The 53,171-nt window shown below is 32.7% G+C and overlaps 3 protein-coding genes across 3 annotated transcripts; 1 reads left to right on the plus strand and 2 right to left on the minus strand.

Moving 5' to 3' along the window:
• Positions 1–13,763: 13,763 nt before the first annotated feature.
• Positions 13,764–31,138, plus strand: LOC133330097 (receptor expression-enhancing protein 1). Its single transcript, XM_061538565.1, has 8 exons — positions 13,764–13,818; positions 26,260–26,332; positions 26,399–26,596; positions 26,680–26,793; positions 28,041–28,127; positions 28,188–28,339; positions 28,395–28,524; positions 31,025–31,138. Exons 1-8 carry the CDS (start codon positions 13,787–13,789, stop codon positions 31,136–31,138), a joined length of 900 nt encoding a protein of 299 aa, XP_061394549.1. The 5' UTR covers positions 13,764–13,786.
• Positions 31,139–35,090: 3,952 nt separating this feature from the next.
• LOC133330099 (mitochondrial potassium channel-like) lies at positions 35,091–38,045 on the minus strand. Its single transcript, XM_061538568.1, has 3 exons — positions 37,809–38,045; positions 37,606–37,752; positions 35,091–35,510 (listed from the first exon to the last, which is right to left on the minus strand). Exons 1-3 carry the CDS (start codon positions 38,043–38,045, stop codon positions 35,091–35,093), a joined length of 804 nt encoding a protein of 267 aa, XP_061394552.1.
• A 9,740-nt stretch (positions 38,046–47,785) lies between these two features.
• Positions 47,786–48,740, minus strand: LOC133330093 (CCHC-type zinc finger nucleic acid binding protein-like). The gene has a single exon (XM_061538562.1). It carries the CDS (start codon positions 48,579–48,581, stop codon positions 48,129–48,131), a length of 453 nt encoding a protein of 150 aa, XP_061394546.1. The 5' UTR covers positions 48,582–48,740; the 3' UTR covers positions 47,786–48,128.
• Positions 48,741–53,171: the final 4,431 nt, after the last annotated feature.

The raw sequence follows: 53,171 nt of genomic DNA on the forward strand, positions 1-53,171 counted from the left end.
CCCGGGGAACATACCAGATCAATTTTGCTTTTATTATTCATTTTATTTTTAACATTAAATGCAATACAAATAATTGTGTTCGTTTTTTGTTTGTTGTTTATTTTTCAAATGTTTTCTTGAATCAGCTGTGTTGTATGTCTATCGCAATAGAGAGTAAGAAAGGCTTACTCTCTGAACTAGAACTTACTGAATTAATGTTACTGGAAAAGTAACCAGACACACCTATTGTTGTTATAGAAATTAAATTGTCACCCTGACAATTAGTTTTTGACAAAAATAAACAAAAACAATTATTCATTTATTTTTGTTCATGTTTGTCAAGAACTATTCATTGGGGACTAAATAATGAATTTTTATATTCTTGGGTTATTGACGATTGTATGTCAGTGAACAAATAAAGTTAAAGACGTGGTCGCGAATAATTTTGAGTAGTTTCCCACGTGTAGCCCATGGATCTTTGTTGATGTTGTTTATATTGAAAATTACAATCTATTTTGGGAGTATATCAAACAACCTCCGCCGAAGATTTTGACAAACTCCAACGAGCAAATTCCAATATAAGCTAAGTAACATAATCTCCTTAATTTTATGGGTAGCTAGGATTTATGGACATATTTTAACACATAACAAAAAAATAAGTGGACCAAATCAGGGAACTGATTAACTTTATTTTTATTAAAAACACTAAATTTAAATAGATTTTTTAAAATTGAAACCATTTTTTTAAATCGAAGTGAATTACTGATAACATGTTTGACAATTTGCTTTACAAACAATATAGAAAAAAGTTTAAGGCGATATGATTGTCACTTACACCTTGTTTAATACACCTTGTGAAATACCAATCCAGAATATTGTCACAAAATGTAAAATAAAAAAAGAAATATTTTTGAAATCGAATTCCTTGTATAGACGAATGAAGCAAGTTCCACGCTTAATTGAACCACATGATGGGGCAAAAAATATTGCGTAGGAAAATACATATAACTTTCCTCGGATAATTAAACCCGGTTAATTGAGTTTCCCGCTTAATTGATTCAAAATTCATGTCATCAATAACATATTTCCTTTTACTTTTCACCGGTTAATTGCATTGATTTGACAACTATTTTGTATTTGACATTGGTTTGGAGGCATTGTGGTTACGAGAACTTTTAAATTAAATCATGCTGACGCCAAGTCTACCTACGATCATTTCAATCAATTTCCTAATGGGAAAATGTCAAGCAGCAAATCCATTTGCAATGAAAAATTGTTATTTTTAGCGTTTTTGTATGAGTTACCTCTACATATGGTAATTGTTCACGTAGCGAACATGGTTTTAAATAAAAAATATAGTGAATGTCTTGCTGTGGGTCTCTTGTGTAGAAGAGAGAACATTTAGTTAAACAGGGATCTATTTTTGTCTACAGTTCACTTGAGATAAGAGATTATTTTGGTTGAAAGAATTGTGTGTATCCACTCCATGTGTTATGGCAGATGCACTCTCTCTCTTTTACACATTAGTCTAAGATAGGTTAAGTCATATTGTACAACTTAGTTCTTAAGGATTACTTTTTATTCAAATAAATTAGTGTGTAAATGCACCACAAACAATACAGAAGTGCTATCACTCCGCGGAGAGTATCCGCGTAAGATCCCTAGTTTTTCATTGGTCCTTCGAGCCGGATCAGTGACCGATTGTGGAGGAAATTGATGCTGAAGAATTTGCCTTAAAGGTCAAGGAAATTCTCTCAGCTTGGAGGAAAACCAAATACACCAAAAATAATTGAAAACGAAATGCTGAGTCAAATGGAGACTGCGGCAAGGAACAAGGCGGTGAATGCGAGACATCATTCCCGTAGCATAGAAGAAGAAGGAGATGCAGTGGAAGTACGAGGCAGTACATTGCAGACCTTCAAAATGCTGAGTCCAAAGGAGGCTGCGGCAAGGAACAAGGCGGTGAATACAGCGGCCGAAGAGGAGAGAAGGCTTCCAAACTTTGTATGGTTTAAGATCCACACATTTGAAAGATGTCTCAAGGAAATGAGATTAGAAATTAATATGGATTTGTTGGAGTGTTTGGTGGACGACTGGGACAAGCAAAGTGAAATTCTAGAAGGCGCTTGGCTTCATGTTTGGATGTACTATCCGGAGAAAAGAGATATTCTGGAAAAAATTAAAGACCTGAATAAACGATATGAAATAGCCAGAGAGGAGCTAATTCAAAGCAAGCGGAAGAGATTGCTAGAAGATGTCAAGCCTGAGAAGTGTGAGCCGCCAGTTGATAATTATGTTGCGGAGATGAAGATGAAGCAGGCGGACAATGACGGTGAATTGACAAAACAAGATGATTCTGTTTGTATACAAAGGCCGTTAGTTGCAGATGTCCCTACCAGGAAGATTGAAGATATAAATCCTGGAGCTGTGGCCGAGAACAAATGTGACGTTTATCGTAAGAAGGAAGTGCTGGTTATGACGAAGCTTGTCGATGATACCGCCAATAAGATGAAGACAGCAGACGAAGATTCGTAGCCGCCAAAAAAAAGCGGTTACATTGCCAAGCTGAAAAAGAAGATGATGGTCGATTGTCCAGCCTTAAAGATGAAGAAGAAGTTGATGAAGACTATTGTCAACAGTTTAGACTGGAAGAAGAAGCTGGCTGACACAGATGAGGTTCAGCCGAAGATGGACGTATTTGGTGCCAATAATTATGGTAAAGCAGAAGGGGAAAATATTCCCACCAAAATGAAGTCTGCGGTCAGAAGCGGGAACAAGCTGAAAAACGAAGCCGCGGCTATGATGAGGTTTGCAAATGGTACAGCCTTGAGAATGGTGCTGCCGGCCAAAGATGCGGACAAGCCACATGGAAGTCGTGTGATCGCGAAGCTGACGAATACTATGGCCAATGGTTCTGGGTGGAAGATGAAGCCGGCAGACAAAGGTGGAGGTGCCCATATAAGAAGCTGGTTGGAGAGATGGCGGTGGTACCTAGATGCTATCACCTAGCTGTTTTTTTTTTTTTTTTTTTGATTGATTCATCATTACATTTCTTATATTTTACAATTTTAATATTTTGAAATATTTTATATTTTTATATTCATTTTCTGGCCCGCAAGATGTTCACGTAGCGAACATGGTTTTAAATAATATAGTGAATGTCTTGCTGTGGGTCTCTTGTGTAGAAGAGAGAACATTTAGTTAAACAGGGATCTATTTTTGTCTACAGTCCACTTGAGATAAGAGATTATTTTGGTTGAATATTTGTACACAATAATAAGATAGGAGTATTCTATTGCCACATGTGGTATGTTTGGGTGAGATTACGGGGATTAATCTTCACTACAGACTGATAAGCATATGTAGCGTGCTTGCCACATGTGAGATAAAGAATTGTGTGTGTCTTCTCCATGTGTTATGGCAGATGCACTCTCTCTCTTTTACACATTAGTCTAATACCAAAGACAGACGACAGCCTTAATTTGCATTAAATAGTTCTTAATTTGAATTAATATTTACCCCTGACAGACGATAGTTTCTGCATTTATGAATCACTTTTTTGTTTTAAACCTATTGTTGGCTGTGTGTAGGAAGAAAATATTGTTATTATTTGTAGGATTACATTTTTTATGAAAAGAATATATGACAGACAGGAAGAATAACAGCTATAATGATGATAAAACAGCGCCCAATTCGACGGAATGTTGTATTATGCCTTTATTTCTAATTTTTAAAAATATTTGACAACAATCAATTTATTTTTACAGCATTGCCATATTGCAATTGCTTAATTCAGTATAAATTCAGTTTGATTTTGTGCATTTACAACACTCTCTGTTAATGCAAATTAAGGCTGTCGTCTGTCTAGGCTATAAGATAGGTTAAGTCATATTGTACAACTTAGTTCTTAAGGATTACTTTTTATTCAAATAAATTAGTGTGTAAATGCACCACAAACAATACAGAAGTGCTATCACTCCGCGGAGAGTGTCCGCGTAAGATCCCTAGTTTTTCAGTAATGACTCAATTGGAGAAAAAATCTGCAAGCGATAAAATTATAAATTTGCAAGATTTTCATACATGTTTTTAAATTTTATTCTGAAAATTCCAAAAAATTAAATTTTGAAAATAAATCAAATTTATTTTATGTTTTGTTTACATTTGTTACATTTGCAGTTACCTTGTATAATTTTACCATGTCTGAAAGCGATATTTTCCCTTTTACTAGCATTACAATTAAAAACATATTACCATGAACCAATGTTTGACAGTGTAGCAACCCACAGAACGGCACGGAATGAAACATTTGTTCTTCTATTCAAGGTAGATGTATCCCGTTCGCATTTAAAGAGTCAATCACGCCTACGGGCTTAAAAAAGTACAAAATGGCGCTGTGTTAAGCTTTCACTTAAAACAGCACTTAAACGAAAAATATGAGAAAATCTCGTTTAACTCGCGCATATGGTTTATGGTCTTATACCTTCTATTCAATTAGAAAGTGGGCTAACTGGAGGAGTAACTGCCTCCAGTTTTAAAAGAGATAAAAAAGTTTTAAAGAGATAAAAAAGTAGATGTATTAAATAGTCGCATCGACCCAATTGATTGTAACAATAGCTTTGTCTGTTTACTCAATATTTGGTAACAAGAGAGTCAAAATCGTTTGACAGTTCAACAACAAACTTACTGGAATTTACAGAAAGAATTTTATGCAAACTCAGCCATTTTTGGTTTAGCTGTTTTATGACCAAACACAAAAATTATTCAAAACATTTTTTTTTTAATTTGCAAAGTTTAATTTGAAGTTAAGTTGTATAAAAATCATGGTATAATTATTACAAGGTAGGGCACAGCTACCAACTGATTACAATTTTTTCTCAAGGTGGCTTGTTCTATCAAATCAAAATACATATTTTGCGTATGTGTGTGTGTATTGTTTTTAAAACAATGTCAAATAAATTCAAAATAAATTGAAATATATTCATGTTTAATTGAAATGAAAATAAAGTTTTCAACACGTTCGTCTGGAAGTAATTACTTTGTTATGGATGAAACAAACATTTTGTGGTATTCCCTACTGGATTTTGGGAAGAAATCATAACCTTATTACAGAAACTAGAAGAAAATTCGTAAGTAATGCAAAGTTTTTTTTAAATTAGAAACTAATTCTTTATATTTTTAGGAAAGTTCCAGAAAGATGGCAATGTATTGATGCTGGAAGGTTTAATGTTCCCGGGGAACATACCAAATCAATTTTTCTTTAATTGTTCATTTTATTTTTAATATTAAAAGTAATACAAATAAATGTGTTCGTCCTTTGTTTGTTGTTTATTTTGGCGCAAATCAAATGTTTTCTTGAATCAGCTGTTTATTTGCTAAATCTTACTAAATTTTGCCTGGTTATTTTTCTAAGTATTATCGCAAAAGGGAGTAAAAACGGCTTACTCTCCGAAATAGAACTTACTGAGTAAATGTTACTGGAGAAGTAACCAAACACACCCATTGAACGTCAAAACAAATTGTTGTAATGTTTAATTCGCCTTAAAAAATAAATAAATGTTTGTAAATAGAATTGAAGTTTCGTATTTTTTATCAATTTCACTTCGAGAGAACCAAAATCAAGGTAGATATATAAGGTAGCCGCATCGGCGAATTGGGAACATGGTATGCCAAAATTGTTATCAAGGCGAATAAAAATGAATTCGCCTTATATTTTTCAACCAATCAGAACAAAGAATTTGGAAAGTTTTATAAAATATTTATTTACTTTTTTGAATTTGTGTGTTTTTTTGCAAATCGCAAATTTATGAAATAAATATAGCATAAAATATAAAAATGATTCGTTAATGTTAGGGAACTGATGACAACGAATACATTTTTGGAGAAACTAAGACGTGGTCCCATTTTGAATATGTTTTCTGCGGTAGTAACACCTCAGCATACCAAACTCAACATATGTGGTAATCTAAGGTTCAAAATTACAATCAAATTATTGAGATTGGGACGTATCATTGTATGGAAGCGAACATAGAACGTTTTGCAAGGAAATTTGCATTCAATAAGAAACCAAAATGTCAAATTGAAGAAACTGAATTCTAACAAAGTTCAACAATAAAACTCCAGAATGCAGTTCTGGTTTCCTTGATCAATATCCTTATCATATGTATTGTCTATTCTAAAGGTCTCATTCGAAGATTAAAGCTTCGCCCTTTGATTATTGATATCGTTTATTATACGGTATATAAGGATGGGATTTTTACGTGAAATACGCTACCAAATCGTTATAGAAAGTCTTAAGATAATATATTCTTGCAGTAAATGATCTTCCTAAAGAAGTTCATGTGAAGGTATCCCATACATGACCTACATATATTTTAATTTTATTTTTTCCGGCGAATTCAAGAAAAACAAATTGTTGTGACATATAATATTACCACCAGCTGGCTTGACCAAAATACCTAAAAATGGACAGGAATTTTATATGACGGTACATCAAAACTGGCAAGATTTTCTTTAAAGGTGTTTTTAACACTCCAAGAGCCCTCACTATTTATTTAAATGATCGAACCAATCAAAACAAAATGTTTTTATACCCTACACATCTATGTTAAAAGTATGTGCTGCTTAAAGATTTTGTAGCTGCAACTCTTCTTGTAGCTTGGGCATGTTACAGCCCAAACTACAAGAAATGAGGCTGAACGAAAGGGCTGTGACAAATGGAATATACACTTCACTTTATGGTGGAGGGAGTAAAACATTGTGAAAATACCCTACTCAACTACTATTGGACTTACATTTTTCATGTATGCATGTTTATTTGTTGCCAAGATACATTTCTCATATGGGCAATATTGCCAATTTTTTAATATTCCATTTTCAAAAAATCAGCTTTTTTGTTTTTGTGGCACATCAATGATTTTTGATACACATATAGAGAAAAATGTTCTGACTCCGAAACCGTTCGCGATCAAATTTTTGGTTGATGCGCGCAAAAGTTATCGAGGTTTCAATTTTGGGCATAAGAAAAAATCTTAAAATTACGCCGTTTATTATATTGACCAAAAACGTTGATATATATCTTCCTCCGTAAAATAAGAATATGAATATATTATAATAATCACGATAAAGTTGCACGTCTTCGCGGAATATGAGAAAAATAAAAAAATATAGATTACATCAATATTTTCATTACATTAATGACATACACACACCTAAAAATTAATTTAAAATATCTACATAATCTAAACACCATGATGAATCAAATGATATCAAAATCACACAAGTCCGTGTAGCGGTTTCTAAATCACTGCGACAACAAAACAAGATATTGAGGAAAAATATTTGTTTTTGGTTCGAAAAAATAATGTCATCATATTTATTTTTTTAATTGTATACAAGAAATTTCAGAAAAAAATGTTGGGGTTATTCTGCAATTTTACCCGAATTTCCCAGGAATAATTGACATATATAATAATAATCACTTTTTGTGTATAAGTATACGCCTTGCGGATTATATCAAGACCCTTCCGATAAATCTTAGGATTCTCTAAATAGGAAAAAATCTTAAAATAAAATAATATTATGAAATATACATTTTAAATTGCGTTTAAATCGCGTAATTCTCAAAATCATTTGATGCGCATGCGGTTTCCAGGAAGTACTAGTATTTTGCGAAATTTCATTTGACGGCTAAGATGTGCCACACGTTACATTGAAGTACCCAAAAAATCGTAAAACGAGAATAATTTCCGAAAACTCCATATGCCATTAACGCGCATCCGATTTCGGTGTGCACCCTAAAAAAATACATCGATCTATACCATTTCAATGTGGTCCATTAAGAACCATGGATGTGGCAGCACAATCTATTTTTGAGATAAATTGCGTACATTTCTCTTTCGGCTGTAGTTTTTAAAGTTCTCTTTTCGAAAAAGATCAAAATCCGTATGAGGTCATTTATTGAAGCGGAAATGATCCACAGAAAACGCAAATATATCCGCGATATTTTCAAAAACATTTTTTGCCAAATTTCGTGTTTTTGGAAGGCCAGTTCCCGCCGTTCTAGTAGATGGATTTTCACGAAGAAGATTTTATATCATCCGAAACGTAAAAAACCTTATTGATCGCGGGTACCCATATCATTCAGTTGACAGACCTAAAAATTTGGACCGAAAAATATGTTTTTTAGAAATTTGATCGCACAAAATTCGCACCTCCGGATGAGTATTACTCTGAAGCTGTGGATACTACATACACAAAATACATATCAAATTACGCAGATTCGCGACTACAATAATCTTATACTATATATATAAAAAACACTCAAAATCGAGCTTCAAAATGTCAGTATCATTTAAAGATAGATGCAGTTAAAATTTTGAAAAATGATACATAAGGGGTGTAGTCCCCATTTTGTTGGCTTCTAGTTTTATTTTTACACGAAGACCGTGCAATGAGTGGCTTAGTCACAAATCTATAGAGAATATAAAAGAACTGGTTCGCCTCAACCTGTTTTTACAAATTTTTTTACATTAAAGTAGACACAGCTTCCACCAAAATAAAGTTTGGAGGCCAATATCATGAGCAGTTTGCAACGACAGACCAATTAACCCAAAACTATTCACTTTTTTCATATACATACTTAAGTAATTCCCGAGTTATAAAGGGGTGAACCTCCGCTTCAGCTATGTTAAAAAATTGGCAATATTGCCCATATACAATTTGGTGGTATATGAACCAATAAAAAATACAGAGAAATTAAGGATTTTGATTCAGTTGGATATATTATTGAACTATCTTTCAGTAGTAAATATTTACGCCATACAATTCAAATGTAGCGATTTTAAATAAATAAAATCTATTTGACGCGGTAAATATTGAACGAATATCATGAAAACAGTCATATTTATTCGTAGGCCAGATCCCCGTCTCGATAATTTCGAGGGTTTGGGTCATAATTGTGACATCTAAATATAAACCGGTCACTACCAAAACCAATAGAAGTCGACATAGGCCAAAACCGAATATACATACAAAATTTTCAGAATTCATCAAGAGAAATTGTTGAAAGATGCCGACACATACTGAATCATTTATTCAAAATTGTGCTAATGCTGTGTTTTCAGAAGATAATTTTTTCAATCACCATTTGATTCGGGTCATGATAATCAGATTACAAGTTATAATGGACAGACGATAAACGATATACAAAAAGTTGAATCTAGGAGTCGTGCAGCTACAAACTCTTGAGGCAACACATACTAAAAACCAGTAAGGAAAGTAGTAAAGTCGGGCTGGGCCGACTATATGATACCCTTCACCACTTTGGGTAGATTCTACATATGTATCCCAACAGACGACGCGTTTTTTGTTATATATCTATATCTGAACCGATTTCAGGGAAAATTGCCAGAGACTAATTTATATTACTTCAGTACGTTGTGTCATTCGGCCTTGCAATGGATCTTTTCACGCAGCTTAGCAACATCATTTTAGACTTAATTCAGTACTTCAGTAGTGTTGGCGGTTTATTTAAGATACCATTTGTATTTTGTTTTTATAAAAAACAACTATCTATCAGTGGGGAATGTATGGCATTGATTGCCGAGGGGTAAGGCAGGGAAGACTATAGTTTCGGATCACGCCACTGATCCTCATAAGTTTGTTGGGATATTCTCCCCAGAAGCTATTTCTTCTATACAAAAAACCTTTCAAACCCAAATTTCCCTTGTAACAAAGCCAAGTACTTAGCTGACCACCGTACCCTATACCAAAATTCGTGCAAATCGAAAGATATATGGGGACTTTGGTGCACCAATTACATAAAATCGGACGAAAATATATATGGGAGCTATATATAAATCTAAACCGATTTTCACGAAACTTTGCCACGTCATTCTAGACTTAATTCAGTACCCTATGCCAAAATTCGTGCAAATGAAAAGATTTCCAGGGACATTGGTGCACCAATTACCTCAATCGGGCAAAAGTATATATGGAAGCTATATCTAAATCTGAACCGATTTTCATGAAACTTAGCACAAATTATTATAGACCCAAATGCCGGTACGCTATGCCCAATTTCGTGCAAATCGAAAGATATATAGGGTCTTTGGTACACCAATTACCTTAAATCGGATGAAAATATATATGGGAGCTATATCTAAATCTGAACCGATTGTCACGAAACTTTGCACACATCATTCTAGACTTAATTCAGTACGCTATACCAAAAGATTTCCAGGGACTTTAGTGGACTATTTACCTAAAATCGGGCGAAGCTATATATGGGAGCTATATCTAAATCTGAACCGATTTTCACGAAACTTGGCATACAACATTCTAGTCCTTATTCATTACGCTGTGCCAAATTTCGTGCAAATCGAAAGATATATAGTGACTTTGGTACACAATTTACCTTAAATCGGACTAAGATATATATGGGAGCTATATCTAAATCTGAACCGATTTTCACGAAACTTGGCATACATCATTCTAGACTTTATTCATTACGCTGTGCCAAATTTCGTGCAAAGCGAAAGATATATAGGGGCTTTGGTACACAATTTACCTTAAATCGGACGAAGATATATATGGGAGCTATATCTAAATCTGAACCGATTTTCACGAAACTTGGCATACATCATTCTAGACCTTATTCATTACGCTGTGCCAAATTTCGTGCAAATCGAAAGATATATAGGGACTTTGGTACACAATTTACCTTAAATCAGACGGAATTATATATAGGAGCTATATCTAAATCTGAACCGATTTTTATGAAATTTTACACACATCATTCTAGACGTAATTCATTACGCTGTGCCAATTTTCGTGCAAATCGAAAGATATGTAGGGACTTCAGTGCACCATTTACCTTAAATCGGGCGAAAATATATATGGGAGCAATATCTAAATCTGAACCGATTTTCCCCAATAGGGTTCTTCCTTGGGCCAAACAAATGAGATGTGCCAAATTTCATCCAATTCGGATCATAAATGCGACCTGTACTTTGTTTACAATTTAACATCTACAGACGGACAGACGGACGGACGGACATGTATAAATCGACTCAGAAAGTGATTCTATGCATATTCTCAAAGGAACCATGGGTCTATCTCGATTATTTTTGCCTGTTACAAACATATGCACAAAGACATAATACCCTGTACCACAGTGTGGTGAAGGGTATAAACATATAAAAACATTTTGTTTTGATTGGTTGAATCAAATTTGCCTAAGTTTTGAAATGTCAAGGCGAATTGAATTTTATTTGCAAGGGTTATTCCAAGGTTAAGGTTTATTCATAAAGAGGAGGCGAATAAAGTTGACAGCAAGAGAAGACTAAGGCATGAATTCGCCTGCCGCCTAACCTTATTAATAAATCTTGTTGCATTGTTTTGTGCTCTCCTAAATTTGACTCAATGTTTTACAAGTTTTGTGGGTTCAGGAACGGTATTCGAGTAAAAAGTTGCAAAACTTGTAAAATTAGTAGATTCTTTTAGGTTCTGGACAGAACTATAGTTAACAAAATAATATATGTGCCTTGGTTCTATTTCTTTGCCTTTATTCCATGGTACAATTATAAAAGGTAACAGCAAATCGCAGCTGATTTCATTCCAACGTAATACTAGTGTCAATATGAATTTGACAAATTATGTTTTTATAATCACCCAACAGGAAAATTGGGAATGCATACAATTTGAAATTGTTCTTTATTAAATGTGCTCCCGTATTCAATTTTCTCAATCTGCCTACTGGGAAAGTTTGAGGAAGCAAATCTGTCTTCAAGGAATAACTCGATATTCCCAGCATTTTCATATGTGTTACACATATATATGGCAATGACTCAATCATAGGAAAGATGTGGAAGCGATAGAAATATAAATTTGATAGAGTTTCATTCATGTTTTGAGGATTCGAAATATTTCATTTTCAAAATAAAAATAATTTGATCATAATTTGTTTGTTTACTTTTTTCTGTCAGATGGGTTGACACTAGTAGAACTTACAACAACAAATTTCTATGTGGTTGTTGTATCGTTTTTTGTACAACAACACTTGCTGTTACTTTCTATTATTATACCATGCCTTTATTCTAAAAATTGCTTCAAGGTAGCCGCAAGGTAGATATACAAGGTAGCCGCATCGGCTATTTTGATATGTCAAAAATATTTTGCCAAAACAAACAGATTGACAAGTTTTTTACACAAATTCTTGTAGAAAATGTTAATAAAAGTATTGTTACGTTCTTGGCGGTTTCAATTCGCGATCTGATTCACAACTGACTAACTGCCTTGCCATTCCCCCTATTTATATGAGCCCTGCCTGTCGCTACAGAAGTTTCTAGACGATCTGGTAACACCTAGATTTCGAACAATCTACCAATGCAACAAACACATACAAACTTACATTGAGTGAACAATAAGAACACATATACAGGCGAGGGACTAACAAAGAAAGAGGAATTAAGCGAGCATCAATGATGACGTTTAACAAGAATTGAACGTCAACAACAAAATAGAAAATGAAAGAGGAAATGGAAGGATGTAGAAAAATCTATACAGTAGTTGTTGTGAAGTTATTCGAATAAACTGCGTAGTAGAAATTTACGTTACAATTCAAATTCTTAAATTAACGGAATTCATCTAAATTAACTTAAATCTAAAGTTATATTCGTAACAGTATTGCCAAACAAGGTCTTCGAAATTGGGAGATTTTCATTCATAATTTTGTTTTTTTAATTTTTTGGTTTTACCGATGCGCCTACCTTATTAAATATACCTTGAACTCATCCATGGCACAATAAATAGGTGGTCCATTTAGCGCAGCTGATGTCTCGATTAACTGTCAAAGTGGATAATTTCTACTTGTATTCGATGTGCAATGTTGCCAACCGTGTTAAATACTATATGGAAAAATTTGACAGATAATCGAGACAAAAACAAACGTTTTTATTTTGATACATCACCTTATTATTGTATTATGAACTGATCCGTAAATTTGAGGAGTTCCTTCTCCCTATTTGCAGCAATCGAAACGTTTTTAGATTAGGTCGATCATTATCACCGACTTGCGGAATCCCTAATCGGCAATTATCCAATGCCTCTCTTTCTCAACAATACGCTTCTTTACCCGTGTCCATCACACGCTATTCGTAAATTTTCCGTTTTCCACTTTGATTTCCATTTTTATCGGCAATTTTGTCTTCTCACCTATTTGTATCTGGTGGAACGCTTTTTAATTTTTTTTTTGAGTCGCTGAGGGACAGTGTACGACAGTACATTCGTGTAATTAACAATTTAATCGTTGCCTGAAAAGGAGGCAACTGTGAGGTGCAGAGCAATCAATTGTTAAAAAAAAAAAGAAAAATGCTCAAATAATAAAAAATAAATATTCATATTTTACTACGACAACCTTTCAGTATTCGGATATTTAAAAAAATCTAAACGGATTAAATTAAAAACCTAAAGGACAAAAGTCGGGACTCTGTTCTGTATAAATCGATTGATGTTCCTTTCGCTCAAAGCTGCTGACTGAATGGACAACAAACAGGTATTGTTAGTTTGTATGTACACGCATTTGTACCTTGATTTTATGTTTATTCATTGGGAAGCAAATTGCAATAACGGAAATCACAAACATATTAGGATACGGATGTGGGATATTCAGACATTTTTCTATTCATATTTCAGATAATTATCAACAACTGATACTCTTTGTCCAGGCTCTGATGATTTGTTAAACATTTAATTCTGGCCATAAATAACATTTGTCTCTGACCACAGCGAGGAGGGTGAGACATTCACAATGATAAGTGCATTGTTTTCACGACTTATTATGTGAGTATTCATTCTTGTTCTATTAATTCCTTTGGTTTGTGGTAAATTAAATATCCTCCGTGAGTAATGGAATTCGAGCAATATACATAAAGAACATCTATATATTTACTTGATTGGAAAATGTTGATTCATATTTACATACAATAAAAAACCAAAACCACATATGAATTCCTTAAGTAAAACTATATAAATATACTGCGCACAACGTACTGCAATTTATGTACAAGCATTCAATTTAAGTAATTAAAGGTATAATGGTAATTCGAAGTGAAAAAAATTAAAAAGATCTGTAATGTACAACAGTATAGCATTCTTACATTGCCCTTGTTACTTTAAAGATACATATATTCAATGTCACTGATGTATATTAAAGACCGTGTATATTAGTCACAATTGAAGTGGGATCGAGTTTTTGTTGTTGTCGAGGTTGTACAATCTACTGCCGTGATTTGTTAGACGCAAAGCTCTTGAATTGATTTTGTAGAATTTTCACTAATGCTTCGCAACATTGAAGTTGTTTAGACAATGAGCTCAACCACATTAATGTTAGCAGTATTGATGGCAATAACAAAAGTACCTAGTTTTACACATTTGGTAAAACCGCTTTTCTATACAGTTGTATACGCACATTTATGCCACAGTTGCCAATTACACATATGTTATTGGGTCAACGTGCTTTTAAGGAATGCTTATGTCTACAGAAACAAAACAATGCAACGGGTGATTTTTTCCCGAATCTTGAAACATAATTAAATGCGGGATCAAACAAAAACAACGCATATACAGAGAAGTCAAGGGTAATTACTTTTGTTTTGTACAATTTGCGCAACTAAAAACATTTGAATAAACTTATTATTACTCTTTAATATTTAAATTTGAATACCTAATTAAGTGTTCAACGACTACGTTGAAGAATACCGAAAAGGCAATATGGTTCTAATGTATGCTTTTTCGACATATCCACTGTATCCCAAACCCACAACGGATGGAGACATTTTAAAAATTTCTTATAATCGGACGCGCTTTATTTAGTGTAAATCTCATACACATATCACCGTAGATTTTTAATAATTGGAGACCAAAAAACGGTATTCTTGGCTAATCATTTTAAAATTGAGTTTTAATGAGATTTTTTAGAAAGATGATATAAAAAATGCATTTGGCGTAGTAATGCCATTTTAAAGGATTTTTGTAAGGGATAAAGGGCGGCACTTTGGCCGTTAAGTGAAACATTGAAAAATTCATAATTATATGGTTTTAACAAATAAGCGAATTTCATGCTGTTTAATATTGATATTTTTATGTATTTTAATAACAATATATGTGGTAGTTTTTATAGTCGTAACTCATACCAATATTTAACAAGCATGTAAAATAATTTGTAGAAGAATACGTCCCGTATTTAGAAAGATTTAGGCTAAATCAACTTGACAACTTAGCCAAAATAAAAATCAAAAAAGTTAAAAAAATACTCCAATTCAAAAACCAGTGAATGGAGTAGTATAATCGGATGGGACGGCTTTTTAACTCTGAGATATTTTCCAAATCTTGTTTTCTCGAGGTGACTTTTTACGCCATAAAATACAAATTTGGCCACTTTAGGTTTTTGTTGCTTTATGTTGGGTCGACTTGATCATAACCGGAACTTCATGTACAATTTCAAAGCAATTAGGGCGACATTTCCGTCCTCTAGTGGAATAAGACTTTGGCACTTTTTCTCAGATTCCCTCAAAAATATTTCTTTTAAGAGCACAGGTTAAATCAAATTGTTTTAATGCAATAAATATAAGCGTTAAAACAGTAGTTATTTTTTACACATCGTCGGAAATCACAAACAGGGGCCATTGTTTTTAATGCATTAAATATACGCGTTAAAAACAATAGTCCTTCTATTTCATTATTAGATACTTATTGTTGATCGCGCATTCCAGAATCGGGTCGATTTGACCCGATAAATATTGGCCGACCTTCATTAAGTCGTGCTTATTGGTGTTGTGTTGTTCGGGTCATAATTGTGGCCTCTAGAGCGACCAGAAAATCTGACAAAAATAAAGTTTTTGGTCTATTTCCCTAAAAATAAAAACATTTGAATAAACTTATTATTACTCTTTAATATTTAAATTTGAATACCTAATTAAGTGTTCAACGACTACGTTGAAGAATACCGAAAAGGCAATATGGTTCTAATGTATGCTTTTTCGACATATCCACTGTATCCCAAACCCACAACGGATGGAGACATTTTAAAAATTTCTTATAATCGGACGCGCTTTATTTAGTGTAAATCTCATACACATATCACCGTAGATTTTTAATAATTGGAGACCAAAAAACGGTATTCTTGGCTAATCATTTTAAAATTGAGTTTTAATGAGATTTTAGAAGAGATTAAGAAATGGGATGCGTATAAAAATCGTATGCATTTGGCGTAGTAATGCCATTTTAAAGGATTTTTGTAAGGGATAAAGGGCGGCACTTTGGCCGTTAAGTGAAACATTGAAAAATTCATAATTATATGGTTTTAACAAATAAGCGAATTTCATGCTGTTTAATATTGATATTTTTATGTATTTTAATAACAATATATGTGGTAGTTTTTATAGTCGTAACTCATACCAATATTTAACAAGCATGTAAAATAATTTGTAGAAGAATACGTCCCATATTTAGAAAGATTTAGGCTAAATCAACTTGACAACTTAGCCAAAATAAAAATCAAAAAAGTTAAAAAAATACTCCAATTCAAAAACCAGTGAATGGAGTAGTATAATCGGATGGGACGGCTTTTTAACTCTGAGATATTTTCCAAATCTTGTTTTCTCGAGGTGACTTTTTACGCCATAAAATACAAATTTGGCCACTTTAGGTTTTTGTTGCTTTATGTTGGGTCGACTTGATCATAACCGGAACTTCATGTACAATTTCAAAGCAATTAGGGCGACATTTCCGTCCTCTAGTGGAATAAGACTTTGGCACTTTTTCTCAGATTCCCTCAAAAATATTTCTTTTAAGAGCACAGGTTAAATCAAATTGTTTTAATGCAATAAATATAAGCGTTAAAACAGTAGTTATTTTTTACACATCGTCGGAAATCACAAACAGGGGCCATTGTTTTTAATGCATTAAATATACGCGTTAAAAACAATAGTCCTTCTATTTCATTATTAGATACTTATTGTTGATCGCGCATTCCAGAATCGGGTCGATTTGACCCGATAAATATTGGCCGACCTTCATTAAGTCGTGCTTATTGGTGTTGTGTTGTTCGGGTCATAATTGTGGCCTCTAGAGCGACCAGAAAATCTGACAAAAATAAAGTTTTTGGTCTATTTCCCTAAAAATTTACGTAGGGGAGAGGGGGGCACCTTTGAACACTTTTTTATTTCAAGCCTTATAAAATTTTTTATTTATTTTATAATTTTTGGTTTCTTATCAATTTTAACTAATAGGTACATATGTAACCTTTAAAATGAATATACATATGACATACTTTAAGCTTTATAAATATATTTTATTACTGTTTTAATGGACGAAGTCATTTTTGAACGAAATGGTTTTTTACAGTGTTTATGTTCAAATATGTATGTATTTTATTCATACATATCAGAAATGCATTTATTCATTAAAAAATATATAAAAATGTTCAAAATTTAAAAAATTTAGATCAAAATTCATTAAATCGAAGCCAAAAGTTAAAAACTCCGTTTTTACTCGAGTTTAATGGGCATGTTCAAAGGTGCCCCACCCATGGCATTTTTCGGAATTTTATAATAACATTTTTTGTAATAAATATATATGAAATATATTACATTAGTTGTGTTTGAAATGATTGTTGGAATGCAAAAAAATTGTTTGACGAAAGAAAACTATCACAGAATTCTTCCTGCGCCCTTACAACCAAATGAATAAAAGTTTACAATGACACTGCGAAAACAAGTTCATCCATGCACAATTTGTCGACAAATGAAAAAGCAAGCCAAAGTGGTTTAGGCAGATAGAGAACAAGATTGCCATAAACAAAAATTAATTAATTACTGCTGTTATTTCTCACGGAGTCAATCCGTTTTAAGTCCATATCAACATGGCTTCCGTTGTGGTCTTTCAACTATAACAAATTTTATAGAGTTTACTTCAATTGTAATAAAGGGATTTGTTCAGCGAAATCAAACAGATACCTTTTATACAGATTTTAGTAAAGCTTTTGAACTCTTATTATATAAATTAGATAAGATGGGTTTCAGTATAAACTTAGTCAAATTCGTATGTAATTAAAATTTAAGATTACAGCATTCGAGCGTAAAAAAATGTTTTCGGAATAAATGTGAAAAAAAGAACTCGACATTGCATTCATTTCATTCCATATCTCAAATAAACAAAACAACCTATTGAATATTTGTATATGTAAATATGACACTATAAGAACATTCACAAGACCAGCAGTGCCTAAAATAGGTCCCATAGGCTGTCAAATTGATCACACATACAATTATAAAAGAGAAACATTTGAAAATAAAAAATTGCTATTCATTCCTTTTTGTTGTTATACTCTAACCGAAAAATGGGATTTTTTGGCAAACATTAATTCCGTTCCAGAACCTAAAAGAATCTACTAATTTTACAAGTTTTGCAACAAATATATCTTGAATTAAATAATTTTTTTTCTTCCTTAAAATTTGAAAATAATATTTTTACAAAATTTCTTACAGTACATGACATAGAAACAGAACTTTTCAAAATTTTGTATTTCAAACAAATACATTCACATAACTTGAATGTAATAGTGTGGATAGCCCTGCACTAGACTACAGTTTTTGTTAATTTCGTCAATTAAGCCCACCTCTTTTTATTGTACCACGCTTAAAGTGGCTCAAGAATGTTTTCAAAAATTCTAAGAATCACTTACTCATTAAGATTTTATATAATCAATTCAATTTATTTCATAAATGAGAACCTAGCCCAAAGGGCCATGAGCGATTCCAAAAACTTCTTTACATGGACTCCAAAAGCTCAAAATTAACAGTATATCACTTAATCATATCATAAACAACAAAACATGTACTACTCCAAAATATCTTCTGTAAAAATTCATCGAAATAAGATACTGGGATACGAGGAATTCGAATTAATACAAAAAATTGTGTAAAATTTACAAATACTAGATCAACAATTTAAAATATTATTTATTTGAAGGAGATTAATTTCACAAAATCGATTAACAATATCAAATGTATATTGGTTTACATTTGCTTCAGATGTCAACGGCGTTAAACTTTCTGAGTCTGGCAATGAGAGCCACTTTACAGATGGCATATTAAAATCACCAAGAACTAAAATTCTATCGGAATCATTCATAATATTAATAATTGAGTTTAGTGCTGCTAAATGCTGATTATAAATATCAAGATGCGATGAAGGAGGTATATATGAGCACGTAACGAATAGTTTAAATTTACCCAATTCAATTGATATGCAGATAAATTCTATGTCAGAACAACAATTTAATTTAATTAAATTAGTGGAAAATTTGGCATCAACTGCAATAAGGACGCCGCCACCTTTTTTACCAGTACGATCTTTTCTAAATATTTGATATTTTGAACACATTATTTCACTATTTAACACAGACGTTTTGAGCCAAGTCTCAGTAAACACAATAATGCTAAATTCAAAACCAATGCTATCAGTAAATAAACGAGTTAATTTAGTGTTTAACCCCCTTACATTCTGATAGCATATGGTAAATAGGTTATCTAGTTTTTTGATACTGGTTCAGATCTCTGAGGTAAATGAGCTAAATTATCTGATCTTTCTAGGAATTCTTTAACAAACGCTCTATCAGGCCAAAAATCTTTCGATATCAAACTTGGAAATATATCATCATGAACTACTATTTTAAATGATAATCTACTTTCAGAGTATGCCGATCCATGGTTGTATGAGACACGACACTGGCATAAGTCTGTTCATTAACAGCATCAGTTTTATCAATATTATTTGACGCTGTTCGTGATACAGTATTCCCAGCAGAAATAGAGGCTTTACGAATAGGCATAATTTTAGTTGGTGCCTTCTTCGAAGACCGCTTTCGTTTCTGCCCAGAAACGGACGGCGACGATACAAGTTCTTGGTACTTATTAAACAAATTCGAAAAATTTTCAAAACGACTTGTTAATGATGTAAAGTCTTTCTTAATGGATACAAGCTCCGATTGCAAATCTTTTACAAAATCGGCAGAAAGTTTTCTACAGTGAACACAGCACCAACGAACGCCAACATTGTCTCTAATAGTATCAACTACTTTCGCGTTGATACGAGCACACTTAACATGCCACTGATTTAAACAAAACCAACATGTAACGCACAATTCCTCATCGTTAGAGACGTTACACAATTCATACGGACAGACCATTGTAAAAAATGTTTAATTCAAATATTTGAAAAAAAGATAAGATTCAAAAAAGTAGCTGGAATTCGTAATCCTTTGATTTCTACAAAATAACTCTTATTGGCAACTCTGCTTTGAGAAGATAATAAGAAAATAAACAAGAATAATGTTACAACCAGTGTTGCCAATTTAGCACTTTTAGTGCTAGATTTAGCACTTTTTAAACTCGTTTAGCACCAAAAAAATTGATCTAGCACCTAGCATCTTTTTTGGCATTTTTTTTTTATTTTTTGGATATTTTCAAAATTTTCCGACTATTTGGTTTTATACCAAAAATTTGCCGTTTTTCGATTCCAAATAGACCTATTGAGTCATATGGTGACTGTGACATTGTCTGGTATTAGGTTGTTTATTTGGGAAAATGAAAAACAAAACAATCATGAACCTAAATTATAAACTTTCTGGAATGTCAAATTATAGCCACTTCATAGTAGCAAAAATGGGTCATGTCCCACTTTATATGGGAGTTATGTCAAAAATGGGCCTACTTCGAAAAATTACAGCCAACAAAGTGGGGAAAAAGGTTTTAAAACTTTAAAAGTATGCAAATAGGACGGACATTTTATATGGAGTATATGATCAAATATAAAAATTGTCCGCATAAATAATTTCTACCCTAACAGAGGCCAGAGTATACGCCTAAACTCCTCAAAATACCGAAAATAGGTCGGTACTTTAAAGCAGCCTCCGAAGCATACGCGCAATGTGATATTACAATCAATTCTATTAAAAAACGTCCATGACTGGTCTCTGGAGGCTACCCCGAAACACGGCCCAATATTGATAATTCTTAGTATGGAGATTTCCTGCCTAATGAGAATCCAAAATATCAAATTGAAACCACTTCGGTTGAATAACGTGTCTTAAGTCACCAAACCAAACCACCGAATAATTGAACCAAACCACCGAATAATTGAGGTACCGCTCTATACCAAAACGTGGACCCATATTGATAATATTTGGTAGGCAGATTTTTTATACCCTCAGCCTTATGGCTATTGAGGGTATATACACTTTGATACGGTGAAAATGTGCCTCATCGAAATATTGGTTTTAGATCCCATGTTTCTTTGGACCAAATCCGTTTCAGAAAATTTGGAGTCGATTTACGCATGACCGCCTGTCTGGCTGGTGCGCACAATAACTCTCCAAGGGAATAATTGATTTAATCCAAACTTTGCGCTTAATATTTTTCCAAAGTTAGTTAAAGTTCGAAGACGGTGAATATTGGTCCACTCCTTCTGGTACCTCCCCCACAAAATGGTAAAAATTGTGCTAAAAACTAAGTTTATAATAACACGTAAACGGACTATCCTATTTTAACGAAGCTGTGTACAACCTATTATCTTCACCAAGCCTAGATCAAGTAGGAAGATGGGACCCATTGGTCCACTCCTTCTGGTACCTCCCCCACGTATAGTAAAAATTTTCAATATTTTTAAATGCAAAATCAGGCGAAAAAATTTTATCAACATTAAATCCGAAACCTCTTTGTTAAAAACATATTTCTTATATAAAGCTAATAATATAATCTGTAAGTAATTCCGAAGACTTCCACAAACCATTGGCTGGGGGTATATATCTGTAGGCAACACCGACTGACACTTTTTTACTTGTTTCCAATGAAAATCCAAAATATCAAATTATAGCTAAATCGGTTGGGGACACATATATCCCATTTTCAATACCATCCTAGGAATATTAGCAATGTGCAGAATTTCAAAGATATGTCTTCAATATTGCGAGCTATATATACATGGCTATATCGAAATAGAATTTTATTCTGATTATGAATAAATAGGATATCAGGTGAATATTTCCAGGTCTTGCAAGCAAATTTTAAGAAATACAGATTTCATTATTAGCTATAAACGAAATTCCTTCTATAAACTTTTTAGCACTTTTATTTGGCACTTTTTTTAATTTTTTACTCTTCTTTCTTTTTTACACTTTCTAGCATTTTTTAAACAAAATCTAGTATTTTTTAATGACAAAGTTTTGGCAACACTGGTTACAACAAACAAATGAAGAAATGTAACAAGGGAAACAAACAGGGAATGGAACACGGAATACGAATAAGAAAATAAATTGTATTATTTATCACAAAACTCACTTCACCAATTAGCACAGACAAATCAAAAATAGATTTTAAACACTGTTAACACTTTTTAAGATTCACAAACGGGTTAAAAAAACACAAAATAAATATTTTTAATCAAAAACAGGAGCACGACAAAAATTTATCAACAATCACGACAGGGTTGCCAAATAGAACCATGGGTGAAGTATTCAACACATTTGCAAACCATCCGATACATTATTTCATATAATATATTGAAATCCATTAAAAAAACTCCTATGACTGTTTGTTGATCAGTACGAGCTGATGTTTTTCGCGGCCTCCCTCCGTGGCGAACTATACTTCCTGACATGTTGCATAAAATCAACTTATAATTCGAGTAATCACGGGTCTATTTATGGAATATTTCTTTGAAATAGTATTCTGTGATACTTTTTGTTTTCACAATTACTGGTAATTAGCTATTTTATCGTACTGTATTTGTTTCTAGCCATTTTTATATATTTTTTGGCAGTGAATCAAATTTTTGTAATAAATTAAAATTTTATTGTACTTAAATTTACAAGAATCGAAATAGGTGTAGAAACCTAAACATAGTACAGTCAACGCCCGGTATAACGAATGATATATTGTCAGACCCATTCGTTATATCGCGACGTTTTTTAAGTTGCAGTTTTATCACAAAAAAATAATAATTAATTTTTCAGTTTGTTACTAACAAAAAATATAATAATTTACATAATTACAATAATAAAATGTTTGCATATTTTTTTTATAAGATAAACTCATTATTTTTTTTTTAGTTTTGTCCTAGATTTTCCATGCATTATTACTTATTTAAAAATAAGTACTCCTTTCTAAAGCTGAAAAAACCAATAAGATATGTTCATTTTTTAATAAGTTATACGGCATTTATTATGTTTGTAATTTCAGTTGCTTTAGTTATGACCACCAGTGTATATAAACTGATTATTTAATTATCGAGGAAATTGTTTTCTTGTCGTTATTTTGTCTTATAAAGTTTGATTGGTTCAATTTTGATAAAAGCATACAGAAAATATATTTTAGGTGCCATAAATTATCTCCTGAAGATCGCGTGCTAAAGTTTCGGATACGGGGAACAGACATTTATACTATATTTCGCTTAATAATAATAGTTCACATAATAAGAATATATGGAACAATTTTGAACAGAACGATTATGTGTGTACTACATTCGCAAATTATTTGAACTGTTCTGCAATTAAATTTTTTAAACTTTCAAAGTCGCTATAAACCTCCTACACATGGTTGTTATAGTATCAAAATTTAATTGGGTTATGAACCTGCTATATGTAGGATGAACTCCAACCGGCTAATTGTTAATCCCACAAAAATACAGGCTTTGGTTTTTCCCAGTTATGCTCACTCTAATTTGTCGCTGACTTATAACTGTCAAGTTATTAATATCGTCAATAGCATAAGATGCCTTGGCATAATTATTGATGATAAACTAACATTTGACAGCCATATCGACAACGTTGTAAACCACACACATTTAGCATTACGCCAACTGTACAACACTGATTTAATTTTACCTCGCAATGTACAGTTACAACTGGTACATTCTCTAATTATGTCTCACATATTATATTGTAATGAAATTTTCTCCGGTACAACTAAAACGAATATGAAAAAAAATCAAAATGTTGATTCACCGAGTGGTTCGTTATATTTATTCACTTAAAAGGCTTGATCACGTAAGCCCGAAAGTAAAACTATTCCTCGGCTGCTCTTTTTGGCGATTTATAGACAGCAGATCATTAATGCTGTTCAATAATGTTACTAAAGAAAAAAATTCCCGATTTTCTATTGCATATGTTTCACTTTTGTCGTTCAAGCAGATCCACTCAATTAATAGTTCCCAGAGTTATCGGCTTTATGAATAAATCATTTCATGTGCGAATCGCTAGAACTTTCAATAGCCCTCCCGATTCTCTAAAGAAATATTCATTATCAAGCAGCACATATAAAACAAAAATCATAAACCACTTCGGTTTCACATAAATATACGCATAACATAAATAAATAAATGTATAAGCCTTCCACAATATCGTTGAAAATTAAAATTGGGCATGCTAATTTGATTGGCAATTTCATTAAAATTGGCCTTTGATGCTTCTAATTGCATTTTTTGAAATAAATATATTAAAATCATAATGCTATGTTAAAAATGTAACATACTTTTAAAACACACAAATTTCAAATTCGATCTTGTATATTACGTTATTACTTGCTTCATATTGAATATGTACGTGTAGTCATTTAAAAATCTTCATACTATTATATGTTCAGGTTGTCATACCTTTATAAGATATAGTCATTAAGATTTAATTATTACATGGAGTAGTATGGTTTGCAATTTATGTAAAATCGGTCTTTGAGGCTTCTAATTGCATTTTTGAATGAAAAAATAAATGTTCAATTCAAAAAAAAAAAATCGTAGCAACATTTTACAACCGATTTTATATATTCCGGATTTATACCGTTCTTGCTATTAGTTCGTATATGTTTTCGAATTTTTTTACGATTATCCTATTCTGACCACATACTCTGACTCACCAAATTCGGTACAGCCGTTCTTAAATTAAGAACGGAGTAACTGGCAACACTTTTATATATAGATAATATTTTTTAATCAGGATACTGACCTTTTATATTACCAATCTAATATTAAATCTACAGGAAACATAGTATATGTATATTGAAACCTATACAGTGAACATCTCTTTAGCCCTTTTTGGGAAGAGAATATGTGTGAAACACACAAACAACATATACATTGAAACAAATATTTTATATTTATAAATAGTTTTCTCACAAACACATTTACTATTGTACTAACTAATCTGTATACTTAATTCCACTTTACTGCACTCGGTGTTGCGTATGGGATCTTTAGCCTACCATATTCATTCATAAGTTGTTCGATTGCGAATATTTTTTGGTTAAATTCTGATGTCGTGTAACAATTAGGAAATTCGCTCATACATTCCGTACATACGATTCCTATTGTTTGCTTATAATTTTGTATCCATGTGCTAGGCACTTTCGGCGGAAAATTAAACAATTTATCGAAGCAAAATCATTTTTGAGAACAAATGCGCCTTCATGCCTTCCAGGTCAAACGTGTATATGCAAGAAAACAAATTGTAATTTTTCGATGTTCTATTTTTTATGAGAGAACACATTATTGTGCTGAGAACAAAATGTTGCAGTCGTTGCTATTTTAAGATCTTGAGTGTGCCTCTGTCTCTACGTTGGGAAATGTTTGAGTTCAGTATTTATTTAGCCACTGGCGGGTAGACATAAATACAAAGCATTCATGTCGTTGTGAAATACGGAGGGAGGAAGATATATTTACTTGTGTCATGTATCATAATGACTTTTATTCGGGTTCTACAAATCAGCATAGGGAACCCAGACAAAGATATGTTTTTAGGACCAATGCAAATAAAAAGACTCATCTAATAAGGTCAGATAGGCCCAGATATTACCGCGGCAATGATGTCGTCATAGAGGAACGCCGCCATTCTTTGGACGAAGTTGAAGACGAACCTGTGCATGAAAAATTACGTCGCGGTGTTGTATATACATCACCACATAAAAATATTCAACATGACATGGCACACGTCTCATACAGAAGATTTGTCGACGACGATGAGTATATTGATGATCAGGTCCAAGAAGATATCACGGAAGTCATTGATACAAATAATGTAGTTCGAAATTTAACAACATTCGGTAGATTTTTGGAAATGTTACAAGGGATGCCCTTGCCACGACTTTCACTCACAACATCGTGCATATTTTTCTTGATTGCCATATTCATATCGCCAAGACCCTGTGCTCAAAATATTATATTTCCTGCTTTCAGATTGTCCTTCGGCACATTGTATCCCGCTTATGCCTCTTACAAGGCCGTCCGCACAAAGAATGTCAAAGAATATGTGAGTATTGGTAATCAATTTGTCAGATTTAATAAGACTATAATGCAATTCTCTTTGACATTTCAGGTCAAGTGGATGATGTATTGGATTGTTTACGCATTTTTTACGTGCACAGAGACTTTCACCGATATCTTCCTATCATGGTTTCCATTTTACTATGAGGTTAAAGTGGTTATTGTACTTTGGTTGCTGTCGCCAGCCACAAAAGGCAGTTCTACACTGTATCGCAAGTTTGTTCATCCAATGTTGACACGCCGTGAACAGGTGCGCCGCTATTCTACTTTCTCGTAGAAACGATTATAAAAAAGATTTGCAAATAACATGATCTCTTGTACACTGTTCTATAGGAAATCGACGAGTATCTCAACCAAGCCAAAGAACGTGGATATTCTGCTGTATTACAATTAGGTTCTAAGGGTGTCAACTATGCCACAAACGTTATTATGCAAACCGCAATAAAGGTAAATAATATATTCTTCCGATTTCTCACACAATATTTGCATACTGCCATGTTCATCACTTTTCATGCTAACCCAGACCAATGCATTCCATTTCACATGTCACATAACAATTTTCTTTCATTTTGTTAGACTCGGTTTTAGTGTTTGCATAGAACACCTCATTTGGCATTCATCATGCGATGACTTGTTTCGATAAAATGAACAACAGATATAGTTTTTTTAAATTTGTTTGCTGTTAATGTATATTTTTATTTTTGTTAACAACAATAAAATCGACATATTTTAATGTATAAGAAATGTATTTTCTTATTTATTTTAAATGCATTAATACACCTGGATGCGAGTTAAAAAGGATTCATTTTGTAAAAAATTGACCTTTGGACTCCATGAATATTATTGCGTAAAATACATGGAGCGCAGCATTGTATTTTCACAGAACATTTTATTTGTTTTATATGTTTTTTCTTTTGAATTAAGTTAACTTTTTGTTGCTTTCTTTTCATTTTCAATCGTCATTAACTGACAATACCATTGCGATATACACTGGTTAATCTGAACACTTGATTGATTGCACGTGCACGCTAATAACAGACTTTTCATTATGGCTTAAATTCATCAAATAACCCAGAGCTACGAATGTTACCAACGTCCCAGTCTGACGATGCCATATACACGCGCAGTGTGTACAATGGCCGTGATGAAAGAGACTCAAATGAGGAGTCCACACAGTGGGTCCCGCGATCCAATTCGCTGCACACTATGACAACAATGCATGTAGAGTTCTCCGAGGATGAAGAACGTCAATGCGAAGAAGAAATTTCAGAGGAAATTGTAACCAACGAAGAAAATGGAGCAGCGCGTATTCGCGATCTACCTACAAGGAAAACAAAAACCAAAGACACATCTGTCGCAATTCAAACACGTCCAAAAGTAGTTGCAAGTGGAAAAACGACAGCAGCTGGAATACGTAGCCGTCGAAAACTACGTGAACCCACACCCGAAGTAGACATAGACGTGGAATAACAAATTTATAGTTCTTAAAGATATCTGCGATAATGTGCTATGCCATAATATTTTCTCACCAAACTACATATACTCAATTTTACTTTTAATTATTGCTTCAGTTTGTACTAATGATACATTATTTAACACTCCAATTAAAATTGAAATTTCAATACATATATAAATATCTAGAAATTTAACTTTGAATGTGTCAATCCTTTACTTGTTTATACATTTGAAATTAGGGTGGCGGTAATCTGGTGCAGACTATTCGTCGAAGTTACAGTTTAAGTGATCTCTCCGAACCAGATATTCACCGTACTCAGGATGAGGTTTGTATAAGAGATTATAAGAGACGTGTATAAGATACGCCATAACTTAAGTTATTACAGGTCGATGACATTACAAATACGCGACCTCAGCAACGAATGTTACGACCACGTCTCAACACACCAGTAGGTAGATCAGCTTCTGGATCTCGTCACTCTACGGGAATGTATTTTACCGAGGTTGATGTCACTGCTAAAGGTTCTGGGGATTTTAAGTAAGTAAATTTATATTAATCGAAGTTAATATAAACACTATATATATGTTTACAGTTATAACATTCGATCTTCGGATGACATTAGTTCGGGCTATTCAAGTGCTGAACCAATTGCTGGAGGTTTAAGTCGTACGTCATCTATGACAAATGCGTCCAAGACACGCCTCAAGGCTAAGCGATCTGAGGTAAGCTCATTGTAATTATAACTGAAATCATTGTGTCTAATGGTTGTGGTTGAAAATAGTAGTGTCTTCTGAACTATATTACCGTCTATTTTTCTTACGGTGTATTTTAGACAATGTATTAATAAACATTTAACACGGATTTGTCACTCAAACTCAAACTTTATTAAGGTCATACTGGAGACTAATTCAGATCTAAATAATTTTACTACCAAGCGTATTTGTTTCCCCAAAATTAAAAGCCAAACAAAAACTAAAGTATTTTAGCTACGTTTTAAAACATTTTAAAAAGTAAAGCTATCGACATTTTTAAGTCTTATCTCGAAAGAGAAATAAATAATCTTTAGCCCTAACAAGACATACAACTCGAAATATATTATTATTTGTAATCTATTTAATGTTTACGAGTTGTATTGAATAATAACATTCAGTGGCAAACAAAATTGACATAAAAGCCACAAAGCGCTTACTCACGCGTCTTCAAATATATATGACTTTAGTCATTATTGATAATAAGGAATAAATTCTGTGACCATTTTGAACTATAAATATTCTTTACATAAAAAAGAAATTTCAAGCATTATTATTGCACTTTCAAAATTTCGAAATTTGCCCTGTCCTTTTTTGTGAAGAATTTTTTTGCGTCACTCATGCGACGTAACTCACGCGTCATTAGGAATATTTTTGTAATACATTTCACGCGTAACGCTGTTAACAGTGTTATGTAACAGTGTTATCAAATAAAATTATTGATATCTGAAAAAATTGTTTCATGTTTGCAAATAAGGTCATTGTCCATAACAGAAATACATTTGCTTACTGCATTAGACAAGGCTTATTATTTTACTTCTATTCTTAGTAAAAAAACAAATTAGGTACATTTAAATTCAAAAAGGAATTTGAAACAGGTATGGTCCAATCGGTAAAATTTATCAGCCGTAATTTGTTCGCCCTTCCCTTTAAAGTTATTCTGAAGAAAACAACTCGCAGCTATGTTTTTCGCATTTCGCATTTAAGCCGAGTTTGATGCAATTTGGTGGCGGAATTAAGACATATTGGGTGAGAATCTGTCTCTCCAGATTATGGAATTATGGAAAATGTATATATGGGAAATTACAAAATTCTTTTAAAATTTCATAAAAATTTGGAAAAATGTTTTTTTTTTTTTTTTTTTGTTTTAGTTATTGGTACATATGTTAAGAGAAATATGCTGATTCGAAATCTGTTCGCATTCACAAATTCGGATGCTGCGCTCAAAAGTTATAGCGGTTTTAAATCCAGTATTTCAAATATAAATTAAATGAATTCCTATTCGTTGTAATACGCGAATTTCTTCACAAATGGTTCATTTGTTTTCTTTGCATACTTGTCAAATAACATTGAAATACGGTGTATTTGATTTAAATTTGCCACACACTGTTTTAGGCAAGTTTTACATGATGTATCGCGTACATAGCGTTTTTGGATCATTATTTAATTTCGCTGACCATAAATATGACAACTGTATCGGAATCTTGACACATTTTGTTTATCATGTTCTTACAATTCTTTGAGCAAGACCGAAATAATGATAGAGCAATTTTTTTGATAATAATACAAAATAATATGTGAGGCAAGTAGACTACGATGCTACAAAACAGCTATAGTCACATATTTTATTAACAAATCTGGAACAGATATGTGTGAATTCATTAAAAATCATTTATGTTCTAAGAAGTTCATTTTTTTATGTTTCATATTAACACTCTCAGGTTGATTTTGGAGAATCTTCTTTTAAACCACATTCGAATGTTACAAGTACAATTGATATTGATTATCAAAAGATCGATGATGTAATACTATCAGATGTCTTGACCGACCATGAAGATACGGATGCAACTAGCGCCATTTATGAATCCGACGAATTCTTCGAAACTAAATCCAATGAGTCTGCTGATGATGATAACAAAGAACAAATTCCTCAACAATCTCAAACAGATGTTTCCATTGTAGAAAACAAGGTTAATATAATTCAATTACGATCAAGTCTTAAGGAAATCGAGGATAGTTTTAAAGCGCAGATTAATATGCCACCAAAAATTGAAATCCCTATTAAACGTTCGTATGTTCACAAAAAAGGCCAAGCACCAAGACCTCCCCAAGAACCAATTAATTTAACACCAAATGACCAACTCCTCCGAAGTGAACACACCACTATAAAGGAAACTGAAATATAATCTAGTTGGTAAATATTCATGGAAATATGCTCCCTGATCCAATCGTGTCTCCTACTCTGCATCAAGGCTCTCTCATTAACAATTAGCGTTTAATGTTTAATGCCTTACTCAAAAACAATGCAATATTTCGAGTTAATCGTCGTGTTTCTTCATACTAATTACCAAAAGCCATACTAATCATAATGTTTGAAGTGTCTCTTAAACGTTATTTTTTTGCATGAATTTTTCATTTTTTTAATTGCGTTTTTTTCAAAAATGATCATTGTTCTTATTGCCTTTCTTTTCAGGATAAAATGTCTGCTAGCTGTACTACATTACCTCGTAGCAAAAAAGCGGAAAAAGCGATGGGTACTACAACAACTACTGTGGCAAAAACTCGTAGCAGCAGACATGAGAAGTAGAATATTGGATACACCGTCTGTATAATTGCGTTCGATAAATAGAAAAAAGTGACGTTTAAGATACCATGCAAATACTTGTATAATCAGCTATAATTCACAATTACTCAAATAGACTGTTCGAATAATATAATTTAAATTATTAGTTAATCTATTTATTTGTTGAGCTCAGACACAAATACAAATAAATTCATTTGAAACACAATACCAGAAACTAATTGTCAAGTTCATTTAATTTAGAAAACCTGATTTAGTCCTTCGAACCATGAACCAACAACATTTAATTTTTATACCCTTCACAAAACATATGCACAAAGACATAATACCCTGTCTTTGTGCATATGTTTGTAACAGGCAAAAGGAATCGAGATAGAACCATGGTTCCTTTTGAGAATATGCATAGAATCACTTTCTGAGTCGATTTACGCATGTCCGTCTGTCCGTCCATGTATTTTTGTGAACAAAGTACAAGTCGCATTTATTATCCGATTTGGATGAAATTTGGCACAGCTCACTTATTTGGCCCAAGGACGAATCCTATTGAAATTGAGAAAAAATCGGTTCAGATTTAAATATAGCTCCCGTATATAGTTTCGTCCGATTTAAGGTAAATGGGGCACAAAAGTCCTTATATATCTCTCGATTTCGACGAAATTAGGCACAGAGTACATAATTAGGTCCAGAATGATGTGTGCAAAGTTTCGTGAAAATCGGTTCAGATTTAGATATAGCTCCCATATATAGTTTTGTCCGATTTTATATAAATTGCGCACCAAAGTCCGTATATCACGAATTCCATGTCACGCACTGTTACAGCGTGCGAAATATAATCGTTTGTTTAGTTAAGAAAATTTTGTTTCCGAAATTTCTTTTGCAATTTTTATTAACTAGTTTTACGCTCTTTACAATACTTGCTAATTTTTTTATGAATATGTTTATAAATTTCGAAGTTATTAAGAAAAATTTAGCGTACGCACGCGTTACAAAATTTTCCCTTTAAAAATTGGATATCAGTTTCGATATGAAATTTTTGCAAATTGGCTGGAGATAAAATTGCGGATTTTTTTACAGCTATAATGGGTTATTCTAGATTATATTGACTTTTTATTTTTTAGGAAAAAAATTTCTAACATATACTTTTTTAACTTTGAACACCGTCACGCACATGTTACACACGTAACGCACTGTTACACACACATGTATTAAAAAATTAAATTCAAAACAGAATGTTTTAACAATGCTAATTCTTATACCCCACACAACTATGTTGTCAGGGTATTATAGCTTTGTGTGGCCCCAAGACCTTTAGTAAATCATTATGCAGTTGTGGACGAAATTTTTGCCTGTAAATCCTGTTCTAAATCAACTTATTGAGGAAGAATGTAACATGTGCGTGACGGATACAAAATTATTCAATGGAGATAGAAGACAAACTTTGTTTTATTTGAGTTTGTCATCTTAAGATCCACACATAACAGCATTATCAACAAAAAAATTTCTCATATTAGAGTCTGTATAGAAACATATGTTAATTTTGTCACGCACGCGTTAAATATTTTCTTACACTATTTAACTGCACTTTCCACGGGATTCTGCTGTTATATATATAGATTTATATATGTAATTCTTAGTAAGATATTACTTTATTTGAATTTTATATTTATTATTTATATTGTTTTAGCTAACAGTGACAAATGACACTATAAAACTAATAAATATATGCCCAAGTTATCCTCCACGCGAAAATGGGACAACAAAAAGGAAAACTACTGTTATTTTTCAAAATTCAACTAAAAATATATTGTCCGGATTGCAAAGAATATTTCCTATATAATTTCTTATCTCTCTTAACGAATTGATTTTTCACCTATGCGGCTGACCTTTTTGTGGAATTCGTGATATATCAATCGATATGCACGAAATTTGGTACAGGATACTGAATTGATTCTAGAACGATGTGTGCCAAGTTTCGAGAAAATCGGGTCAGATTAATATATAGCTCCCATATATCTTTTCGTCCGATTTAAGATAAACGGGGCACCAAAGTCCATATATATCTTTCGATTTACAGGAAATTTTGCATAGCGTACTGGATTAGGTCTAGAATGACGTGTGCCAAGTTTCGAGAAAATCGGTTCAGATTTAGATATGACGTGTGCTAAGTTTCCTGAAAATCAATTCACAACTGTACAAACAACTGTTCTTAAAACCCCCCTTAGTATTGTTTGCCTTTTTCACATGGTTATAGTCTCACAAAGTAAAAGTCTCAAAAATTATCCAATTTTTCATAGAAAATTGTATGCTATGGTGAATAAAAAATAATCTATCGTCGTCGACACAAAACGACGTCGAACAGATTCGTCTTTTGCAAATTGGTATTCCCTATGTCGTTGTCGACATAGGTCGATAACTATTGAAACATTTTTGGTATTCCGTAACAATGTTTGACGACGACGATATCGAAGATTTCTTCGTCATAATTTTTGTTGACGACTGAAGTGTTTGAACAATTTTTTTTAAGAAATTAAAAAACAAAAAACATGACCGGACAAGAACAGGATACATTATTCTAGAATCAATTCAATACGTAATGCAAAATAAAGAAAAATATATGAGATCTATATATAAATCTGAACCGATTTTGACCAATATCAATAGGACTCGTCTATGTGCCAAATAAAATTTCATCCCAATTGGATGGATTTTTCCAAATTTCATCCTGTTCGGATCATAATAGTGGCATGTAACTTGTTTAAAATAATACATGGATGGAGGGACATGCATAATTCGACTGAAAAATAATTCTATGTATATACTAAAAAGTAACTATGGGTCTATCTCGTTTATTTTTGGATGTTGCAAACACATGTACCAAAACATAATACCCTGTGCCATAGTGCGATGAAGGATACAAACACATTTTTGCACAAAATAAAGTGTAAATAAAGAAAAATATATGGAATCTATATATAAATCTAAACCGATTTTGACCAATGTCAATAGGACTCGTCTATGTGGAAATAAAATTTCATCCCAATTGGATGGATTTTTTCCAAATTTCATCCCGTTCGGATCATAACGGTGGCATGTAACTTGTTTAAAATAATACATGAATGGAGGGACATGCATAAATCGACTGAAAAATAATTCTATGTACATACTATATACTAAAAAGTAACTATGGGTCTATCTCGTTTCTTTTTGGTCGTTGCAAACACATTTACCAAGACAAAATGCCCTGTGCCACAGTGCGGTGAAGGATACAAACACATTTTTGCCCAAAAATATGCAACAAAATTTTTGTTTTTATTGATATTATCGATAAATAGTCGACATCGTCGCATGAGTGTTACAGAATACCAAATCAGTGTCGAAGTGATGACGATGCGAAGGGATGTCGTAAGAGAAACGTCGTCGACAACGACGACGACATACGGAATAGGGGTGATTATAATGGGGCAAACTTCGAAACTTCGATTTTTTTAACTCTTCCCTGTTTATACAAAATAGGGGGATCGAGCGAAAGTGGCATTTTTTCGCATATGAAATCACTCCCTTGCGTTTGTCCAGAATACGGTTGCATATGTCATTCCATGCCTCAATTGAGCCACCGTAATATGCATCTTATAAGGATGATTTTACTATTTTGAGTTTATTATTAGATATAACATAAATCGCAGGTGTCCAACCAAAGTGATTTATTGTATAATATAGTTGGTATTTATCACAATATATATTACAAAAGAAATTCAGGAGTAGGTCGTTAACTTACCGAAAAAATATTCATTTTTTCCACTACAGGTCTAAAATAAATGCAGTTTTAATCTGTAAACAGAAACGCGCGCAAACCGAACCATAGTTTTTTTCGAAAATATTAAATTATTTCTTTGTTTTATAAAATTATATTTATTATTAAAGATATTGAATAAAAAAGTACGCAAACATTAACATATTTTCAGGATGACTTCATAGCCCAGCTATACATCCATCGTGTATGCCTATACAGGTAACTGCTCCATGATTCTTGCTCTTCTTTTCTACTGCTTTCCATGAGTGTTTTTTGGTGATTCCATTCAATAAGTAAATCGGACACCTTCTCTTCCAATGCCTTCACGGTATTTACAGCATTTTCATCCAAGGTACGTTGACTAAAAAACATTTTCTGGTGGTATGTGTGCATGAAGATGGAAAATATCAGTGCTATGAATGAACTCGCCACGGTACCAACTATACTCATAATTTTAATGAAGTTTGTGTGAAGTTTCTCTTTCTCATACGAAGCATTAATAGCGGCTGAGAATTCAGTAAACAACAGCTGCTCCTTCTTATCCGCCAGTTTATACAAATCAGAATAATGTTTTTCCGATTCACAAAGCTATTTGAAAAATAGTTATAAAGAACATAATTATGTTTTATTAATAAAAGTTTTTTTACACATTTGTACGTTTTTAAGTAGTTTTGCCGTAAAACACAGTTGGAAAGATAAAAAGCGTTGTCGCTTATCGAAATTTTTTGCATTAATATGAAAAATAATTTTATAATCTTCTACAATAAGGAACAATTTAACGATACAACAACCACATGGAAATGTCTTGTAAAAATTACCAGTGTCAACGTGAAAAACATAAAATTTATATTTATTCGCTTCTACATCATTCCTTTAATTGAGCCATTGCCAGTTATACATGTTTGACTGTATAATTAAACACAAATATTTTATCTCAGAGGCCTCATGAACTATTTTGATGTTCATATTGAAGGCTAAATTAAACTAGGTCTTCTCTTGCTGACAATTTTTTAATCGCGAAATACCAACTAGAACAGGATAAAATATCAAAAAACCCCGGTTATTGTGATTTGATTTATATAAATACATGCATGGTATAATTATTACAAGGTAGGGCACAGTTACCAACTGATTACAATTTTTTCTCAGGTTGGCTTGTTCCATCAAATCAAAATATTTATTTATTGTTTTGAATACAATGTCAAATAAATTCAAAATTAATTGAAATATATTCAAGTTTAATTGAAATGAAAATGATGTTTTTACCACGTTCTTCTGGAAGTAATTACTTTGTTATGGATGAAACAAACATTTTATGGTATTTCTTACTGGATTTTGGGAAGAAATCCTAACCTTTCATTTACTTTTCGCGTTTTTAGTTTTGTTTTGAAAAAATGTCACGTGCATAGTTGATTTTTTGTTATTCACCTCAACCTGTCATACCTTGTATAATTGTACCATGAATACATGTGTTCTACTTTTGTGGCAAATTTTAGGTAGGTTTATTATTTATCTAATTGAAAGGGTTTCATTTTAAAAATCAAAACTATTTTAATTTTCTTCATGCCATGTCAAAAACATATAGTAGTGATACAAATGTGGTATAGGTTGGTAAAAAAAGTGAAAATTATACTATACCACATTAACATCATATGGTGTACCACATTACCTGCACTTTTTTAAAATCACTTTTAATGGAATTTTGAATATTTTCTCAAATATATTTTAAATTGTTAGTACGATATTATTTTAAAATTGATACATGCAAAGAAAACACATGTAAAATGATAATTGTACAATTTCAATTTAATCTGAATAGCCTGCCGTTTTTTTTTTTTTTTTTTTTTTTTTTTGTTTTTGTCCACAAAAAACATCAAAAGCATGGTAGAGTTATACAAGGTAACTGTGATACTCCGCTAATTTGATTCCAATACTCGTGTCAATTTCGATATGACAAATTATTCTTTTAAAAGTGACCCAGCAGGAAAATTGTGTACGCATTAGATTCGAAATTATTTTTCATTCAAAGTACTTCCATATTCATTTTAGTTTATTTCTTACTGGAGAAATTTGAAGCACTATATCTTTTTTCATAAAATAATTCCCGATGTGTGTTACACATACAACTGGCAATGGCTCAATTACAGGAAATCTATGGAAGCGATATAATTATATATTCGATAGATTTTCATTATGTTTTTCAATTTTATTCTGAAAATTAAAAACAAGTTTGCATTTTGAAAATTTATTGATATTTCGTATGTTTTGAGCTCGTATGTCTTAAGCCCAGAATCGCACTACTGGATTTTTTTTTCGTACTCAAACAATTTCGATTTCAAAACAAAATAAACAATATAAATTTAATTTTTGTGAAAATTTCGACGACGGTCGTCTTTAAGGACATGTACGGGTCGTTAAAGTTCCCTCAAAACAATTAATACACAGAATTGATATGTTCTATGTTCCAGATGTGTTCCTTTATTAAAACTTGGCTAGCTAGCCTTTCAGAATTACTTCGAGGTACCGGTTGGGTAATACATTAGTGAATATGGAAATTACATATAATTTAATGTAAACCATACTGTAACTTTGAAACCCTACCTTCTAAAATTGATTCCAACTTATTACAAGACTACTACGATTATTCGCGCGATACTGTAGAAACAACCAACAAAAGACATACCTCAATTTCCTGTCGCGCTAATTCCAAATACGTCTCCTTTGTCCTATTAATTTTCATATCTTTATAAATATGGTTCAGTTCGTTTCTAATATCTTCCAGCTTGCGCATTAGCGAACGTTTCTCCTCACCAGCAGCAAGCAATTGCCCCTATAAAAGGAATTGTAACTTATGGTTGTCGTGATATTATGTTGAAAACTTCAAACCTTTATACTCATCACATGAGCTTGTGAAATTCTTACTTCCTCCATATATGTAGCCTTTTCCACATATGTAACCAATCGTTTCAGAAGTTTTTCCTCGTCGCCTTTAGATTCATTTCCACTTGTTGTAGATTGATAAAGTGATACAGCCCGCCGTACCCCAAATGTGGTTTCATAATATGAGATTTTATGAACTTTGCTATTGTAAATATTTCGCCGGCATATGAGCGTGCGAATCATGTTTTGGAATTATGAGCAATATGGATACCCAATCCGTCTTTCCAATAACTTCGATTACTAAAATATATGGAAAATAGCAAACTCCTTCAATTTTATTTTACTTGTTTTTTATTCAATGATACATATTATCTGAACTATGTGGGTTTCGATGGATACTTCAATGTAAGATTCATAATATCCAAATAAAAAGATTGTTGTAATCAGAATCAAGTCCTTCACCTCCCTAATTGTATTGTTCCAAAGCAGATTTTATAAGGTAGCCGCATCAGCAATTACAACACACAACTGTTTAGTACAATAATTTTTTTTTTATTATTATTTTCCAAAAATTCATTCAGAAAATATTAATAAATGTAATAACGATCAGATATTCAAAATTTGCAGATTTTCATTTATAATTATGTTTCAATTATTCGGTTTTAAATTACAAGAAATTTTTTGACATTTATGTGTACCAACAGCTGTGCTGATGCGGCTACCTTATTAAATCTGCCTTGTATCATTCCGAAATAAGTGGTTCAATGAATGATTCACCGAAAAAGCAACGATGATCTAGTATTAGTCGTCCAGGAAGATCAGCTGTTTCAAAATATTGCTGCCAAAATACATTACTGTGAACTGAATCCACAGTATTGAAATAGTATAGATATTAGGTATGTTCGTTTACTCAATAATTTGTACAAATAGTTACTGTATTTTGATTTTGTACCATTAAACATTAAAATTGATAAAGATGGACTAAAATTAACAATTTGTACAAATTATCGAATAAACGAACATACCTATTACTAGATAAAATTTGACAGATGGTCGGGTAAAAAAATGTTTTTTTTATTCATCACCGTTTTTTGTTTTAATTTCATTTAGTGCTCTTCTTATTATCATTTAGTACTCTTCGTAAACATAAACACTATTTTTCGAAATTTCTTTCTTATTTCCATAACAGATTCAAACGTGATCAGAATTCTAAAAATTTATTTTAGTAACGATCTACAGGTACCAAATTTAATTTAATTCAGCACTTTTCGAACACAAAAGCATACATTTTCAAGACTACCTCTATATATCAAACGTACTTCTAATTTAACTACATTTAGTATCACCCATTTTTACGAAGTAAGTACACTTCAACATTCATTTTAAATCCCACTTTCAAGATATGTGTTCACCTATATCCAAATTGAACCAAAACTACCTCAATTCCAAAATTGAGACAAAATAAAATTTACCAAATTTAGTACCGTTTATGCCACATAAGTATGCATTTAAAAAACTATTTCCATATCACAGTTCTACATTGCACAAGTTACCATTATTCCAATATTTACGTTTCCAGCTCTCTGCGTTACCAAAAACCATATTTAGTGAATTTCGTCCTATTTATACAGATAAATTCGAATTTGCAAAGCTGTCTCCATAGCTCAATCCTACACTTCAACAGTAATCTATATTCTAAATCTCAGGATTCCAGCTCTATCCATTCACCCAAATCCCAATTGGACCATATTTAGTACCATTTAGTACACAAAATTACAAATTATCCATATCTCAATCCTGCACTCTAACAGTAGTTTTCCAAATTTCAGAATCTCTATCTGTTCACACAAATCCAAATTATATCATATTTTGTACCATTTAGTACTTTTCGTATACAAAAGTACGATTTTTTAAAGCCACCTCAATCCTGTATTCCAATGGTAATCCTAATACCTATTTTCGGGATTCATCCCTATAGGCTCAACTAAATGCAAAGAGTACCATGTAGTACTTTTCATACACATAAGTACGAATTTCTAAAACCATTTCCATACATCAACACCACTTCCTGACAACGAGGCGTACAAAAATATTTACCTTCCCCACTATGGCAAAATTTTTTGTACGGCCGTATTACCCATGGTATAATTATTACAAGGTAGGGCCCAGCTACTAACTGATTACAATTTTTTCTCAAGGTGGCTTGTTCCATCAAATCAAAATACATATTTTGTGTATGTGTGTGTAATGTTTTGAATACTATGTCAAATAAATTCAAAATAAATTGAAAAATATTCAAATTTAATTGAAATGAAAATTATGTTTTTAACATGTTCGTCTGGAAGTAATTACTTTGTTATGGATGAAACTTTCATTAATTTTTTCGCGTTTTTAGTTTTGTGTTGAAAAAATGTCAAATAAACACAAACACTTGTTGCGTATATTTATTTTATTTTTGGCAGAAGAGGCCACACGTACATAGTTGATTTTTTGTTATTCACCTATTGTACCATGGTATTACCCAAATACGTCGAATGCTCTCAGCAAACTAATCCAAATCGCGAAACAAAATTAAAATATTCTAAAAGGTGTTAAAATATTTCTTTTTGATAAAATTATGTTTGTCCAAATTTAGATTAGGCGAGTTTACTTGCGGCAAGTCTTTGTTTGTTGGAGAGAGGGGCAAGGGGTATAGAAATTAAAAAAATTGCTCGTACCGATAATTTTCTGGCAATTCGTTTTGTGTATTTCGTATTTGTTGACATTTTATATATATTTAAATGTAAAAAAAAACAAATAAAAAATTTTTTTGGAAACCGAATTGCCTTGTATAGACGCATGGAGCAAGTTCAAAAGACAACGATAAAAATTGCCGCAAGTAAACTCGCCTAATATAAATTGAATAAATATAAATATAATATAAATCAGGACTTTTCTTTATGTTTTGTTTCTATTTTCATGGTATAATAATAGAAGGTAACAGCAAGTGTTGTTGTACAAAAAACGATACAACAACCACATGGAAATTTGTTGTTGTAAGTTCTACTAGTGTCAACTCATTTGACAGAAAAATGTAAACAAACAAACAAATTATCATCAAATTATTTTTATTTTGAAAATGAAATATTTTCGAATCCTCAAAATAAAAATTGAAAAACATGAATGAAAATCTTTCAAATTTATATTTCTATCGCGTCCACATCTTTTCTTTTAATTGTGCAATTGCCACATATATGTATAACACATATGAAAATGCTGGGAATAGCGAGTTATTCCTTGAAGAAAGATTTGCTTCCTGAAACTTTCCCAGCAGGCAGATTGAGTAAATTGAAAACTGGAGCACATTTAATAAAGAACAATTTCAAATTGTATGCGTTCCCAATTTTCCTGTTGGGTGATTTTTAAAAACATAATTTGTCAAATTCATATTGACACTAGTATTACGTTGGAATCAAATCAGCTGGGATTTGCTGTTACCTTTTATAATTGTACCATGTTCTATTTTCAACAAAGGAAAAAACAAAACTACATTTTGTCATAGTTGAAAATTTTCAACTTTAAAACTTCGTACGTCGACGTATTTCGGTAACATTCATATAAATACATGTGTTCTACTTTTGTGGTAAATAACGTCGAACGCGCTAGTCAAATTTTAGGTAGGCCTGTAATGTACAATTATTCATAGCAACTCATAAATTAAATTGTTTTCATATTGTGGCTTGTTATGCCGAAGTCGCATACAAAATAGTTCCAGAACCTAAAAGAATCTACAAATTTTACAAGATTTGCAACTTGTTACTTTAAAACCAAATTTAAGAGAAAACAAATAAAAATAACTTTCCCCTTGTGAACTTTTTACTCGAGTTATTTGAACGAGTACAAATGGTAAACAGGTTTGAAGTATTGCCATCTAATTTTTGCATATTTACTAGATTTGCGTTCCCGAACTTTTCAAATTAGTTTGTACTCTGAGAGCGATTTTGAAATGTTTCCCTATTAAAAATAACTGTGTATGTAATGTTTTGAAAAAATATAAATATATATATGGCATTTCCACATTAAATGAAACCTTTTACAAATTAAATGAACCCTTTTCCAAATTAAATGAAACCTTTTCCAAATTAAATGAAACCTTTTCCAAATTAAATGAAACCTTTTCCAAATTAAATGAAACCTTTTCCAATTGAAATGAAACCTTTTACAAATAGAATGAAACTTTTTCCAAATTAAATGAAACCTTTATTCTTATCTAAGAAAATATAATATTTGCAGTAATTTTAAACCAATATTTGAAAATTAAATCAAAGAATATTAACAAATATAGTTGTATGGCTATGTAATTAACATAAATATTCTTTAATTCGGTGTGATTTTATTTAATATCTTTACTACATAAAACTAAATAAATAGTAATACAAACTGGGGTATTTCTTGACATGTTAATAAATAAATATTTAAGAACAGGAATTGAATACCCGGTCCTAAATGCGAAATACATATTTGACTTAATAAATTGTTGATGATAAGGTAACTGCTTATCTTAATGAAGGGGTTCCCGACTTGCAGCTTGTGGGATTTTCAAAACCATGTCCATAACGTAGTTAGAACAATCTTGCCGAGTAAGCTTTTGAATACTTCGCTCGATTACATCAACCATGTTATGTTCCATTGAAACGTCACACAGCTCAGCTATTGCACATAATTTTATTTTTGAAAATGCATTTTCAATTGGATTTAGCATTGGAGAATAAAGCGGTAAGAATTTAAGGTTGCATCTTTTGGATTCGATCAAATTTTTTATGTCATGTCGCTTGTGTATTTGAGCGTTATTTTCCAACTCTGGATTGATTTTCTCAAAAAAAAATTCTATAAATAATTTAAATCTGTCTGCATTGACACTGGAATTAGAAACGATTGTGTAATGTACAACTCCCGCGTTGTTTATTGCTGCAATTATAGTGACATTACGACCTCTGACGGTAGGCAACACAATGTGTGCTATTGTTCCTTGTCTTGAACGGGCCTGGGTTCTTCGTATGTGAAGATTAAATCCACACTCATCAATGAATATTAATTTTTCTCCTTGTTGGGGTATCCATTTTGTAAAGTCTTGAGCATATTTTTGTCTCAAGCCTAATGTTCTGAAGTCATTCTTTCGTTCTATTTCAATAGAGGCAATCTTAAACGTAATTTTTAATTTCCGTAATCCATATTCTATGCAACTTGTGGAAATATTTATTTCATTTTCTCTCAACAGTTTAGTTTTTATGGCTTTGAGGGTAATTCCAGGTTGACTTTCCATATAGAACTCGATCAGACTTAAAACTTGTGGTGTCAACAACTTAGTTCTATCTCCTCCACGCTTATTTTCCTTCAATGTTCCAAAATTTTGTTTGTATCTTCTTATAAATGTTTTTTCGGACTTAACCTTCACATACGAAGAACCCAAGCCCGTTCAAGACAAGGAACAAGAGCACACATTGTGTTGCCTACGGTCAGAGGTCGTCATGTCACTATAATTGCGGCAATAAACAACGCGGGAGTTGTACATCACACAATCGTTTCTAATTCCAGTGTCAATGCAGACAGATTTAAATTATTTATAGACATTTTTTTGAGAAAGTCAATCAAGAAGTGGAAAATAACGCTCAAATACACAAGCGACATGACATAAAAAATTTGAAATTTGAGAAAGTCAATCAAGAAGTGGAAAATAACGCTCAAATACACAAGCGACATGACATAAAAAATTTGATCGAATCCAAAAGATGCAACCTTAAATTCTTACCGCCTTATTCTCCAATGCTAAATCCAATCGAAAATGCATTTTCAAAAATAAAATTATGTCCAAGAGCTGAGCTGTGTGACGTTTCAATGGAACATAACATTGTTGATGTAATCGAGCGAAGTATTCAAAAGCTTACTCGGCAAGATTGTTCTAACTACGTTATGGACATGGTTTTGAAAATCCCACAAGCTGCAAGTCGGGAACCCCTTCATTAAGATAAGCAGTTACCTTATCATCAACAATTTATTAAGTCAAATATGTATTTCGCATTTAGGACCGGGTATTCAATTCCTGTTCTTAAATATTTATTTATTAACATGTCAAGAAATACCCCAGTTTGTATTACTATTTATTTAGTTTTATGTAGTAAAGATATTAAATAAAATCACACCGAATTAAAGAATATTTATGTTAATTACATAGCCATACAACTATATTTGTTAATATTCTTTGATTTAATTTTCAAATATTGGTTTAAAATTGCTGCAAATATTATATTTCCTTAGATAAGAATAAAGGTTTCATTTAATTTGGAAAAAGTTTCATTCTATTTGTAAAAGGTTTCATTTCAATTGGAAAAGGTTTCATTCTATTTGTAAAAGGTTTCAGTTCAATTGGAAAAGGTTTCATTTAATTTGGAAAAGGTTTCATTTAATTTGCAAAAAGGTTTCATTTAATTTGGAAAAGGGTTCATTTAATTTGTAAAAGGTTTCATTTAATGTGGAAATGCTATATATTCTAAAATCCATTTTTTTAAATGAATTTTACAACATTGATATGATTTGTGGATTAATCAATATCTAAATCGTATTTCCAACTCGATTTTGAAAAGAAAAACTGACATTCCATTCATTTTTCGCGTTTTTTAGTAAAATGTTAGAAATCTGTCAAGCGAACAGAACGACTTGTTGCATTTGTTTCATTCTGACATTATAACACAACGTAGACTAAAGATACCCTATCTTGTATAATTGTACCATGACACTTCCACTTCCCATCATGTATTCCATATAAAATTTAATGATTATACATTCTTCCGCATTAAAAATAAATGACAAGGAATGTTTTTCTATACCCTCCACCATAAGGCGGAGTGTATATTAAATTTGTCTTTCCGTTAGCAACACCTCGAAATATTAAAGTATATATACATATATATTCGTGATCAAAATAAAATTCTATGTTATCGACTTATTCGTGTCCGCTTGACTGTCTGTCTATCTGATGATATCAATTTTTCACAATCTTTGTACTTGGAATCCTTGGGTGTTTGGTATTGCAAATGGGTTATATCGGTTTGGTGCAGGTTCAATCATTAAATATGTTCAAGGTTATCGTATGTATAAAGTATGTTGGGGAAAGGCTTTCGGAATGAAAATTATATTTAGCGCCTTTCATAAAGAATATTTCTATTGAATACAAGGAATATGTTAATAGTACTGCAAGAATCTACTATTTTTTACTACGATAACACTTTTTTCCTTTATGATATCGAAAAAATAGTAAAAACTCGTAGATTCTTGCAGTACGGGGACAGACCAAGTGTGTGATATTTACCAGCAATGTTCGACATTTTTAGTGTTTCTTGGAGTAAATCTCACGTAAAATCACTCTGAAAACCAAATACCTCGGAACTAAGCTTGATGTACAAAAACCACCATATTCTTAAAATTAAATCTCCACAGGAATTAACTCGGATTACAACCAAATATATACTGGTTGTACGACACAGATGTGCTCCCTACCTTTGGATGTGTTATTTGGCAAAAGAACGCTCTTGCCCAAAATACCTAGTGGTTCAAGGTTGTCCTAAACACAATCCCGAATTTCCAAAGCATTGTTTTTTCTGCTTTAATACGACATATCTATTAATGAAAGTATTATTGATTATAATTTCAGCTTAGAGCGACACCGAAGGGAATGAAAGATATTACTCAATGGCTCTTATCGTAGGATTATAAGTCTTTAAACAACAGCGAAGAAAAATAGTGACTCATGCCGATGGTGTTGTTGTTCAGCGGCAAATTTTTACCAATAATATCCTACATTATGCACGGTGTCAGGGTGGGCGCTACGAAAGGGTCTAGGAGTCAACTCCCCTTGATTTTCAGGAATGTAAACAGCAATACCTCCTCTTAACGTTGCAATGTATACAAGGCACGGGTGCAGGAGTTTTCTGTTAGGAACTCATACAAACTAAAAACTGTAGCGTTTTTAGCAATCCTGTCGATAGTCTAAAGTCTAGTGTTGTTCATGATTGTAAATCTGTTTCGAGGAGTATGCGAAATTTTGTTAGACTTTATTGGGTTCCAGGTTATAGTAACATAAAGATAATTTAAATAACTGATGAGCTTACTCGATGTGGATCGCAGTCAATTAATGACACGGTTAGACCCCCTTAGCTACTTTTTTATGACGAGAAAGTCATAAGAACATAGACAACCATTGGGATCATAACAGGTCACTGCAGAATCAGATCTCCTTTTTCAAAATGGGAGTAAATTGAGGTGGAGGATGAAGAGGAAACAGAAACAATCATTTTTTGGTAGATTCGTGATAGAAATGCTTACTTTTTTCTGCGAAATATACCCCAAAATCATTTACAATTTTGCTAGAAAATTTACATGTTGAGCAAACAATAATTAACCTTACTAATACCTTCTATGTACCTAAACTATTATAGAAGGGCACAGAAGCAGAGACAGGAACTATCGAATATCTACTCTCTATATGACCAATGCTTTGTAGCAAGATACATCTACTGTTTGGTAAACATGAGAGATAGACACTTTTCATTTAATAAAATGTATAAGCTCTTTTTTAAGATTCAATCATTAAATAGTATGGTGTAGGGTATACATATACTTCTTTTGTATAACCTTCTTTCTAGGGACAGTCATTAATGAAACTTGAAATTAAGACATTAAAAAGCCGTCATAATATTGTCTATGCACTGTTTTTGTATGACTTCTTAAGACGGATATTACTTCGTATTTTTATTATAAAAATAACAAATGTCTCATTTTGTTTGCATACTACCAATGATCCTGATGTATAATGTAGCCAAATCTCTAATGTATAAGCAAAGTAATCAGCTTGAAAACAGGAACGCTACACATTTGTGAATTATTCCTTTGTAAATTATTTACATTTTGTACTATGTATATAAAAATTACCAAATAGAGCCATATGTATTCTTAAGGACACACAATTAACAATTTCCCAAATAATTGAAGCTGACTTTCGTAACAAGTATAAATTAATTTACAAATAAAAAATAATTTTTTATATCCCCACTTATTTTCCTGTGGATATCTATGTATAGATTTGTATATAAGATGTCTTGTAACTGTACCTTTCTTTTCACTATGGGAATCATACAATGCACCCCAAATAATAGAGCCATTTGACGCATACATACACACCATCAGCACCGTGTCGTGTATGATATATGCATACGTATACACAGTAGTTATGTATACGAGTTTTTGCCAGACATCAGATGCCCGTCTGCCCATTATTTACCCATTTGGGAACACAATAAATTGTCGGTCGACAGAGGCAAAAACGAGTTGTCGCCAAACTTGCCTAAAAGCAGCAATGCAACGTGCAAAAAAAATCAGCTGCTTTGCCATGTGTTTCGCTCGCGGAACCAGCATAACCGGTGACTCAGCAGTGAGAGCAGCATAATATATTAAATCGAAGCAAACTCATGCGAAATATACCGACATGTTTTATTGATTCGGTACATTCGTCATATGTTTCTATGTGATTTCTTCCTTCGAAGCAGGGCACTCCAATAGATGGATCATCTGAGATGAAACAAAAATTCGAGTGCAGGAAGTTTGAGAAATATGACTGCTCAAGGGCAAAATGGCGATGAAAATAAAAAAACAAACCAATTTTAATTGTTCTCAAATCAGCAGCTCCAGTATTTTAATTTACAATTAAAAAACAATCACAGTGATAGTTGAAATTTTTTGTTTTTTATGTTAGTTTTTATGTTATAAATTTGAAAGTAAATAAACATAGTGCTTCTGAGATGGTTTTAATTCTCCTTATGCATCACAACGCTCCAAAGAAATTTTAAAGTCAATTGAATCACTCCAATGTACGGGGAGTGGGCCTCCAGATGAGTTTGCTTGGGCATAGCGGAAGAAAAATTGATGCAGCATATTGAGATGGTTCACAGCGATTCTCTTTTTTTTTTGTTAATTTTATTCAGTATTTAATTTCATTCAATCCATCCACTTTTTATTCTCGTATCACATTGGGACACTTTTTATATCCAAAGTAGAGTACAATTTACTTTGAAGAGAGATTGTCTGCACTACAGTGCAGTTGGTTAGATCATACATAGATATATAGGTATACTTGATTGGCTGCATCTGCAGCTTGGAATAATTCAAGAGATATTACGGGATTTGGGGATAAATGGGATTAATAATTTTTAAAACATTTTTCAGATTGGGTACGGTGACAGGAAAGTTGAAGGAAATGAATGGGGTCAATCGGCAGTGATGGAGATTGACCGCTTTCTAGTTACGGCTCCCTTTTTCCTCGCACTCACGTCTCAGATGACCGCTTTTGCCGCAGCCGTAGCATGTCTTTGCCGTGTCTGGACAGTTTTTGGAGATGTGACCAGTGCGGTTGCACTTGTAGCATGAAATATTACTGGAACCGCGATCGTTGGACGCCTCGGGGCAATTACGCGCCCAGTGACCAACTTTGTTACAGTTGAAACACGTTGGATTGTCGGGTTGAGCACAGTCCTTGGATATGTGGCCGATGCCGTTGCAACGATAACAACGCTCAGATTCCTCGGGGCAGGAACGGGCAAAGTGTCCGAATTGGTTGCATTTGAAGCATTTTTCACGGTTATTTCCGCGTCTCATATCACGGCCGCCGCCACCACCTCCTCCGGAATTACAGTCGCGGGCAAAATGGCCCGGACGATTACACTTGTAGCACGTGGATGAAGCCATAGACATTCTGATGTGTTATGTATATGTCTTACCAGCTAAACGGACTCAGCAACGATCCAAACGATAAATCAACTAAATGCAAGGCGGACTCGGAGTGAAAATGTCTTTCACTTCACCAACTCCACGCACACTACAAACGACGAAATGGCTTGTTCGTCCAACAGTGCCTCCTTCTTACATCGAATAATGCCAACAATGCCCACCACCAGTGCTGCCAAATTTGATCAGCCGGTCGCAAGCCGGAAAATGAAATGCATACACTAAACCTGAAACGCCAGTATAAAACACAACGTAAAACGTAATACTTTTTAAACAACAGACACATGACGCCTAAGCGTGGTTTTATATTTGTCGGGATCGGGATCGGTGTTGAGAGTTTCTCTCTCTTGAGAGAGTAATTAGAGTTGCGCTATTTTTAATTTTGTAACAAGCGTACTTTTTGTTCACAAAAGGTACGAATTGACATAAACGTACCAAAACAAAAATTTGATTTTTTTATTATTCGTGAATACATTTACGCTTAAATTATAACATATGTTATTTATGCAAATAACTGGTATAAATATTGGCCAATATCTCTCGATAATTATGATTTATTATCATTTGAAGTAGAATTTTAGGTACCTTTTCGTACTTTTTTGTTCCTACCTGTGGTAAGGTTTTCCAACACAATTCACAATTTACCACTGTGAGAGAGAGAAACTCTCAACACCGATCCCGATCCCGACAAATATAAAACCACGCTAAGCAGTGTACACACAGTACACAGTGTACACACTATCACCTTTGAATGACACTCTTGTCCAAATATTGTTTTGTTTGATAGCGTGGCCTATCAGACAACCATGAAAATATTCATGGTTGTTGGACAGTCAGTATTTGAAAGAGAAAGCTGAAAGTTTAATAAATATCAATAAAAGCATAAATTTGCGGGTTACACATGACTTTCAAGCGTTTTAAAAAAAATTGTTTTTGCAAAATATATTTATACATATAAAAGAGCTTAGTGTTAAGTGAGTGAGTGACTGACAGATCATCGCCCAGACGAAACGGCTAAAGCTAGAAGCTTGGGTTTTTGGAAATTCGAACTAGAAGGGTACGAAAAGTACTAAAATGTACCAAAAATGGTACCCTTTGTATTAGGCGAACGGGAAGAGCTAGAATTCTGAAATTTGGAATGTGGGTCACTGATGTAAAGTTAGGAAGATGCACAAAAGCGTTTTTGGAAATTCGTACTAGATCGGTACGAAAAGTACTAAAAAGTACTAAATGTGATACCATTTGTATTTGGCGAACCGGTAGAGATAGAACTCTGAAATTTGGATTGGTGGTCGCTGAGTGTAGGATAGATGTACCAACGGGTTTATGTAAATTCGAACTATAAATATCCGAAAAGTACTAAAATGTACTTAATTTTGTACAATTTCGTAGCATGTGAATTGAGAGAGCTAAAAACTTGAAATTTGGAATGCGAATTAGGGATGAGATGTAGAGTCCATTTAAGGAGATGGGTTTGAAAGCGTGTACTCATGTGTACGAAAAGTACTATATGATACTATATTTGGTACAAATTAAATTTGGAGATACAAATCGAGCTGGGATCCTGAAATTTGAAAATAACATTACTGTCGGAGTGTAGGATTGGGAATGTATGTAGTTTTGGAATTTTTTTACCCAGTTTCAGTAATTTATATTCATGGGTACTAAGTGGTACTAAATTTGGTACAATTTGAATTTTATGCGAACCAATAGAGCTAGAATCATGATTTAGGATCACTCTGGAGGTGAAAGTTTAGGTTAAGGGGGACGTTTTGGAAATTCGTACTACTGTGTACTAAATTTGGTACAATTTGAATTGTGAGTGAACCGAAAGAGTTGTAATCCTGAAACTTGGATTTAGGATCTCTGTTTGGGGTAAGTAAGAAGTTTTCGAAATTCGTACTACTGTGTACTAAATATCGTACAATTTGAACTGTAGGTGAACCGATAGAGTTGGAATCCTGAAACTTGGATTTAGGATCACTGTGGGGGTGTAGGATTGGGGTATTTAGGAAGTTTTGGAGGTTACATATGTACCTATTAGTTAAAATTTATAAGAAACCAAAAATTATAAAATACAAAAATTTATAAGGCTTGAAAGCAAAAAGTGTTCAAAGGTGCCCCCTCTCCCCTACTACTATGTACTAAATTTGGTACAATTTGAATTGTGGGTGAACAGATAGAGCTGGAATCCTGAAACTTTGAGTTATGATCACCGTGGTGGTGTAGGATTGGGGTATGTAGGAAGTTTTGGTAATTCGTACTACAGTGTACTAAATTTGGTACAAATTGAATTGTGGATGAACCGATAGAGTTGGAATCCTGAAACTTGGATTTAGGATCACTGTGGGCGTGTAGGATTGGGGTATGTAGGAAGTTTTGGAAATTCATACTACTGTGTACTAAATTTGGTACAATTTGAATTGAGGGTGAACCGATAGAGTTGGAATCCTGAAACTTGGATTTAGGATCACTGTGAGGGTGTAGGATTGGGGTCTGTAGGAAGTTTTGGAAATTCGTACTACAGTGTACTAAATTTGGTACAAATTGAATTGTGAGTGAACCGATAGAGTTGTAATCCTGAAACTTGGATTTAGGGTCACTGTGAGGTTGTAGGGTTAGGGTAAGTTGGAGGTTTTGGAAATTCGAACTACTGTGTACTAAATTTGGTACAATTTGAATTGTGAGTGAACCGATAGAGTTATAATCCTGAAACTTGGATTTAGGGTCACGTTTTGGAAATTCGAACTACTGTGTACTAAATTTGGTACAATTTGAATTGTGAGTGAACCGATAGAGTTATAATCCTGAAACTTGGATTTAGGGTCACTGTGGGGTGTAGGTTTGGGTTAAGTAGGAAGTTTTGGAAATTCGTACTACAGTGTACTAAATTTGGTACAAATTGAATTGTGGGTAAACCGATAGAGTTGGAATTCTGAAACTTGGATTTAGGATAACTGTGGGGGTGTGGGTTTAGTAAGAAGTATTGGAAATTCGTACTACTTTGTAATAAATGTGGTACATTTAAATTTGAATTTGGAATCATTATGGGGGTGTAGGCTCGGGGTATGCAGGAAGTTTTGTTGGAAGTAGAAGGGTACGAAAAGTACTAAAATGTACCAAATATGGTACCCTTTTTATTAGCGAACGGGAAGAGCTAGAATTCTGAAATTTGGAATGTTGGTCACTGATGGAAAGTTAGAAAGATGTGCAAAAGGGTTTTTGAAATTCGACCTATAAGTGTACTAAAGGTACTAAACTTTACTTAATTTGGTTCCTATTGTATATATATTGAACATATATAGCTGGAATCTTGACATTTTAAATGGAATACAGGTTGGGAAGTGGTGTTGATGTACGGAAATGGTTTAAGACCATTATGTGTATAAAAAGTGTAAAATGGTACTAAACTCCGTACTATTTACCTTCAGTTGAGTGTATGTATGGTACTAAATTTAGTACAATTTGGATGTTCCTAATGTGTACTGAAAACCTGAAATTTGGAATTAAGATTTCTGTTGAAGATTGAGCTATAGAGACATCTTTGGAAACTCGTATTTATGTGTACGAAAAGTACAGACAGTGTTGGAAATTCGAACTCATGAGTACGAAAAGTACTAAATATGGTACAATTTGGATCTATGTGAAGAAATAGTGCTGTTATCCTGAAATTAATGAATAAAATTACTGTTTCAGTGGGAAATTGAGGCAGTTTTAGAAACTCATACTTACGTCTATGAAAAGTAATAAATGGTACAGTTTGGATGTTGGTGAATGAATAGAGCTGGAATCTTTAAATGTGGACCTAAGGTTGTTATTGGAGTGCATGACTGAGGTATTTTTGGAAATTTGTACTTTGGGTACGACAACCAAAAAAATTGGTACAATTTGGACTTTGGTGAACGGGTAGAATCCTGAAAGTTACATCTTAGGTTACTCTGGGAGCGTAGGAAAAGTACAGAATGGTACCAAATATGGTACAGTTTACTGAACAGATAGAGCTGAAATTCTTAAATTTGGACTTACGATTGAAAGCAGGTTTGGAATATTGAGATTGGTTTGGTATATGGGTACTAAAAGTGCGGAATGGTTTCACAAAGAGATGAAATTCTTAAATTTGGTTTCAAATAGTCCAAATTTAAGAATTTAAGAAAGAAATTTAAGAAGGATTGAGGTACATTTGGAAATTTGTACTAATGAGTACAAAAATCACTAAATCACTAGAAAAAAAAAATCACTAGAGTGTAGGATTGATGTAGTTTTAGAAATTCTTACCTATGAGTATGATAATTACTAAATGGTACTAAATTTGAAACAATTTAGATTTGGTTGAATCTTGAGATTTGGAACTTAGATTACTGTTGAAGTGTAGTATTGAGCTATGGAGACAACTTTGGAAACTCGAATTTATGTGTACCAATAGTAAATAGAATAGACAATTCCCTAAATTTGAAATAATTTGAATTTGGGTAACGGAGAGAGCTGGAAACCTAAAATTTAGAATTTAGATGAAAAGTTCTAAATGGAATTACATGTGGAACCTGTACGTTTTTGCTA

Source organism: Musca vetustissima, unplaced genomic scaffold, assembly GCF_032173495.1.
Source record: "Musca vetustissima isolate MV318-11 ecotype Yass unplaced genomic scaffold, APGP_CSIRO_Mvet_v1 utg4481, whole genome shotgun sequence".
NCBI classification, from domain to species: domain Eukaryota; kingdom Metazoa; phylum Arthropoda; class Insecta; order Diptera; family Muscidae; genus Musca; species Musca vetustissima.

What these genes read in the sequence shown, in the direction of transcription:
- LOC133330097 (XM_061538565.1), top strand. Translation starts at nt 13,787, where the DNA reads ATGATAAGTGCATTGTTTTCACGACTTATTAT. An exon ending in TGTTGACACGCCGTGAACAG is followed by an intron (nt 26,597 to 26,679) that starts GTGCGCCGCTAT and finishes ACTGTTCTATAG; the next exon opens with GAAATCGACGAGTATCTCAA. An exon ending in TTATGCAAACCGCAATAAAG is followed by an intron (nt 26,794 to 28,040) that starts GTAAATAATATA and finishes ATTTGAAATTAG; the next exon opens with GGTGGCGGTAATCTGGTGCA.
- LOC133330099 (XM_061538568.1), bottom strand. Translation starts at nt 38,045, where the DNA reads ATGATTCGCACGCTCATATGCCGGCGAAATATTTACAATAGCAAAGTT. An exon ending in CTCATGTGATGAGTATAAAG is followed by an intron (nt 37,753 to 37,808) that starts GTTTGAAGTTTT and finishes TTCCTTTTATAG; the next exon opens with GGGCAATTGCTTGCTGCTGG. An exon ending in TAGCGCGACAGGAAATTGAG is followed by an intron (nt 35,511 to 37,605) that starts GTATGTCTTTTG and finishes TTTTTCAAATAG; the next exon opens with CTTTGTGAATCGGAAAAACA.
- LOC133330093 (XM_061538562.1), bottom strand. Translation starts at nt 48,581, where the DNA reads ATGTCTATGGCTTCATCCACGTGCTACAAGTGTAATCGTCCGGGCCAT.